The 72,089-nt window shown below is 40.0% G+C and overlaps 1 protein-coding gene and 1 non-coding gene across 2 annotated transcripts; both read right to left on the minus strand.

Moving 5' to 3' along the window:
- Positions 1-8,361: 8,361 nt before the first annotated feature.
- STRAP (serine/threonine kinase receptor associated protein) lies at positions 8,362-27,942 on the minus strand. Its single transcript, XM_055395509.2, has 10 exons — positions 27,511-27,942; positions 26,632-26,767; positions 19,215-19,296; positions 18,333-18,405; positions 16,083-16,179; positions 15,378-15,515; positions 11,716-11,852; positions 10,075-10,224; positions 9,626-9,691; positions 8,362-8,945 (listed from the first exon to the last, which is right to left on the minus strand). The coding sequence occupies exons 1-10, from the start codon at positions 27,620-27,622 to the stop codon at positions 8,884-8,886; spliced, it is 1,053 nt and encodes a 350-aa protein (XP_055251484.1). The 5' UTR covers positions 27,623-27,942; the 3' UTR covers positions 8,362-8,883.
- LOC129537314 (small nucleolar RNA SNORA23) lies at positions 16,476-16,659 on the minus strand. Its single transcript, XR_008681981.1, has one exon. It is a non-coding gene; the product is annotated as a small nucleolar RNA SNORA23 (small nucleolar RNA).
- Positions 27,943-72,089: the final 44,147 nt, after the last annotated feature.

A 72,089-nucleotide genomic window follows, 5' to 3' on the forward strand; every position in this document is an offset into this window, starting at 1 on the left:
CTTTTTACCCATGGAAGTTTGCATGCCTTTCCTTTTTGTGGCTATGGGATTTTTTTTTTTTTTTTTATGCAGAGTACATCATGAGGAATGCTGGGCTGGAAGAAGCACAGGCTGGAATCAAGATTGCCGGGAGAAATATCAATAACCTCAGATATGCAGATGACACCACCCTTATGGCAGAAAGTGAAGAGGAACTCAAAAGCCTCTTGATGAAAGTGAAAGAGGAGAGTGAAAAGGCTGGCTTGAAGCTCAACATTCAGAAAACAAAGATCATGGCATCTGGTCCCATCACTTCATGGGAAATAGATGGGGAAACAATGGAAACGGTGTCAGACTTTATCTTTTTGGGCTCCAAAATCACTGTGGATGCTGATTGCAGCCATGAAATTAAAAGACGCTTACTCCTTGGAAGGAAAGTTATGACCAACCTAGATAGCATATTGAAAAGCAGAGACATTACTTTGCCAACCAAGGTCCGTCTAGTCAAGGCTATGGTTTTTCCATTGGTCATGTATGGATGTGAGAGTTGGACTATGAAGAAAGCTGATTGCCGAAGAATTGATGCTTTTGAACTGTGGTGCTGGAGAAGACTCTTGAGAGTCCCTTGTACTGCAAGGAGATCCAACCAGTCCATTCTAAAGGAGATCAATCCTGGGTGTTCATTGGAAGGACTGATGCTAAAGCTGAAACTCCAATACGTTGGCCACCTCATGCGACGAGTTGACTCACTGGAAAAGAGTCTGATGCTGGGAGGGATTGGGGGTGGGAGGAGACGGGGATGACAAAGAATGAGATGGCTGGATGGCATCACCGACTCGATGGACATGAGTTTGAGTGAACTCCGGGACTTGGTGATGGACGGGGAGGCCTGGGCGTGCTGTGATTCATGGGGTCGCAGAGTCGGACATGACTGAGCAACTGAACTGAACTGAACTGGACCCCAGGTCTCTGTTGCTGAGTGCAGACTTTCTCTAATTGCAGCAAGTGCGTGGGGGCTCCTCTCTAGTTGCAGTGTGTGGGCTTCTTATTGCTGTGGCTTCTTTCATTCCAATCATGGGCTCTAGAGTACAGGCTCAGTAGTTGTGGTGCATGGGCTTAGTTGCCCTGAGGTGTGTGGGGTCTTCCAGGACCAAGAATCAAACCCATGTCCCCTGCATTGGTAGGCAAACTCCAATTATTGGACCACCAGGGAAATCCATGTATGTTTTTTAATGAAAATTTCGAGTTGTCAGATAAAAACTTTTCTCCCCGTCCTCCCACCCCTGACTCCTTCAATTAAAATTAAAACTCTAAGAATATGTTCTGTTTACCTTGAAACCTTTAGAACCTACCTGACCTGGGAGATAGGAGTAATCCAAATGTTAAGGGTCAAAGGGCATGAACTAGTTGTGTTTGTTTAGTCACACACCCAGGCCTAGTAGAATATTTGTTAGATGAATGAGTATTTATTACGGTTTGTGCTACTTTTTTATAGTGCCCACTGCTTTAACAAGTCCAGTTTTCAACTGCAGTCTCTATGATTTCTTAGAGCAGTCATTCACACGTTCCTTAGGTAAAAATTCACTTACACTGTGGATTGTCAATAGTATTTCTAAATCACATGGGGGAACCTGTAGAAACATGGAGGGTTGGAAAAGAGTATGAATATTAGAATTGAACTATTTCAGAACTGTAGAGTGACTTCGAGAGTTTCTAATTCCTACTTCATGGTGAAATAAGAAGAAATTCCTGGGTGGTCCAGTGGTTAGGACTCTGTACTGTCACTGCTGAGGGCCAAGGTTCAATCCTTGGTCAGAAAACTAAGATCTCACAAGCAGTGTGGCATGGTCAAAAATAAAAGAAGAATTATATTGTCTTTTTTATGAAGCTAAATTTATTCAATTTAAGGAATAGCCCTTTATTCTGAGACTCTGCCCTTCACTACCAACTAGGATTTCAAAAATGTTCTTTCTTTCATGAAGATTGTGGTGGTAGGTGAATGTTTTAATAGACTCACTTGGCAAAATTAGAAGCAGACCATTTTATCTTGTCATCGACACCCACTCCCCATCTTTTTCATCTATTTTTCCAACAAATCCAAAGTTGGGAGGGATCGCTGATAGAATAAATACATAATATTGGGGCTTCCCAGGTGGCACAGTGGTAAAGAATCCTGCTACCAATGCAGGAGACACAGGTTTGATCCTTGGGTCAGGAAAATCCCCTGGAGGAGGAAATGGCAACTCACTCCAGTATTCTTGGCTGGGAAATCCCATGGACAGAGGAGCCTGTCCTCTGTAGCCTGTCCAGGGCTACAGTCCATGGGGTCGCAAAGAGTCAGACACCACTGAGAAACTGAGCACGTACCCACTAGGTTATATTAAGTGCTTCCTACGAGTTAAGCCCTCTCCATCAATTATTTGATCTCTTCCCCCCTAGGCAAATCTATGTGTGAAAACTGTCATCTTCTTTTATAGATAAAGAAACTGAGGCTCAAAGAGATTAGTCTATAAGTGCTAGAGGATGATTCAAACCCAGGCAGTATAACTCACTGACACATACGTCCTGTTCCTAGTATTTCTCTGAAGCCAAACTCATTAGACAAGTCATTTAACCTCTGAAATGAAGTTTCCCATATGCATAATGGAGATATTACCTATCTCATGGGTTTATTGGAGAAATTAAACAGTAACAATATTTTAAAACTAAGCAGAAAATCTACCATAAGACTTAATAAATATTATTTCCACATACATCTGTAAACTTAAACCAGTTATTTTCCACTTGACCAAGTCCCATTCTCTCATTAATTACATAAAGTGGTTCAGCCTATAAAATACTGTTACTGTCCATTACCTATCATTTAGATGCATACTTTGGCCTTGTTTACTCAAGTAAATTTGTTAGATGTCTCATTTGTTTCTTCAGGAACTCTATTGATTTTAAACTCACACTTGTCTAGGTGATACTCCGTCACACTGGCAATTGTGCATTCTTCTAGCTCAGCCAAGCTAGGCCTATCTGAGAATGTGTTCCAGTAACTCTTTTCCTTCCAGAATCCCCCCTAGGGTGCAGTAACATATAGTAATCCAACAGAACCACTGTCTGAAAATATTCAGGTGTTGAACATAAGGTTCCTACTGAAGAAAAATTTCCCCTGGTCTGCATTTTCTATTCCCCATTTTATTGTTGCTCTGTCCTGAAAAGTTACATCCATTTGCCTCCACCTTGATCTCAAAGAGGAACAGGCAGCTAAGTTAATAATTCCCCTGAATGTGAACTATTAAAAAAATGTAATCTATAAGTTATTTTGTAGCCATTAAAATGAATGTGTTGGGACTACCCTGGCAGTCCAGTGGGTAAGACTCTGAGTTTCCAGTGCAAAGGGCTCAGGTTCCAGCCCTGGTCAGAGAACTAAGATAACACATACTGTGTGGCCCAAAAAAAAAAAAAAAAAGAATGTGTTTATTTACTGACATGAAATGTTCTTGAGAATTGACTGTACTCAATCCTGGTTTCTTAGACAAAAACCTCTAAATGACACTAAAACTGAGAAGCAATGATGTATAGGGTAAATTATTAAAAATTAGGCAGGATTTGAGCTATAATGAGATTAGGATGTGTAGAGGAAGAATGGAATGGGAAGCAGAGTGGAGATGGGGAGACTCTTATCAAACGAGCTGAAATCCTTATAGGTGATTGAATCTCAGGTCAGCTGAAGCTATACGTGAATTCACTGGAGAGGCATGTGCTTTGGGTAGGTGCCTGCCATATCCGACTTTCAGTGGAGAGAAAGGTCTGCTCCATGGGGGACAGCTGAAAAATCATCTCCCTGGTCTGGTGAGATTTGATGCTTGTTTAGGGACTTATTTCAACATCTACAAGAACACTTCCAATATACCAGCCACCTTTCTAAGCAAAGCAGTACTGGTGAGACAAAAAAATAGACAAGATTATTTCAGATAGCAGGAAGATTAAATAGGACAAAATAGCAAGTGACAAGGACTTGACACCTGAATCACAAGAAAGGGCCAGTCATGCAAATATTTAAATAAGAGTGGCCCAAGTAGCAGAAATAATAAGTAAGCCAAGTCAAAGGCCTTGGGAAGGACTTTCCTGGTGGTCCAATAGTTAAAAGACTTCACCTTCCAATGCAGGGGGTGCAGGTTCGATTCATGATTGGGGAGCTAAGATTCCATATGCCTTGTGGTCAAAAAATCAAAACATAAAGCAGAAGCAATATTGTAACATATCCGATAAGGACTTTAAAAATGATCCAACATCAAAAACAAAAATCTTAAAAAGAAAAGTGGGGGCGGGTGTTGAGAAATGAAGCCACTATGGCTAAAGCAAGTACAAACAAGGGAAAAATGAAGTCACAGATGGCAGCAGTCAGAAAACAGTAAAAATATTGTATAATAGGAAGATCCTATGGATTTAAACAAGACAGTCACTCAGCCTCTTCAAATCCTCAAGTCATTAGCTTTCCTATGTAGAGGACGGATAGGGTGAGGGCGAGGTGAGGGAGTAGGGATAACAGGGGAACAGTTAGGCACTAGAACAGTCCTCATGGGAATAGCCTGGACTAGGGTGCTAACAGTGGAGATGGGGCAAGCACAGACTCAGAAGAACCCACAGGACTTACACAGAGACTAAAAGTAGGGTAAGAGGACAGACTCAAGGACTTCTCTTTCAGCTTGAAGAAGTATTAGGCAGTGCCCATGAGTGGAATAGGTAACAAGTCGAGGGGAAATAGGTTTGGTTGAGAAATTAAGATTTGTTTTCCACAGGTAAACCTGAGATGCTTACTAACGGTTATGGTGGAGCAGCAACTGTGATATTAAATTCTGGCACTGAAGGCCGCAGGCGGGATATAGGAATTTGAAAGATTTTGGAAGATACTGAATCCTACATTTTCTCTTTGGAGACCAGAGCTAGAAAGTACAGGCCAGACCTGAGGTCAAGCATAAAAGGAGGAACTGGCAGATACAGAAGCTGTCAAAAAGATGTAAGGAAAATCAGAAGTGTGATAGAAGTTTCACAAAGTCCAAAAAAAAAAAAAAAACACCAAACTTCAAAAACAAGGAAGACAATTGAATGTTGCTAAAGGTTTAGTTATGGGGGCTTCCCAGGTGGCTCAGTGGTAAAGAATCTGCCTGCCAATGTGGGAGATGCGGGTTCAATCCCTGGGTTGGGAAGATCCCCTGGAGAAGGAAATGGCAACCCACTCCAGTATTCTTGCCTGGGAAATCCCATGGACAGGGAAGCCTGGAGGGCTACAGCCCATGGGGTCAACAAAGAGTCTGACATGAACGAGCAACTAAATAGCAGCAGCAAAGCTTTCATTAAGATCAAAACAGAAAGTAACCACTGGGTTAGAAACAGGCAGGACACTGGAGGCTTTGACAGATGGAATTTTAAAATACAAACTTGAACTTTTTGCTAAAATAAATTCTACTACAGGGTTCTACCATTATAAAGTGTGGTAAACAGAGTAATGGTCCACTAAAGATGTCCATATCCTAACCTCTGGAACTTTCTAATGTTTCTTACATGCCAAAAGGGACTTTGCAACTGGGATTAAGAATCTTGAACTGACATGGCCCAAGGTAATCACAAATATCTTTGACATGAAAGAGGGTTGAGGGAGACTTAAAGAGATTTGAAGATGCTGTGTTGTTGGCTTTGATGATGGAGGAAGGGACCATGAACCAAGCAATGCCGGGGGCCTCTGGAAGCTGGAAAAAGTAAGCAAAGATTCTCTTCTACCAGAAGGAATGCAGTTCTGCCAACACCAGCTCAGTGAGACTCATTTCAACCTTCTGATGGCCTCAACCATCAGGTGAGTCTGTGCTGTTTCAAGCCACAAACCTGTGATGTTTGTTACAACAATAGAAAACTAAAACACAAAGGATACCAAACACTGGCTGTTCCCACAGCTTGTCAGGTGGTTTGTATATTTAGCATGTGCAAGGCCACCGAAAAATACTAAGGGTACCCCTCAGAGCTAAACTAGTCAAGTCCCTAAAAACATATTCTCTGTTTTTGAAACAAAAGTAGCTAATGATCAACTCTATTAATCTGGCAAAAGCCAAAACCTAAAATGACTTAACATGATGATCAGAATCTAGTAACCTAAGAACTTGACAATTAATACAATACAATCAACCAGAGATCTGACCAACATGAACACTGTAATTACACAAGTATAAGCTATGGTATGACAGAGTTTGGTGGCCCGAAATTCAACTTAAAACATTTTTTTAATTGGAGGATATTGGCTTTACAATGTTGTGTTGGTTTCTGCCATGCAACATTAATCAGTCACAAGTATATATATATCCCCTCCCTCCCACCTTCCCATTCCACCCCTCTAGGTCATCAGAGCACCTACTTGAGAGCTGAGCTCCCTGAACTATACAGTAACTTCCTGCTATCTACTTTACATATGGTAATGTATGTATCCATGCTACTGTCAGTTCACCCCATCCTCTCCTTCCCCTACAGTGTTCACAAGTTTGTTCTGTCTGGTCTCTATTCCTGCCCTGCAAATAGGTTCATCAGTACCATTTTTCTAGATTCCATATATATGCATTAATATACAATATTTTGCTTTCTTACTTCGGTCTGTATATAACAGGCTCTAGAGTCATCCCGGAGAAGGCAATGGCAAGCCACTCCAGTACTATTGCCTAGAAATCCCATGGATGGAGGAGCCTGGTAGGCTGCAGTCCGTGGGGTCGCTAGGGGTCGGACATGACTGAGCAACTTCACTTTCACTTTTCACTTTCACACATTGGAGAAGGAAATGGCAACCCACTCCAGTGTTCTTGCCTGGAGAATCCCAGGGACGGGGGAGCCTGGTGGGCTTCTGTCTATGGGGTCACACAGAGTCGGACACGACTGAAGTGACTTAGCAGCAGCAGCAGCAGAGTCATCCACTTCACTAGCAACTGACTCAAATTCATTCCTTCTTATGGCTGAGTAATATTCCATTGCATGTATGTACAGCTGCTTTTTCTTGATCTATTAATCTGTTGATGGGACACTTAGGTTGCTTCCATGCTTAAACTTTTAGAGATTTCAAGCAATCTGCCACCCAGGGATGGTGTAAATATGCATCTATGTAGGGTCTTGAGACCTTTAGGAAACCTAAGTAGAAGAAATTCTCTTTGGTCATGAACTTCATAAATTACCAGGCAATTTCAAAATTCCAATCTGGTGCATATAAAGCTCAGATTTATTTACAGTAAGTCAGAGTATGATTAGAATCTGTGGTACACTGAGAATACTGCTGCTGCAAAGGATCAGGCATGTGGCAAGCTGATAAGAAAATACACTCTCTCCACCTTCCCCTCTCAGGCGACCCTGTGTGGACCATCAGTTGGCTTTCCACAACATATGTCTCTTGGACCTCTAAGGCAGTTACAGCCTACTCTGCTTTCTTCCAGTTACCAGAAATCCTCAAAGACTTATTTTTGGGTCGGTTATTTCTTTTAAGGAAAGTTATCAGGGCTCATTCACAAGATAAACAAGAGAAAAAGCAATTTGGCAGATATTATTCATTTGTCTGAAGTATTTCCAAACAAGTTCAGTATTCCTCCCATATTATTAAAAAATAAATGTATCACAAATCTAAACTCAGTTGATCCATTTCATTAGAAAGTTGGTAAAAGGACTTTTGGACTATCACCTGAACTTAAAATGGTAGTGAAACAAACAATGCAGGACTAAAATTATCCCCCATTTTTATAAAATCTCTTCTACCTGTATATATACACACAAAGGTATGCTAATGTGCAATGATCAATTTTAACAGGTTTTAGGGGTTAGTGGGATTTTGTGGGATTTTTCTATCTTTCTGCTAATTCTGAACTTTTTTTTTTTTTTCTTATAACAAATATCTATCATTTAAATAAGTCTTTTTTTTTTTTCTGAAAGTTTTCTTAAAAGGCAGTTCAAGCATTTCTGTCCAATCTGGAGGGAGAAAGGTATATAAAAAAAACTTTAACAAAGCACATGAAGACTTCAAAAATCCAGTACAAGTAACTGAATTTCAATGTCAGGAAACAATTTGTTCACTACAGATTCTTTAACTGGGTGGTCTCTTGATATGATATAGAAAAACTTTCTGGCCATTTCCATTTACAAAACTACAATCTATAGGGACTTCCCCAGGGGTCCAGTAGCTAAGACTCCACACTCCCAATGCAGGGGGCCCGGGTTCAACCCCTGGTCAGGAAACTAGATCCCACGTGCTGCAATTAGGAGCCTGCATTTGAAACTCAAAAAATGATCCCAAGTGCCATAGCCAAGACCCAGACCAGCCAAAACATCCCAACTACTCAAATCTATGAATTTCCCCAAGAAACACACACAGCATTGTTTTAGAGCCATTTTATTGAGACAACTAAAAACAATTAGATGTTCAGAAGCAGTGTACAATAAAAGAGAAATCAAACTGTTACTTTATCATGTATTCCCTCTTCTTTATAACTAAAGCAAAAAAAACCCAAAAAAACAACCCAAAAAACCAGCTCTCTGCTTTTAAGGGAAAAGTCAGAAAAATAGGCCAATATATTTTCCCTTTTCATAATAACATAAACAGCTACAAGAAATCTAATTGTAATAAGAGAAATTGAATGTTGGCTTACACATACTCATTAAAAAGACAACAGACCATCACACTATAAGAGTATAACTCCATCTGCCTTTAGCTGATACTCTTGTGTTCTCACTCACAGGTATCACCGAGTAGGTTAGTTCCAGCACTGGAGCTAATTCATATTCCTCATTATTTACTGCTCATGTTGCTGTAAGCAGAGGTAACTCTGGAGGCTGACGCTTTTCTCTGCTTGTTTTAGTCCGTAAGTTGTAATACTGTCTGTGGCATTTGCCTGATGCTCAGGCCTTAACTTCGGGAGTTGAACTATAGATGGAATCTGAATTCTCTGAAGCAATTTCTTCTACAATTCAAAAACAGAAAGTCACATTAGTCGACTTAAGGAAGGAAAGAAGCCACTCTATATTTCTGTGAGATTAAGGAATGAATGAAAAAGTTTTTCAAGTGTGCTGGTGAAAGGAAGCAAAAGAGAACAGTGCACATGCCACTAAGTAATGAGCAAAGACTTGACCATTTCCCAACAAGCTCTTCCACTCCAGGGGGGCTCTCTTTTGGGCTACATTTTCAGTGACTTCAACTGTCTAGTACACACTGAATTAAAGTTAGGTTTTTGAAGATCTGGCTTCCTCCTTTATTGATTTGAATTTCAATCAATATTACATTTGATCAGAGCACATTACAATCTGTAATTCTATATTTGGGAAAGGGCACTTGGTGCTTAACAAGTGTTAAGTAAAAATTACAACTGCAACAGTCTATTTTAGCATCTGCCTCTTAAGTCAAACTCTAAGTCCTTTAAGAGTAACCATATCAGTCACCTCCATCTCCATGGCTAGTACCATGCAGTAGGTATTTAAAATGATTTATCTTTTACGTATTTATATGTATATATAAACATACATATATTTAAACTTCCTATTATTTAAATATATGCTTACACTGAATAGATTTTGTCAATGAGTTAACTAACACTTCAATTTTCCATCCTCCAGGACCCTACAGAAATTAACTGTTAGTATTTACCTAGCTCCTCTTCCGCTGTCTCTGGAAAATTGATCTTGGGCTTTGCCAGCTCACCACTATCTTCTTCTATGAAAAGAAATGCAGTGATGATTACATAAATTACAATGTCATGAGCAAGTTCTAGTATCTTAACAACTAAGAAGAGTACACCAAGACTATGGCAAGCAATAAACTACAAAACAACCTTTTTAATAACTGTAATTCTAGAACAGTATATCTTTCAGATTCAGACTTTTGGATACAAACTGTAACTACTTGGGATCAATAACAGTATTTTTATTAAAAACATGTCTACTTTATTAGTAAGGATCAATAAATAGTGTTATTCAGAGATTAATGGATGATTTATTCATCAGGCTACTCTGCTTAAACCTTATTCTACAGAAGACAGAAATAGAGACAGAGTCAATAATGAAGAATGATACAAAATTATGAATAAAAATTCTTACCAGGAAGCACACATTTCCAAAGACCATATGTTTTTCCTACCACAGTTTGCCACAGTCTCAATGTTCCATCTTCAGAACCACTGGCATAGAGTTCTCCATCAGGACTAAACCTCACACAGTGAATAGGACCAAAGTGTCCTTTGTAGGATTCTGAGCAAGAGAAGGGGTATTAGATAATTTAATACTTAAATAGAACATTAAGTATTGATACACTAGAGAAGATGTGAAATTCCTGAGGGCAAAGTCAAAGAACTATCCGAATTAAAACTAAAGTGATTCTCATCATAAAACAAAACAAAACAAAAAAACAAGACTTCATGTTCCAATAAAGATAAAGGAGACTTCCATGATGGTCCAGTGCTTAAGAATCCTGCCTGCAAAAAGCAGAGGATGTGAGTTTGATGCCTGGTCCGGGAAGATTCCACATGCAGCGGGGCAACTAAGCTTGTATGTCTCAATTACTGAGCCAAAGCCCTAGGGCCCACAAACCGCAACTACTGAGACCATATTTGGCAAAAAGAGAGACCAGTATGAGAAGCCCAAGCACCGCAACCAGAGAAGAGCCCCTGCTTGTCACAACTAGATGGAAAGCCTGCACACAGCACAACCAAAAACAATAAATTTTAAAAAGACATCTAGAAATCTCTTTTAAAATAAACCAAAAAAAAGATAAAGGGAGGTAAATGACACTCCACCTTCAAGTCTACAGAAAGCAAGTCTAAAGTCTCTCAATTCAATCCCCATTTTCAAATCCTAAACTCACTATTTACCAGGGACACAATTCTTACTATGACTAGAGAGAACCACCAGATGGAGCTCTTTGACACACTCTGCCTCTCATACTCTCCTAGCAGAGGAACTGGAGTCCACTAGTCATTCCATCAGAGTATGAAGATAAAGGATCAATACTGATCCGATATAGAGTTTAATGAGGAAATGTACACATTAGTAGTGGTGTTATTCTGTTTAAGGCACATCCTTATTTCCGAACTTTTTTCACTTCCTTTCTAACGCCTCATCACCTTAGCAGGTTTCCAAACTGTTTACAAGACCAATGTTCTTACTCTGTCTCCATGTCCTCTCAACTCAAAGACCTTCATGCATTAGCTTCTCTCAGGGAACATCATAATCGTGTGATCATGAATATAAAAAACTCATAAAAGAATCTGAGATTTTGAAATAAGAATGGCTGCATCCAAGGTTCTATATTCACTAAGTGCAACCTCAGATACCCAGCAAATAATTTACTTTCTCTTCTTCAGAGAATAAAACATGTGGCCAAAACATTCTAAAACTTGAAAAGTGACATTAAATAAAAACAATGGGAAAGAATCTCTATTTAAGTCACTTAATATTCAACCAATAAATTATGAACACTGAACAATTAAAATAGATTCTATTTAGTGTATTCACTGAGGTTCCATTTACCCAACACAATCCATCAGTTTTCCCAAAGAAACAAAACAAACGTGTTTTATTCTGTGTACAATTCTAACAAGCTTAAGTTCATTGGACTGTAAAGCAGGATAGCTAGAAACCAAGTAGGAGCTAAAACATTGGCTAACTGAGGTGTTAGCCACTGAAACCTAACCTTTGATCAAGGCACCTACATAATCTTAAGGGAGAAAAAAGACAACTTACCTAATTCTTCTCCACTATTATAATCATACTTATAAAGTTTAAAGTCTTCACCACCTGCAACAAGAAATTCTTTCTCAGGATGAAGAGATGCAGAATTGATGGTTGCAGGAGCTTCAAAGGATTTAATTGGGTCCAAACTAGAAAAAAAATTAAATAATATTTATAAGTTTTGAATATTTCATAAATAATATGAGGAAATACTGTTACATTTAAAATGTTCCTAAACTCTAAAACCTAAGGAATAATCCAATATCCATTTAGTCAAACACACTGACATATGTGAGTACAGAGGAGCGTGTACAGTCCACAGGGTCGAAAAGAGTCAGACACGACGCAGTGACTGAACAACAAGTATTTCTAAAAAAAAAATAACCCTCTAGGTGTGGAAATAAGGGAACCCTTATACACTGTTGGTGGGAATGTAAGCTGGTACAGACACTATGGAGAACAGTATGGAGGTTCCTCAAAAAGCTAAAAATACAGTTGCCATTATGATCCAGCAATCCCACTCCTGGGCATGTATCCACACAAAACTATAATTCAAAAAGATACAGGCATCCCTATGTTCATAGCATCACTGTTTACAACAGCCAAGGCCTGGAAACTAAATGGCCACCAACAGATGGATGGATAATGATGATGTGGTACATAAATACAAAATACTACTCAACCATAAAAATCAATAATGTCACTTGCAGCAACATAGGTGGAACTAGAGATTATTATACTAAGTGAAGTCAGAAAGAGAAAGACAAATGCCATATCACATATGTGTAACCTAAAATATGACACAAATGAACTTATCTACAAAACAGACCCATACACAGAGAATGGACTCGCAGTTGCCAAGGGGAGTGGGGGATGGGGAAGGGATGGAGTGGGAGTCTGGAGTTAGCAGACGTAAATTATTATATAGAGAATGGGTGAACTAGGCCCTACTGTAGAGCAGAGGAAAAATATATCCAATATCCTGTGATACATCTTTAATGGAAAAGAATATAAAAAAGAACGTATATGTATGACTGAATCACTTTGCTGTAAAGCAGAAATTAAGTCTTAGAAATCAACTGTAATTTTTAAAAGAGGAAAAGCACCAAACAAAAACACATCTAAATAATATTAGGGGAAAAAAAACAAAACAGAAGGCTACTATGCCCAAGTGAAATTCATCCCCAAAATACACCACCCCTTCCATTGAGGGATATCCATTTTGTGCAGTGAATGCCTTCCTGGAAATGATTAGGTTGGTTAATGAAAACAATATGGCTAATGTACTAAGATTTTTACTTTAAAAAAAAAAAATTTAATTCTGCATTGTTTAACTTTTCCAGGACAAACATGCATTACTTGGTAAATAGAAGAAGTTTTTACAGAGAGTAATTAATATAAAGGATTATTTGTATATTATTTTCAGCTGCTGAGAACTTTTAAATTTCTGCAAGGAAAAAGCTTTAATGCTGTGAAATATAAAACTGCTCAAAACGGCTCAGTTTTTAACTATCAGGCTATAAAATAAAAACTAAATCTGAGTCTATAGCTACGTAATAAAAATCAATGCATAACAACAACTTCCCCTGAATATCAATGAGTTTGGGCATTGGCTCTTTTCCAGTCTAACCCTAAAAATCCTGAAAGGCTTCCAACACAAAACATTAGAGCATTTCAGCTCAGAAATGCTGCTATCCTACTCCCATCATCACACACTACAAGCATGAAAATGAAAGTTAGTCATGACTTACGCAGGATCACTGAATAGCAACTTTCTGGCTTAAATGGCAGAATATTTAATAGGCCAGCAAACCTCCACCACCACCATTGCAGGCAAGGTTCTACAGCAGGGCTGCACGCTGCCCAAGTCCAGAAGCAACCAATGAACTCAGTTAATAGTTTTGGGCAATAACATTCCATTATTATCAATTCACTGTGTGTATGTGTGTGAACTCTCTAGCATTCTTAATTGCTCATCTCCATCTTGATTGCCTTCTCATTTCTTCGGCCATTCAATGAAGCTCAGCTCTGCAAGTGGCCCTTTACAGAGAAAAGGTCAGGACTGCTGGTCAGAATATAACGTGGTACATTCTTTATGGAAATCAAATAAGTGGTATGTACACTAAGAAATTTAAACACATGCCTACCCTCTGTTTTGTTTAAACTAGTTTATTCAGGGGTTCCGTTTTTACTCCTCAATAGACTTTTCTGTATTTCTCATATGCTTCTTCACCCATCAGTTCATTTAATTCTGAAGAGTTACTCAGTGTGGCCATTATCTTCATAACAAGATCTGTTGACAAGTCCTGGCTTTTCTGCAAGAGCTTCATTAATTTCACTTACTTCTCCTGAGAGAGGAGAACAGAGCTCACTAGTAGTTTTCACACTTTCCAAAGCATCTGCTCATCTTATCTGTTCAACCTTGTTCCAACTTCAGGCAGACTAAACATCTCCCAAAGATTTCAGTGAAAAACTGTTGATCCCAACTATTCCAACACCATCTTCTGTTGTTATCCCCTCATGTTTCTCTGTGATTTTACCCATTTTACCCCGGTGCAGTGTGTGGGAGGCACCTGTCCAGGGCCGGGATGGGCAGGCAGGGGAAGGTGACAAAGCTGCACGCAGGCTGCAGACTGCACCAGCCATGACATTCCTGACCTCTGAACTGATAACTCCACTGACAGAATTCTCTTGTGAAGAAACATGCAAAAGACGGATCATAAATCTCACTGCAGAGTTAAAATGGGGGAACTAATGTGTGACGTGGTAGACTATAATGCCTCAGTATAGTGGCTCAGGTGGTAAAGAATCTGACTGCAATGCGGGAGACCTGGGTTCGATTCCTGGGTTGGGAAGATCCCCTGGAGAAGGGAACAGCTACCCACTCCAGGATTCTGGCCTGGAGAATTCCATGGACTGTATAGTCCACGGGGTTGCAGAGTTGGACACGACTGAGTGACTTTCACTCACTCACTCAGACTCTATAATGTTTTCAAAGAATTTTAATGGCTAAGAGTATCTTAGAATAAAAAAATGAAAATTATACTTATTAGGATCCTAGTAACTAAAGGAAAAAACACATACAAACAACACACACACCCCAAAGAAAAAAGACTAGCAAAAAACACAGCTACCAGTAACTTTCTGATTCTATAGCTATAGGATTATACTCAAGTTTTTTAAAATTTTATTTTCTAAATTTCCAACATAAGCATTTAATATATTTATAATCATAAAAATTGAGTCTGCTTTTAAAGAATTCATTAAATCTATGCCCTACTTGGAAACAGAAAGAAAAATCACTAATTTTTCTGAAATTTAAAAGTGAAATGGGAGAATCAAGATCACAGAGGTTTTAGAGTAATGAACAATATAAATTACAGCATCAGTCTAGGAATCTTTAAAGAAAAATATACATTAAAAATTGCTGAATTTTACCAATAAATGTCCCAAACACCTGGAAATTAATCTGATTAATTCTTCTGATTAAAGTCTACCAAATTTTCAAAAAACTCACTATTATTAGGTATGGAAACAATCTTCCTCCATATTATATAGGCCAAGATTTGCCATTAAAATCATTAAATACCTTAGTACATGCCTTCCAAATGTTAAGTACACTAAACTGCCCCTTTGTTACCAGAAAAGAAAATGAAGATACTTCTTAGACATACCTTACTGCACTATGAAAAGCAATAGATCGTCCATAAGTTATTACCAAAATCTCTCCCTCAGGAATGTATTCCATACTGCTAACGGACATATTAAAATTTAGAGATTTCACTTCCGTCATAGTAGCATGATCCCAAAGGCTGCATAAAAAAAAAAAAAAAGGTGATATTTACTCATTTAAGAAAAATACTTACAGCTTAAATTACACCTGCAGATTAACCAACGAAAAAATAACCACAAGTGTAGTAAAACAACCTCCACTCCAACTCACAAATTACAGATGATACTGAGAAACGTGGCTTTCGCATAAAATATCAAATTATTTGGTAGCTTGTTGGTAAAGTCAAAGCAAATACTTTAAATATACTTCCCAAATGATTAGGCTATTAAGATACATCTCCTAATCTAATCAATCGCAGCACTGCTCTAAATAATGGTTCTTACACTCTAACACCCTATAGCCAGCCAGTCCATTCACCCAGGTTAAGAGCATCTGCTTATAAAGATGTCAACAGTTGTTAATTAAGTTTTGTGAATCCCACTCTATGTTTGTAACAGACATATCCAAAAAAATGTGACCCAGATGCAGCCACAGCTGTAATGTTCAGACACAATTCTTCCTACATGACAGTTACAGAAAACTTAACAATAAGCTCCAAGGTCAAACATGTTTTCAAACTTTGAATTATTAAAGAAAAATTACTCACCGAACAGTTTTATCATCCGCTGAAAGGATTTGTTTATCCTCACTGCACCACAAAGCCTTTTTAATTCCAGAGGTGTGACCACTGATTTCCTTAGGTTCTTCAGATAAAACAGTTTAAAATACAATTGTTAATACACTTGCTATGTCTGGGCAAAAGTAGATGTTGCAGGTAGTATCATTCAACACAACTTTAACTTTGGGCAAACCACTTAACCTTTTGAAGACTACATTTCTTCACTGGTAAACTGGGATTAACAATCGTTACTATACCTCAGAGTTTAACAATCGGAACTTAAAGTTGCTCCCCTCATCCTGCACCATCACTTAAAAGAAAAAGTTACTACAGTTATCTTACATTAAATTCCCGGAAGCGACAATCTCTATTCCCAAAGTTTTGTGTGTGGGAATTTGGAGGCTGGCCAGTGGTGGACAGGTCTGAAGAGACAACACTAGACCAGTACTATGATCCCAACTTACTCTTTGGCTGCATGATGCTTGTGTGGATAGCAAGAGCTGAATGCAAAACACAGACAGACACTGCTATCAGACACAGATGAAAACCGTGCACACATTATAGCAGCCATCCCCGGAAGTTTCTAATCTGGTGTCTGACAGGGTAAAAGTTCTTCTTTCTAATGCAAGACAGTGGAAGAGTCACTTTCAAAAGGCAGCTTTGAGAAAGGGAAAAGAAGACCAAAGATATCTGCCTGAGCCTTCAACTATCTTGCTGAGTCAGAAGGTACACTGATTTGGTGAGGTCAGAGTAGTCTCCTGTGTTTCAGCATAAAGTTATTAATTCCTAGGTACCAAAGGAGAATAAACATAAATGCAGTTTGTTTCCTCACCTTAGAAATACCTTTAGAAAAGGTATCTCGAGAATAACTGCTTAACTTCCAACGTAGCTTTGACTTTGTAATAAGCTTCTAAAGTTTACTGACTTATGAATAAACTGCCCACAACACAAAATTTAGGAACCCAATTAATATATAAAAAATAAACTCTTTTTCTCATATTTTGGTAGCTTTTAAAATATGTAGCATATGACTATCAAAGCACTGAAATACTGCAAAATGGAGGTGAAGATCTGGATTAGGGAAGAAATTGTATCTCTTACAACTTCTGTGTACTGAGAGAATTTATAGAGGAAATGACAGATTTCACCATCCAATTATTAAAAATGTGTATACCACAAACCTTACTAACAAAATGTAAAAGCAAATGACAAATTAGAATAAATTTTAAAACCAGTAATAAAAGAATGAACAGGTGCTTATTAGTCCACAAAAGTAAATTAAAATGATATTCAACAGTATTTTAACCTCATGAATTATTTTTCAAGTTCGCATTAATAAGAATTTTTCTATTAAACTGGCAAAGATAAAGCTAGTTATCAATGTTTGCTAGAACAGGTTGGCTATAGGTACATTTTTATACTTCAATGGTGGCCTCTTTGGTAATATCTATTAATGGCTTCCAAGTATATTTCCTTTTTGTCCCAACAATTCTATTTCTATGTAGATATGCTACAGAGACAATTGTGAAATATTTGCAACTATAAGGATGTTTAGCATAACACTGCTTATAATCTTGAAAATTTGTAAATAGCCCAAGTAGGCCACAATAGGAGATTGGTTAGTTCGCTTATCCATAGAATGGAAAGTCATACAGTCATTAGAAAGAATGAACAGAGTATTCAAAGACATGAAAAAATTACTACAGATTTTAAACATTCTTCTGAATAGCTGATATACCCATGTGGTTCAAAAATCTAAGTATGTATATACATTGAGAATTCTTATCCTCCTCACCTTCTACAGATAATAACCACTCCTTCTAACCAAAAGGTAGTTAACACTGTTGTGTACCTTTTAAGACTTAGTGTCATAATAAAAGTTTATCAGGATAAAAATTTTTTTAATAGTATAAAAAAATCTGCATTAAAAAAAAACAACTGGAAAAACATGAACCAAAAACTAAACACATTAATTCATAATACTGGATGATGAGACTTTCCTGGTGGTCCAGTGGTCAAGCTTCCAATACAGGGGGTGTGGGTTTGATCCCTGGTCAGGGAATAAAAGACGCCACATGACGGGGGTGGGGGACAGACTGGATGGTGGATTAAAATTTAATTTTTTTCTTTGTGACTACATTTTCTTAATTTGAGTACTGAACATGAATTCCTTTAATCAGGAAAAGTTATTTAAATTAAAAGAAAACAAAACCACAAATACATATGAATTAAAATTACCTGCTTCAGGTTTGTTCAAGTCATATATGCGTAACAGTTTATCCTGTCCCCCTGTTAACAAGTAATTACTATCCTGAAAACACATACAAGTAAAATGGTATTAGATTAACTACTTTAATAGTTATATCTCTTTGCAGCTTCTTCAACACTACATAAAATGCAAATAAAGCTCACAGATACCACAAAGAGATACACACAGACCAATTATTCCAGAGAAAATACTATAGAGCATTTATCTTTCTCATAACTGCCAAATCCTGTAAGCTTCCCAGTTCAAATGTCGCACCACCAACCACATGGCTTCTCTCAGTTGGCTCTGATCCCGCTGCCCACTGAGTAGTACGTCTGTGATGATCTCAAATTTATCCTCTCCCTTCTAAGTCACCAGAAAACATTACTTGGGTTTTTTAGATGTTTGTTGCTATTGTTGATACAAGAGTTCCGGGGTTCTTAAAAATCTCTTAAGATCAACCAAGAAAAAACACAGTTGACTTAAACAACTCAGGGATTAAGGCACCACCCTCCACACAGTGGGAGATCCAGGTTATCAGTTATTCAGCCCTCTATATATGTGTTTCCCCCCACTCAGTTCCTCCATATCCAAAGATTCAACCAACTACGGACTGTGTATTACTGCAGTATTTACCACTGAAGAAAATTCATGTTAAGTGGACCTATACAGTTCAAACTGTGTTATTCAAGAGTCAACTGTAAAGGTGTATAGTTTAATCTAGAGTCAAATCAAATGTAACCAGCATATACAAAATACTCCCCCACAAAATCAAACATGAACTAAATACAAACCAATCAAATATAAAATCACAGCCATATCCTATAACAACAGCAATTTAACTCCCTAAAACAAATTCCACTTTCTAATACCTGTGTAAAATCCACTGTCTTGACAATGTGTTTATGAGCCAGGGTCATCAATTCATCTCCTGAGACAGCATCCCACACTTTGCTAAAAGTAAAAGACAAACATATGGTAATTTTGATAATTAGTTACCAAATAAGTTATTTGAGATGTTATATAAACGTATTATTAAGGTTAAAACGATACAGCAATTTTGACAATGGAAAAGATCAAATTTAAGTAAATAAGATCCATGAACCATAAATCCTTACTTTCCTTTTAGCCTGTAGCCATAATATTCTTATAACACGACTGCAAACATTTGAACCAATTCAGTTTCACCTTTCCAATTTTTTTCGTCTATACTCTCATATACATGAGAAACAAGAGATGAAAAACATTAAATACCTTAAACATTTTTACAGGAGAAAGAGATTACATAAAATTTTAAATCAAGACAGTAGAGAAAGAATACTCTCCCATCTCTTCCTCAAAGTTGACTTAAATTTTCAAATCCTAGTCCAATTAACCTCCACACAAAGATTACATAATGCTAATGCTGAGGATTTTAATTATAGGTTTTCAAATCTCTCAATTGTAGGTTTTCCAACAAACCCATCCCAACCCAAAGTATATGTGTGACTGTGTGTCTATACACACATATGTATGTATGTGTATGCTGGGGGATAATGATTAAATAATAGTTCACAGAAATACTGTTAAGAAGTTCTCCCAAATAAAAAAGCTTGAACAACATAAATAAGAAAAAAAAAATCATTTTAGATCAGAAGAGATCATTGAAAAATAAACAAGAAAACCTTCCACATGGGAAAAAGAAATTGTTATGAGGAACAAGCTATGCTCCATAATAATTATTCTAATAATTCCATTCTAATGTAATTGATATTTATTTTTAGGAATAAAGTGAACAATGAAACAGAGAAAGCAAAAGAAAAACAGAGAAAGCAAGGAGTATTTTTTCTTCACTCATTAAACACAGAACAAACATATCAAATATGTCACTCAAGACTCAAAAGGGAGAAAAGGGAGACAAAAGGGAGGCACAAAAGGGAGGAAAAAAAAAAATCCCAAAGTTCTTGCCTCAACAGTGTTAGCTTTAGCTGAGAAGGAAAAAAAAAAAAATATATATATATATATAATAATATGTTTAAGAAATATAATTAAGGGACTTCCCTGTGGCCCAATGGTTAAGAATCTGCCTGGCAATGCAGGGGACATGGACTCCATCCCTGGTTGGGGAATTAAGATCCCAAAAGGCGGGGAGCAACTAAAGCCACAATCAAAGGTAATGCATGACATAATGAACGTCTGGAGTGCTTCAACTAGGACCCAGCCCAACGCAGTCAAATAAAAAAAAAAAAAAATAGAAATAAAATACAAACACACATGGCTATAGAGACACAAACAAAAACCACACCATCATTTATGTCAGAAAGTCCAGAAAATCTAAGCATCAAAACCAGTAGCCTTAAAGAGCATGTAGAAATACACCAGGGGGAAAAATGGAAACATTGTAGAGAAGTATAACAGTATGTTCTGAGAGAAACAATGTCATCTGTGAGTGGTATTCCTACTAAACTGTCAAATACTAACTTCTCTTTGCACAGGAAACCTATTCCACCCTCTCCCATTTCCAATTCAACTCTCTGGTCCAACCCTACTTTCCCAACCTCATTTTGCATTATTTCTCTGAATCTAGTCACATCAGATTATAAACAACCCCTCAAGCGAGCCATGGCTCCTGTGTCTTTGCTCATAGTGTTCTACCTAGTCTGTATTTTTATAATCTTAGGCTTCCCTGGTGGTTCAGTGTTAATGAAGCCACTTGCCAATGCAGGAGATGAGGGTTCAATCCCTGGGTCAGAAAGGCCCCCTGGAGAAGGAAATTGCAACCAGTCCAGTATTCTTGCCTGGGAAATCCCATGGACAAAGGGATTGCAAGAGTTGGACACGACTTAGCAACCAAGCAACAACAACAAACTTTATATTCTCAGCTATCACAGTTCTACTCATCCTCAGGGTTCATCATGAATGCTATTTTTTCACTAAACCTATTTTTCTCACTTCCATCAACGATTCCTTTCTGTTCTCCCACAAAACTCAGCTTATACTGTTTAATTTTATTTCACTTTTAGTTTTGTCCACGTTTACTCTTAATCACAGGGAAATCAGTGATAAGAGTTCACATAGATTAGACTGCTATAATAACAGAAGGTATCAAAGGGCTTCCAAGGTGGCTCAGACGGTAAAGAATCTGCCTGCAATGCAGGAGACCTAGGTTCGATCCCTGGGTCGGGAAGATCTCCTGGAGAATGGTCTGGCAACCTATCCCGGTATTCTTGCCTGGAAACTCCCCATGGACAGAGGAATCTGGCAGGCTATAGTCTATGGGGTTGCAAAGAATCGGACATGACTGAGCGCCTAAGCACATCAAAAGTGAAGAAAATATCACATATATTTGAAATCTCTATCTTATACTCTCGAGTCTAAAAGAAACTCTGGGCAATGTCCTTAGAGATACTAATTTAAAGGATATTCAATCATCTTCCCCAAACTCCCCAAAATCTAATTATTCTGCTTAGATCATGTCCATTCATTGCTGCAGAGGCAAGAACTGGAGCGACTGTACTACCACCATCCAGAGAGCCAATGTATCTTCACTTGCCTTCCCCCCACTGAGATACACTAGTAATATCGAGAGCCACACTCTCCAATAGAGCACGTTCTAGCCACTTGTACTAACTTTGTCACATTTCCATTATTCCCAATAAGAGTCCTAAAAATAGCTTAGAATCCTAAAAGGAATCTGGAATAACCAAAACTCCAGGCAAGAAAATGGTTATTAACTAGCTGGCTACAGGGATCAAATCAAAGCAGGGGAAAGGACATCCTCCACAGAGCAGAGAGAAATGGCAGGAAGGGTACATAATGGAACATCATTAACAATACCCTCTCAACAGCTAATCCTGTAGCATTCATTTCTGTACAACTTAAGATGTACCTGCCATCTCCCTAAACGAGTGATACCTCTTATGTTCCCAGTTTTTTGCATATGATCAATGCTATCTGTTCAATACTTTTCATATTCTGAGAAAGGATGTACCAGTCTCAAAAGAGGAGCTGCTTAACATACTTCCTTAAGGCCTTAACAAAAAATTAAGCTATTTCAGGAAAATGACTGCCTGTCTCAACATGATGGCCAAGCCATCAAAAAGGAGACACGAGCACCTCTGATTTATTGAGAACGTTACTCAGAGAAAATTTAGTTCTTCCTATTGGCTTTTTACAAGAGAAAAAAAAAAGAAGATCAGGAGATGTGGTGGTTAACATTAGCTCTATGAATTAAAAGATGAATTAAAAGATATAAAGAGAATGGTATTTCAGGGATAGTTCTGGCTGACTTGCCTGCCCAAATTACCTCAAAATAACATTCGAATCTGACTCACGGACCAGCCCTGCTGAATATACTTTCTCTGTTAGAAAAATGGACAAAATTCTCCTTCAGATAAACATGACACCTAAAATTATACTAAGGAGCTCTTCTTTATTGGGTCAACTTCCATAATAGCAGAGCCCATACAGGTCATTAAATGAGAATATAAGGAAAGGATGCACACATCCCCACACTTCACAGACAGACACACAGCAAATGAGGGTTAAGTCTCAGTTCCCACTAACGAACCACCTGCTACGCAACAGACATAAGGCTAGATTCAGGCATGTAAGTGGAAGAAAATCTCTCTGATTTGCCCCCAAACCACGCTTGGTTTACATTCATTTGACAAATATGAAACAAGAGGTTTAAGAAACATCTCATGATCAAACTGAAAATACAAAGTATGGCTAGCACGTGAACTCAGGCCTTGTTGTTATTTAGTTGCTAAGTTGTGTCTGACTCTTTTGCAATCCCATGGACTATAACCCACCAGGATGCTCTGTCCATGGGATTTCCCAGGCAAGAATACTGGAGTGGGTAGCCATTTCCTTCTCCAGGGGATCTTCCCGACTCTGGGATGGAACCTATGTCTCCTGCATTGGCAGGCAGGTTCCACTAAGTCCCCAGGGAAGCCTGAACTCAGGCCCGGTTAATGCAAATGCTTACATCTTTCCCACTACACCATGGCATCTGAAAGCCTGAACTGAGAGGGAAAAAACCCAAAAGTATTCCCTCTTGCTACTTAGATCTACTAGAACTTCCTTGCATGAAACCCAAAGGTTTCTTGGCTTTAGCCACAGATGTTCCAAAAGAACGCATGATTTTAGTCTATTGGGGTGGTAGCTATCAGTGTTACCTTACACATGTTAACATTTACATAGCTACTAGATTTCAGGTAATATTCTAAATATAAACATATCAACTCACTTAATATTCATGACAAATGAAAGTCACTCAGTTGTGTTCGACTCTTTGTGACCCCATGGACTACACAGTCCATGAAATTCTCCAGGCCAGAATACTTGAGTGGGTAGTCTTTCCATTCTCTAGGGGATCTTCCCAATCCAGGGACTGAACCCAGGTCTCCCGCATTGCGGGCAATTCTTCAGCAGCTGAGCCACAGGGGAAGCCCATTCACGACAAGAGGTAGGCACTATTGCTATTCTCACTTTTATAGATGATGCAACTGTGAAAAAGAGAGGTTAAATAAAGTTCACAAGATCACAGAGCTATTCAAGAATGGAGCCAGAGTTCAAACACAATCTGGCCCAGCATTCATGTTTTTAATAACCCCGTGTAAACACAGACACTAAGACCTGAAATGTTAAGAAAGTCCCAAAACAACACTGAATACCTATACAGAGAAACGTCCTCAAATGTATGACTTGGGTTAATAATGCTGTTAGTGACCTAAAAACAACATTTTTCTTGCCTCTAGCAGCAAGAAAAAATCCTGACTACTCTTTTCAGAACTGTTAAGTATTTAAAGTGCCATATTTTTCACACCTTTTTCTCTCTCCATTTCAGAGTAATTATCACATAAGCAGTAATTTCCATCTAATGCATTTCGTTTCTTTTTGTAAGGGCTGGTATTACAATTTGTCAAATGTACATCAGGTCTTCACAGATTTTACAGAGATGGGTATCATTCCTAACAAGCTTCTGTACAAGTCTCGGATCAGAGCAAGACTGTCCATTAGGCAAGAGAAGACAGAGCATTTTGCTCATGTCATTAGCACTTATGTTTGAGCCAGATAACAGAGAACTGAGATCCACAGAAATGAATCTCTCCAGAAATGCAATTTAAAAGATCGTCTATTTTAATGCTAATGTCTGTAGTGTCTAAGAGCTCGTTACATTTTACCTAATCAAATTTAAAATATCACTTTATTAACTATTAACTTAGCAAACTGAGTTTCAATAATAACATTTTAAAAATCCACTTAACAAATATCAGAAATCTCCTGGAGAAGGAAATGGCAACCCACTCTAGTATTCTTGTCTGGAGAATTCCATGGACAGGAGAACCCGGCAGGCTACGGTCCCTGGGGTTGCAGAGCTGTTAATTGCAATTTTCTATCTCTGTTATGAAACCAATGACATTCTCTCCCAATGACAATGTTCCTAATGGACTCAGCAAAAAATAAACTTTGGAGAAACTGAAGGAAAAAAAAATAGGTTGAACTCACAGGAAACGTCAATGTCTCAGAAACAAAACCAAGATCTGTAATTCACCCATTTTTAGTCCTTCTGTTTCAGAAACTTCCTTAAGTTATTTGTTTGACAAAGTGCTGAACAAGCCAGGTATACAAAAAAATATAAGACATGGTCCATGGCCTCAAAAAGCAACAACACATAAGTCAATAAGTACTATAAGAGCCAGAAGTTTAACGCAGCCAACAGTGTGAGCAAGAAGAGGGATTGGACACCTTCGTCTTCCAGTCCTCCACAAATCTTCCTTGTGTGAGAATCACTTTTACTTCCTATTTTTCATATCCCATAATTAACAAAGAAGTCTATCAAATTATAAGCATGCATGCTAACCTCTAAAGCAACATTTGACATTAAAGGATTTACATAAAACCAAGCAGTTCCTTATTTTATCAGAACTACATAGAATCACAATAGGGCAGAGCACAAACCTTTACAATGGTTATTCATAAACATAACAACATCTATTCTTTGAAGGCAAAGAAAAAAGTTCAAACTGACATTTTAACTTTTCTTACTGATCTCTCATCATCTCAAATTTAATCCTACATCAGCATGGGATTGTATCTCCCTGTTTATTTAAAAATTCTATTTAACTAAAAAAAATTATGTATTGTAAAACTCACTCCACAGCATAAAGCGCTATAAGTTTCAACAAATACATTAATCATGTATGCACCACCTCAATCAATCTGCCTTCATTTTTCACAATAAACCTAGTACGTTTAATTTGCTTAATACAAAGGCACAACAAACACATTTACAATTGCTCCTTAGTGTAAAATTGTTTAAAAAAAGCAATTTTTAAAAACCACTTTCACTCTTGAGACTCTCAACTCTTAACAGTCTACCGCATGTACAATAACCCTTGACATTGTCGTCCTTAAAACATTTAAGTGACTGCTAAATCACAGACATTAGGAAGTAGAGGTATCAACATTATATAAGATATGATACACATGAGCAGACAGGAAAGAGGGTCATGTTTGCAAGTCAGCTTAATAACATATGCAAAAGCCAAAAATCAGAGTGAGTAAGGTCCATTCTGGCAACAATGAGTATAACCAGACTGTGGGACACGGGGTGCGCAGTGCAGATGAGGATCGTGAACTAGGATGGGCCAAAGTGTAAAGAGGCAACAACTGAAATTTAACCTTTAGGCCGATGATTAAAGGCTGCACATCAGAATCACCTAGAACTTCTGGAAAGGAAATAAACTGTTGTTGGGGACTTTACTGCCTCCCAGCCCGACCAGTATGTATACGAGTATTTTAAAAGCTTCTAATAATGTACACCCAAGGTCATGGATCACTGACAAAGCAGAGGGAAGACAGGAAAAGGATTAGCAAGAGAAGTGACCTGATATTTGTGTTCAGGAAGACAACTGGCAGCAGCAGGGAGGATGAGCAGATGGGAAACGACTAGTGGTAGGGACCTGAACTAAGATGGCAGTGGCATAAGAAACAATGTCACCAGCAGACATTCTGCTGGTGCAATCAACAGCGATGATGGTAATCTAGATGCAAGGGAAAAATCAACAATTTAGGTTTCACCCTTACACAGAATGAAGTCATTTGAGTCTCTGTTAACAGTTTGAGAACCACTTAAGAGAAAGCAGCAAGTAGGATCAGGCTGGAATTCTGGTGAGATCAAACACGGGGTGTTCCATATGGTAGGCAATGAGAATTTCACAAGTAACCTTTAACGACGTTTTGACCATTTTAGAGCACAATCCACAGAGAACTCCAAAGGTGGCCATTTCTGGCTGCACTTACGCTGTGAAATCTGCAGCGGCTGTCGCTGCCTTGGTGGCATCTTTATTCAATGTTGCGCCCCAAACGGCACCCTTATGACCCAAAAATGTTCCAATCCAGTCTCCTGTATCTCCCTGGCGCAGCATAGGCTTACCATCTAAAAAACATTGAAGGCGACATGTGACTTAGAAGTTCAGAGAACTTAAAATCTAAGACTTAAACATAAAACGATCATATTGAAAAGCAATGTGGAAACTGCTTTTGTTGTCTGAACTATTCTCACTCACTGGGGTCACTAAGGATCGTTCAGAAATAAATTCATTGAGGAACCCAGCTGCACATTCTCTCTGGGAAGCATTTGTAACTAGGTGAAAAGACTGACCTGCGTCAAAACAATCTAGATTTGAGTCTTATTTTGGACAAACTTCTTAACATAAATCTCAGCTTCCATCACACACCCACACACACACAGCTTCCATCTGAAAGATGGAAAACGGAAATGAAAAATTCCATACGACGAAAGACTATTCAATGAGATAACGAGAATGCTAAGTCTTCGTAAAATAAGGCCTGGCCTAGTTGCTGCATTCTGCCAAATCCTTGAGAGATATTTACACTGTTTGTTGGCCGGGACGTCTAGGCAAGCACACAGTTCAGCTTTTCCAAAAATAGCAATAAAGGTAAAATGAGAAGCCTTCTTTAGGAGCATTACTTAGCAAAGCCTCTCTTGGCGTCAGCTGCGGAAGCCCTAACAACTACTCCTCTCCCCATCAGCCCGCCGTGGGGCCCTAACCTCAAACGCTGCAAGAGCCTCAGTTCGTTCCCGCAATAGGGATGCCAACCTCGTTCGCTTTCCGCCCGACCTCAGCCATCAGGGGCCCGACTAGCGGCCCCGCTCACCTTTGCAAGCGCTGATTAGAAAATAGCCATAAGGCGTGATGCCACTGAAGGCCAGATCCACCACAGGCCGCGTGTGGCCGGAGCAGGTGAGCGGCGTCTGCCTCATCGCCATGGCGGCGGCGAGCCGAGCGATCCCGCAGCAGAGCCGAGGGGTCGTCTAGTCTTTTCTCTCCTCTGTGGCAGCGCCTCCGGCTCTTCAAGGCCCCCGCCCCGACACTGACGGTGGGCCGGGGCACAGGAAAAGGCCAATCCGGTGGCCCCAAGGTCAGGAAGGGGTTAGGGACGGGCCAGGGAGTCCGCGACGGGCGACCGACCGCCGCCGAGGGAGGGAAAGGGAAGGAGGGAGGAGAGTAGGGGAAGGGGAGAAGCGGAGAACTGGCGGCCACGACCCGTACCGTCCACACCGGTACCGGCAGGAAGTGACGACACCAATAACGCTGAGCGTCCGCCGGAAGTGACGAAGCGGCGGGAAGGCGGATTCGCTCGGCAGAAGCTGCATACTGGCGCTAAGACGGCAGCGCGCAGGCGCGAGAGCACGCACGCTGAACGCGTGACGCTAGCCCCACGCCTGTACGCACGGCTCCTGGCGGAACTTTTGGCTCTGGTTCAAAGTCCGGGCGCGGAGCTCTGAGCTCTCACTCCAGAACTGCAGTGTCCATGAAGTTTCTGGGCAGAGTTGCCAGGTGCGAAAGCGGGTACTGTTCGCCTGAACGTGGCGGCCTATGTGGGTTTTGCACCAAGCAGTTCAGCCGGTTGAACTGTGCTGGGTATGTGTACATCTATCTCTAGTTGTTCCCAGCGATGACCTAGACCTGCAAACATTAGGAACGTTTTTCATTGCTTCCCTGGTGGCTCAGAGGTTAAAGCGTCTGCCTCCAATGCGGGAGACCCGGGTTCGATTCCTGAGTTGGGAAGATCCCCTGGAGAAGGAGATGGTAACCCACTCCAGTATTCTCGCCTGGAGAATCCCATGGACGGAGAAGCCTGGTAGGCTACAGTCCACGGGGTCGCAAAGAGTCGGACACGACTGAGCGACTGAACGGAACGGAACAGTTGTATAAGGCAGCTCCTCCGGGATTGTCTCCAGGGCCCTTAAGTACATTCCCCAGCCACGTGACATTTCAACATTGCTAGCATTTTAGACGGATTCTGTGACTTTAAATACAGTTAATTTCAAATTACTTTTTCTTTTGAGCCTTCGAAGGACTCCAGAACAGTGGTCCTCAAATTCTTTGATGAAATACATCAGTAAAGCTTGAGTTCCCATTCCCAGTATACGGATAATAATTTCTAAGTTCAGTTGCTCAGTCGTCACCGACTCTTTCCAACCCCATGCACTCAGCACACCGGGCCTCCCTGACCATCACCAGCTTCCAGAGTCCACCCAAACCCATGTCCACTGAGTCGGTGATGCCATCCAACCATCTCATCCTCTGTCGTCCCCTTCTGCCCTTAATCTTTCTCAGCATTAGGGTTTTTAAATAAGTCAGTTCCTCCCATCAGGTGGCCAAAATATTGGAGTTTCAGCTTCAACATCAGTCCTTCCAATGAACACTCAGGACCGATCTCCTTTAGGATGGACTGGTTGAATCTCCTTGCAGTCCAAGGGACTGTCAAGAGTCTTCTCCAACACCACAGTTCAAAAGCATCAATTCTTCAGCGCTCAGCTTTCTTTATAGTCGATCTTTCACATCCATACATGACCACTGGAAAAGCCATAGCCTTGACTAGATGGACTTTTGTTGGCAAACTAATGTCTCTGCTTTTTAATATGCTGTCTAGGTTGGTCATAACTTTCCTTCCAAGGAGTAAGTGTCTTTTAATTTCATGGCTGCAATCACTAGCTGCAGTGATTTTGGAGCCCCCAAAAATAAAGTCTGACACTGTTTCCACTGTTTTCTCATCTATTTCCCATGAAGTGATGGGACCAGATGCCATGATCTTAGTTTTCTGAATGTTGAGCTTCAAGCCAGCTTTTTCACTCTCCCCTTTCAGTTTCATGAAGAGGCTTTTTTGTTCTTCACTTTCTGCCATAAGGGTGGTGTCATCTGCACGTCTGAGGTTATTGATATTTCTCCCAGCAATCCTGATTCCAGCTTGTGTTTCATCTAGCCCAGCGTTTCTCATGATGTACTCTGGGATAAGTTAAATAAGCAGGGTGACAATATACAGGCTTGACGTACTCCTTTTCCTATTTGGAACCAGTCTGTTGTTCCATGTTCAGGTCTAACTGTTGCTTCCTGATCTGTATATAGATTTCTCAAGAGGCAGGTCAGGTGGTCTGGTGTTCCCATCAAAGTTATCTACATGTTAGTTCATAGGCAAAACTAGAAATACCAGAATCTGTAAGTATAGAAAACACTGGTGTTTTCTTCTGCAGGCTGCCCACTTTGTATATCCCTGCATGGTGTGACAAGGGTAACTTGAAGGATCGCTCATACAAAATCTGTTATGATCAGGAAAGGTCCTTTCCCTGGACAAGTTGTTTCTTTCCTTTGGAACTGGTTAGAATGTCAACCGAAGCAGCAGAGATTTTTGCGGCCACTTCACTGATTTATCCTCAAGGCCATGATGTCTTGGCCCTTATCAACACATATTTAATCAGCACAAATGTCTGTGAATGGTTCTTTCTGCATCATCTTTTCATGGTAAACATGTATCTTCATTCAAGAGTCACACTGATAACTTCAATGAAGACTTGAAATGCTTCCCTTTTCTATTTCTTCAGCCTTTTGTTCATTCATCAATACAACAGCACTTACTGTGTATGTTTTCAGTTATCTTTCCTTCTCTCTGTGCCAACTCACCCTGTGCTCGAACACACAGGTACACACACTCCTTTCACGTTTAAATCATGAGCTCCTTAATGGCTTTGTCATCTTTGTACTGTAGTACCAGAAAAGTGAATAGCATTTATTTTATGTTTAAAATTGTTTTTGCTGTATACTTGCTTTACAATGTTGTGTTAGTTTTTGCTGTAGAGCAAATTGAATGAGCTATCCTCAGTCCTGTCTGACTCTTTGCCATCCCATGGACTGTAGCCCAACAGTTTCCTTGTCCATGGAATTGTCCAGGCAAGAATACTGCCACTTCCTGCTCCAGAATACTGGAGTGCTTGCCACTTCCTACTCCAGGGTAACTTCTTGCCCCAGAGAGCAAACCTGTATCTGTTGCATCTTCTGCATTGGCATGCAGATTCTTTACCACTAGAACCATCTAGGAAGCCCCAAATCAGCTATACTTATGCACCCACTGCGGGCATTCCAGGTAGTTCAGTGGTAAAGAACCCACCTGCCAGACAGAAGACTAAGGTTCAATCTCTGGGTGGGAAGATCCCCTAGAGAAGGAAATGGCAACTCACTCCAGTATTCTTGCCTGGGAAATCCTATGGACAGAGGAACCTGGCAGGTTACAGTCTATGGGGGTCACAAAGAGTTGGACCCAGCTTAGCGACTAAACAGCAACAACAAGTACATATGTCACTTCTTTTTCAGATTTCCTTTCCAATTAGAGTAAATGGCATTTAGTGAATGCTGGAAAAATGATTATTTATTAAATTTCTGCATTAATGATGGAGATAAATATAAAACACAACTTCAGTTAGAAAAACTAGAAAGACTAGTCAGTAAAATACTAATATATGTCCATCTGTAGCTCATTGTGTGTAGGTAAGCCTACAACTGAAAACTGCCTTGTATCTAAAACAAAAGGTATAATTCATCCTCATTTGTATTCTAAGAGTATAATGTATTGTGGTCAGTTCCATGGGATTCAAAGTCAGTTTAATATTAGAAGACAGACTGCTGCAATTATTATAATTAACTACATCCACTGGATCATCGAAATAGCAAGAGAGTTCCAGAAAAATATCTATTTCTGCTTTATTGACTATGCTAAAGCCTTTGACTGTGTGGATCACAATAAACTGTGGGAAATTCTGAAAGAAATGGGAATACCAGACCACCTGATCTGCCTCTTGAAAAACCCGTATGCAGGTCAGGAAGCAACAGTTAGAACTGGACATGGAACAACAGACTGGTTCCAAATAGGAAAAGGACAAGGCTGTATGTTGTCACCCTGCTTATTTAACTTATATGCAGAGCACATCATGAGAAACGCTGGGCTGGAAGAAGCAAAAGCTGGAATCAGGATTTCCAGGAGAAATATCAATAACCTCAGACGTGCAGATGACACCACCCTTATGGCAGAAAGTGAAGAAGAACTAAAGAGCCTCTTGATGAAACTGAAAGAGGAAAGTGAAAAAGTTGGCTTAAAGCTCAACATTCAGAAAACTAAGATCATGGCATCTGGTCTCATCACTTCATGGCAAATAGATGGGGAAAGAATGGAAGCAGTGGAAAGAGTGTCAGACTTTATTTTTTTGGGCTCCAAAATCACTGCAGATAGTGATTGCAGCCATGAAATTAAAAGATGCTTACTCCTTGGAATGAAAATTATGACCAACCTAGATAGAATATTAAAAAGCAGAGACATTACTTTGTCAACAAAGGTCCATCTAGTCAAGGCTATGGTTTTTCCAGTGGTCATGTATGCATGTGAGAGTTGGACTATAAAGAAAGCTGAGTGCAGAATTGATGCTTTTGAACTGTGGTGTTGGAGAAGACTCTTGACAGTCCCTTGGACTGCAAGGAGATCCAACCAGTCCATCCTAAAGGAAATCAGTCCTGGGTGTTCATCGGAAGGACTGATGTTGAAGCAGAAACTACAATACTTTGGCCACCTGATACAAAGAGCTGACTCATTTGAAAAGACCCTGATAAGATTGAGGGCAGGAGGAGAAGGGGACGACAGAGGATGAGATGGTTGGATGGCATCACTGACTCAGTGGACATGGGTTTGGGTGGACTCCGGGAGCTGGTGATGGACAGGGAGGCCTGGCGTGCTGGGGTTCATGGGGTCACAAAGAGTAGGACACAACTGAGTGAACGAACTGAACTGAACCACGTTAAAGACTTCCCTGGTGGTTCAGATGGTAAAGAATCTGCCTGCAATGCAGAAGATTCGGGTTCTATCCCTGGGCTGGGAAGATCCCCTGAACAAGGGAAAAAAGTTGGCTTAAAACTCAGCATTCAGAAAATGAAGATCATGGCAGCTGGTCCTGTCACTTCATGGCAAATAAATGGGGAAACAGCAGAAATAGTGACAAACTTTATTTTCCTGGGCTCCAAAATCACTGTAGATGGTGACTGCAGCCATGAAATTGAAAGATGCTTGCTCACTGGAAGAAAAGGAATGAGAAACATAGACAGCATATTAAAAAGCAGAGACATTTCTTGGCCAACAAAGGTCTGTATTGTTGAAGCTATGGTTTTTCCAGTAGTCATATATGGATGTGAGAGTTGGACAATAAAAAAGGATGAGTGCTGAAGAATTGATGCCTTTGAACTGTGCTGTTGGAGAAGACTCTTAAGAGTCCTTTGGACTGCAAGGAGAACAAATCAGTCAGTCCTGAAGGAAATCAACCCTGAATATTCACTGGAAGGACTGATGCTGAAGCTGAAGCTCCAATACTTTGGCCACCTGATACAAAGAACTGACACATTGGAAAACACCCTGATGCTGGGAAAGATCAAAGTCAGGAGGAGAGGGAATGACAGAGGATGAGATGGTTGGTGTCATCACTGACTTGATGAACCTGAATTTGAGCAAATTCCAGGAGATAGTGAAGGACAGGGAAGCCTGGCGTGCTGCAGTCCGTGGATTTGCAAAGGGTCAGACACGACTGAGTTACTGAACAACAGCAACAAACCACATTAAAAGACTGAAAAAAATGATATCAATATTTCATTATATTGTGCAGAAAACTTTAGATAAAATTTAATGTGCAGTCATTCATGATAAAAGCTGTTATATACCAGAACTAGAAGGGAACCTTCTAAACCTGATAGATATCTGAAAGAAATATCACACATAATGAAAAACTTAAAGCATTTCCTATTAGGTTAGGTATGAGATAAGAATGAGTACGAGTATCACTCCAATACAGCATCGAACTAGATGTTTATATAACCCTAAAAGGCAGAAATGTTGCAAAGAAAATTACAAAGCTGGGATTATTTAAAGATTATTTTGGAGATGATATATAAAGAAAAATCTATACCTTTTTATATACATATGTTTTCAAAGACCTAGTATAAATCATTTGAATTAGAGTTTAGCAAGTTTGCTGGATTTAAAAAAAATACAGCGAAAGCAATTGCATTCCTAATTCTATACAACAAACAGGAAATGTAATTTTAAATTATGCTAAAAAATAATAGCATTGAGATTAAAAAGTACTTGAGAATAAATCTGACAAGGTATTTTTCCAAGCAGGAAAATATAACTCCCAGAGGAAAGTTTAAGGAATAGATCATTTATTAAGTGGTCAGGATCAAAAGCAAGCAACAAGGAATGGTAGAGAAACTCAAGAGAGAAAAATGGGGTACTAATCATAGGTCTGAATGGGCACCTGAAAAGGAGCAGTTACCTGAACCTAATTTCATAATGGCAAGCCACTCCAGTACTCTTGCCTGGAAAATCCCATGGATGGAGAACCCTGGTAGGCTGCAGTCCATGGGATCGCTATGAGTCGGACATGACTGAGCAACTTCACTTTCACTTTTCACTTTCACACATTGGAGAAGGACATGGCAACCCACTCCAGTGTTCTTGCCTGGAGAATCCCAGGGACAGGGGAGCCTGGTAGGCTGCCGTCTATGGGGTCGCACAGAGTCAGACATGACTGAAGTGACTTAGCAATTTCATAACACTCTGGCTACAGGAGAAGGTGACAGTCAAGAGCTGCAAGGCTGGACTTCCCTGGTGGCCCAGTGGTTAAGACTCCATGCTCCCAGTCCAAGGGCCCAGCTTTGGTCCTTGGTGAGTAACTAGGTCCCACACACCACAGCTAATAGTTGAAATGCTGTAACTAATAGATTCTGTGTGCTGCAACTAAAATGGGAACAGCCAAATAAATAAATATTAAAGAAAAAAGAGCTGCAAGACTCCGGAGAGGAATACACCTGCAGCCAACCATCAACAGTGAAGTGGGCAAGAAGTCAGAGATGTGTATGTACTCAGATCTCCTATGCATACTTCCCATGGCAAAAACTTGACAGAGGCCAGAAGGCAAGGGAGCCCTCTGATGGACTCCAAAAATGTCAACCTTCTAAGACACAAACCAAAGCACAGAAGGAAAAATGAGAGGTCTGGTGAAGTAAAGTGAGAATATTCAATTACTTTTCAGAGCTTCTGGGGAGCATGATAAATTTTGTAAAAACACATTAAAATATGAAAATAGAGAAATGGCTATATTGTTCATGGATGGGAAGATTCAATATTGGGAAAACATCAGTGCTTCCCTGTTGGGGGCTGAATGTATTGCCCCCAAAATCATATGTTCGCTCACTAGCTGCCAGTAGCTCAGAATGTGAATGTGTTGGGAGACAGGACCTTTGAAGAGATAATAAAGGCAAAATGAGATCATATGGGCGGGACCTAGTCCAACACAACTGGTGACTTACTAGAAGAGGACAGAACAACGCAGACCACAGGGTGACTACAGGAGGACACAGTGAGAAGGTGGCCATCTGCAAGCAGAGGAGAGCAGTTGCAGAAGAAACCAAACCTGCAACACCTTTTTTGGTTTGTTTTTTGGCCCCACAGCTTGCAAGATCAGAGTTCCCCCTGCAGTAGAAGCTCCAAGTCCTAATCGCTGGACCGCACCAGGTAATTTCCAAACAGCAACACCTTGACTTCTAGCTTCCAGAACGGTGAGAAATAAACTCCTGTTGTTTAAGCCACCCAGTCTGTGGTATTCTGTTACAGCTGCTTCTGCTGCTGCTAAGTCACTTCAGTCATGTCCAACTCTGTGCGACCCCATAGACTGCAGCCCACCAGGCTCCCCCGTCCCTGGGATTCTCCAGGCAAGAACACTGGAGTGGGCTGCCATTTCCTTCTCCAATTCTGTTATAGAAGCTCTAGCAAATGAATACATCACAAAACTGATACACAGATTCAATGCAATTCCAAACCAAAGCCTCAGTTGTTCAAAATAAAGCTTAACATGCTCATGTTAATGGTTATATAGAATGGCAAAAGACCAAAACTCCCTGACACACCCCAAAAGAAGGAAAAACAAGGAAAGAAGACTTCTCTAACTAGATATCACAGATTATTTTTTAATACTTATGTATTTATTTTTGGCTGTTCTGGGTCTTTGCTGCTGCACTTGGACTTCCTCTTGTTGTGGTGCACTGGGCTTCTTACTGGGCTTCCCAGGTGGTGCTAGTGGTGAAGAACCCGCCTGCCAATGCAGGAGACATAGAGACACAGGTTCGATCTCTGGGTTGGGAAGATTCCCCTGGAGGAGGAAATGGCAACCCACTGGAGTATCTTTGCCTGGAGAATCTTACAGTCAGAGAAGCCTGGCAGGCTACAGTCCATAGGGTTGCAAAGAGTCAGACACAACTAAAGTGACTTGGCATGCATGGGCTTCTTATTGTGATGGCTTTTATTGCACAGACTCTGTGGGACGCAGGCTTGGTAGTTGCAATTTGAGGGCTCCAGAGAACAGGCTCAATAGCTGTAGTTCAGGGGCTTAGTTGCCCAGAGGCATGTGGAATCTTCCCGAGCCAGGAATCAAACCAGTGGGATCCCCTGCATTGCACAGCGGATTCTTAGCCACTGGACCACCAGGGAAGCCCTAGCTATCACAGATATTTTGATGTCATAATAAACATTGTGTCAATGGCACAGTGATTAGAATAGAAAAAAGGAAGAAAATAGTCCATGTAGATAGAAATCTAATCAATGTAAAGCTGCACTGCAGATCAGCTAGAAAAGAGTCATTTCAGTAAAGCTTGAAAGTGGATATCTCCCTAATTGAGCTTCCAGATGACACAACTAACCATCATCTTTATTTGGGTCTTATAATATGCTGAACAGAAGTCCCAGTTAAACCATGCTAGACTGCAACACACAGAAACTGCGGGATAACAAATTTGTGGCATTTTAGGCTGTTGATTTTTTTAAATGAAGGTATTGAGGTATGCTTGATGTATAACATTAAATTAGTTCCAGGTGTGCAACATAATGACTTGCTATTTTTATATATTGTAAAACAATCACAATAATAAGCCTAGTGAACATCACTTACCATACATAGTTAAAAATCTTTTTTCGTGTGATGAGAAGTTTTCAGATGTATTCTCTTAGCAACTTTAAAATATGCAATACAGTATTAAGAACTGTAGTTGCCTTGCTGTACTTTCCATCCACTTATTTAGTTTTTAAGTGAAATTTTGTATCTTTTGAGCTCCTTATGCACTTCATTCCCACCCCCCCCCCACCCCCACTTCTGGCAACTTTCAATCTGTTCTCAATATCTATGAACTTTTAAAAAAATTATATCCACATTTCAGAGAAATCATACGACATCTTTATCTGTATTATTTGTTTCACTTAGCATAACACCCTCAGTGTCCACTTACGTTGTTGCTGATAGCAGGATTTCATTTTTTTATGGCAAAACAACTTCCCATAATATATATATATATACATGTGTGTGTGTGTCACATTTTCTTTATTCATGCATCTGTCAATGGACACAAGTTGTTTCTGTATCTTGGATAATTGTAAAATAATGCTGACATAAACACGGGAGGACAGATAGCTCTTTGCAACACTAATTTCCTTTGGATGTATGCTCAGAAGTGGGATTGCTGGATCATATGGTAATTTCATTTTTAATGTTTTGAGCACTTGCATGCTGTTCTCCCTGGTGGCTGTACCAACTTACATTCTCACCAAGAGTGCACATGGGTTCCCCTTTCCCCACACTCTCACCAAATCTGTTATCTCTTCATTTTGATAATAGCCATTCTCAGATGTGAAATGATATCCCATTGTGGTTTTATATTGCATTTCCCTAATGATTAGTAATGTTGAGCACCTTTTCATGTACCTGTGGGTCATTGCATGTGTTCATTGGAAAAATGTCTATTCAGTTCCTCTGCAACATCTTTAAATTAGATCACTTGAGTGTTTGCTATTGAAGTGTATAAGTTCTTCATACATTTTGGTATTAACCCCTTATCAGATATAAAGTTTCTGGAGAAGGAAATGGCAATCCACTCCAGTGTTCTTGCCTGGGAAATCCCATGGACAGAGAAGCCTGGTGGGCTACAGCTGGTGGGATTGCAGAGTCAGACATGACTTAACAACTAAGCAAAGGATAAACAGTTTATAAATATTTTCTCTTATTCATTTTGCTTTTTAGTTTATGATTTTGGAAAGACATTTACTGCTTGTGGGGTGAGAAATCTCAAATAATATTCCAAGTGAAGAAAAGGGAGACAATATGGATACTTTTGATATTGCATCTATCTTAGTATTTAGGACAGAAAGATCAGCTGTTATGGTTTTGTAGGTAGAGACAGAGATAGAGATATAAATATAGACAGAAACACAGACATGGCCATACCCCTCGGCACAGAGATACATACAGAGATAGAGATAGTTTGATGATATAAAAGAGGTCCCCTTCCCCCACCATTACTTACACTTTTTTGAGAGGAGATATTACATTGTTCGAAAGAATCCATTTGGAACTGTGACAGGAGGGAAAGGGGCAGGGCACAACTTCTGAAAGAATGACATAGCCCAGGGACATAACATAGACCAATTAGAATCAAGTGGGACTAAGATGGCAGATAAGACTAGACCTTGATCCTCAATCAACAAGTGAAACGACACACCCAGAAGTGCCATGACACTTCCAAGACACTCTTAAAAGACCAAGGAGTGGGTGATGGCCCAAGTCCGGGAAATCTCTGACCCTTCCCAAAAATAGTTGGGATAGTCCTCCCACTCATTAGCATATGAAATTACCCAGCCTATAAAAACTAACTATGGCACATTTCCGGCCATCCTTGCCCTCTGCAAGGGCCTGCAGTCTGTGGAGTGTGCTTCTTTCTGAATCTGAATAAATCCACTTCTTACCTATCACTTTGTCTCTCAGTGAATTCTTTCTGCAATGAGACATCAAGAACCTGAACTTCATTAGGCCCTGAAACCAGGTTCTGTGGATTTTGGCTGAGTTTGTGTCCCAGCCACGTGGGTTCAAGTCCCAATCTGTGGTAAACAGTTTGAAGGCTGACACCATTTTTCCAAAACTATTCAAACAAAGCAATTCCAAACTAGAGGGATGGTTCTAGTAATACCCAGGAAAAAGCCAGAAGATCCATATCCAGAAATTCAAAGCTTATTTTTTCACAAAAGAGTAGACTCTAAAGTCACATCGGGTTGCTAGATTGTGTTTTCTTGGGAAGAAAAATACTCATGGAAGTGAGCTGCCTTTGTTCTTTTGTAAATCGGGTGGAAAATGGCAGCCGCACCCATAGATGAAGAGACCAGTCTGGAATCAGAGCACTCACCTCTTTTACCCCCTAGAAACCCCGCAGGGCCCCTGGCAAACTCTTCTGTTCCTTTGGGAAACTTCAGGCCAAGGAAAACCTCATCACCTTGTGTACAAAACCTGTGTAGTTTAACCACACAAAATAATGTGGCCCCTTTCTCAACTAGGGGATTCCCTGGTGGCTCAGACAGTAAAGAGTCTGCCTGCAATGTGGGAGACCTGAGTTCGATCCCTGGGTCAGGAAGATCCCCTGGAGAAGGTATTCTTTCCTGTAAAATTCTTGCTACAGTCCATGGGGTTGCAAAGAGTCGGACATGAATGAATGGCTAACACACACACACACACACACTTACACACACACACACTTTTCATTGCACGGGTACAAGAGAAAGAATTAGATAAAGTTATAACTTCTAGGTTCTTATACCATGTACTTTTTAAGTTAAATGCTTATTTAACTCTTCTATAAAAAGAGCCACTGAAACGGCTCAATATTTATTTAATCTGGAAATGTGGAAAGAGGATCAGGCAAATGAGGGCTGAGGGTGCACTTTTTCATCCCAACTGGCCCTGTAGGGTCAAGTCAGGTGACAGAAACCACACATTATTTGAGTGGAAAAAACATAATATAGGGAGTAGACATATAGAAATAAAGATGTGCTAAGTTGCTTCAGTTGTGTCTGATTTTTGCAACCCCGTGGACCATAGCCTGCTAGGCTCCTCTCTTCATGGAATTCTCCAGGCAAGAATACTGGAGTGGGTTACCATGTCCTTCCCCAGGGGATCTTCTCCAACAGGGGATTGAACTCATGTCTCCTAGATTGGCAGGCGGCTTCTTTACCATTAGATATAAAGATATTAATCACTAAATGAGTAAAAAGAGAACGCGAAGGACTCATGGAAATCGCAACTTCCAGAAAGCAGATACCATCCCTAGGCCTGAAAGAGCAAAGGGAACAGAGAAAATCGTACAAACGTAGAGAAGGGGCCCTGGGATGTTGAAATCCAGGCCTCTGAGGAGGGGACATCAGACAGCTGGCCGCTGAGGTCTGGGGTGGGAACCGAGCAGGAGGATGAGGCTCTTTCTCTGCGTGTTGAAAAAATTGCAAATTGGATTCAGTGGCTGCTACAAAAAGGCTTGCTGGCTACAAGGGTGAAAAGGTCTGGCGTACCGTGATTTTCCGTGGCACCCCTGCCAATCAGGAAGCCACCAGAGGGCAAACAGGGAGGAGTAAATCCCTCTTCTCCAGAGTCACGGTGTTCCTCTCGTGCCCCCTGCTGGAAGAGCCTGGTGGAGCAAAGATGTGATTTGTAGTCTGGGTCCCAAGGTCACCTGGGCTTCTCTGATGGGTCAGATGTAAAGAATCCGCCTTCAATGCAGGAGGTGCAGGTTCAGTGCCTGGGTTGGGAAGATCCCCTGGAGGAGGGCATGGCAACCCACTCTAGTATTCTTGCCTGGAGAATCTCATGGACAGAGGAGCCTGGCCGGCTATAGTCCACAGGGTCACAAGGAGTCGGATGCAACTGACTAACACCAAACATCACCAAAGGAGAGAATCAGAGGGTGAGGTGGAGCTGAGAGACATTTTCTGGCCCAAAGATTCACAACAGGGCAAACAGAACATGTATCTACTGTGTTTGTGTCATCAGTGATGAATCTAAAGGGAAACTGTAGCTTCTTACACACTTTCTGATTCTCACACACATGCCCAATTTGCTGTATTTCCTCCCGACACCACCATCTACCAAGACACCATTAGAGAATAATCTTTTCCACTTTTTATAAATTTATTTTTCCTATATAGCCATTACTGAGTACAGCCATTATAGAATATTGAGAGGAGTTGAGAATTATCTTTGATTCTCTTGTTTTTCATACTTTGTGTTCAATTATCAACTTGTGCCAATTCTACCACTTACACAACTTCTCCATGCTCATACTGTCACTAACCTAGTTGAGGCACATATAATTTTTCACTTGATCAAATGCAACCCCCTTCTTAGTGGTTTTCTGTCTCTAGTTTCATCTCTCTTTAATCTAGTGATTCTCACCCCAAGATGTATAATAATGCCATCTGGGAAACTACTTAAAAGATCTCATTCTTCAGGATCTTGATTTAATTGGTTTGGACTGGAGCTGGGGATCAGTATTTTTAAAGCTCCCTGCTGCTGCTGCTGCTGCTAAGTCACTTCAGTCGTGTCCGTCTCCCTAGGTAGTTCTAAACTTCAGCCAGCTTGGAGAACCATTATTTTAGTCTGCCTTCTGTATTAGTATCAAGTTATTATTATTATTTATTATTGTGTGCTATCCGAATCCAATTATATCACTGTTACCCCAAATTCCTCAATAGTTACTTACCCCTATCAGCAGACAATGTACCCATCTGGCATACTCATGGTTCTCCTGAGCCCGGTTTCCACATACTGCTCCATCTCCTGTTCATCTTCTCTCTAACACTCTCATTGAGCTTTGACTTCTAACTTCATTTTCCAACAGTATTAAGCCACCACAATTTCCTGAACATAAGATATTCTCTTACTTATCCATGCAATGCATATTTTATTTCCTCCAGAAAAGGAGGCTCACCCAGACAATAGAAAGTTTAAATCACATGGTTAAAAACACATAATGTAACTTTAGTGTTTTAAAGCACTCTTCAAACATTACTCTCTGAGATGTCAGTTGTATGAAAAGTTATGAATGCATAGAAAACGGGTTGAAAGAAATTCATTAAAATGTTAACTGTGTTGTCTTTAGGCAGAAGTTACAGATTTCTTCTCTATACTTTTCTGTAACTCAGAAATTTTCTGCAATGGCATGCATTACACTTTTATTTTTTATGTTTTTGTATTACACTTTTAAATTGAAAAACATAACAAAAATTATTGGTAAAATCATTTATGTGTTTTAAAACACTATATATATCCAAATATCTAAACCTACATGATTCTTAAATTAAGAAAGTGTTTGATTAATAAAGTAGTGTAATGAGGAATGCTAATATTTGCATAAGAAGTTTTAACCCTGCCTACCTCCTACACAATAATGTATTTTTCCTTTATCCACTAGATGGCAATCTCTTCCCATATAATTCCCCGTTTATAATGTTGAAGACCCTTTGAAGGGACTGTGTGTGGTTTACATATATATTTTTATTTTTAAACTCACATATCATTTATACTTATATTTCAATGTAAACTAAGAAATCTGTGGTTTTAAATCATCTAATATTTAAATCAATTTCCTTAAGAACATCTCCCATTTATTGGTATTGTCCCAATCAATTCCACTCCAATCATCTCCATCTCTACTTAAAAGGTGGTGGAAACTCCCTTTATCCTTGAAATCCTTTTGTTTTTATACTTGATTTATACCTTTAGGCTTGCAGATGATACCCAAAGGAATGATTAGTCTAGCTGATATTATTCAAGGTGAAGAGACTGCCACCTTCTTTCTGCATTGACAGAGACCTGAGTTGGGTCAAATTGAATGAAGCTTCCCAAAGCCAGAGAGTGGAAAGAGAATGCATATTCCAGTGCAGAATGTCCTGAAGGCAGAAATCTGTGTCACAGTGATTTTAAATCTTGTCTGAAATAATGTATTGAGTAATATTAATGAATATTCCCAAGATTTTAAAGGGTTGGACACGACTGAGCGACTTCACTTTCACTTTTCACACATTGGAGAAGGAAATGGCAACCCACTCCTGTGTTCTTGCCTGGAGAATCCCAGGGAAGGGGGAGCCTGGTGGGCTTCCGTCTATGGGGTCACACAGAGTCAGACACGACTGAAGTGACTTAGCAGCAGCAGCAGCAGTTCCTTAGGCCATCTTCCCTGGTGTCTCAGTGGTAGAGAAAGCTGCCTGCCAATGCAGGAGACGCAAGAGATGTGGGTTTGACCCCAGAGTTGAGAAGATCCCTGGTGAAGGAAATGGCAACCCACTCCAGTATTCTTGCTTGGAGAATTCCATGGACAGAGGAGCCTGGCGGGCTCCAGTCGGACGTGAATGAGTGGCTGAAGTGCAACGACCACAAGTTCTTAGGCAAGATTTAAAACATTAACTACTGTAGGGCAACAAAGGAGATGAAAAAGGCCAGACTTTTGGACACAGTGGGGAAAAGAGAGGTGGGATAATTTGAAACAATAGCACTGAAACTATACATAACTGTGTTTAACATAGATAACCAGTGGGGATTTGCTGTATGACACAGGGAACCCAAATCCGGTGTTTTGTGACAACCTAGAGGAGTGAGATGGGGAGGGAGGAGAAAGGGAAGTTCAAGAGGGAGGAGACATATGCATACCTGTGGCTGATTCATGTTGATGTTTGGCAGAAACTATCACAATATTGTAAAGTAATGATCCTCCAATTAAAAATAAAAGAAAAATTTTTTAAAAATTAGCTATTGTCCATTTCTCGCTGCTGCTTGCATGTAAGGTATTACAAGCACCAAAGGAATCTCAAATTCTCTCCAGTTTTTCTTTCCCGAGGCCTTTCTTTCCAAAGTCCAACTGCTTGTCAAAAATGGTTCTGCTGTCTGGTTTTCTTTTCTTAGATGATGACTTCCATGCCTGGCACTACATTGTCAACTTACAATAAATAGCAGTCAGGGAATCATCAAATTTGGTAAACTTGGAGATGTTTTTCTGCCCAATCAATGGGGTGCTTTGCTTTCAAACACATGAAATGCATTTCTGATGTCTAAATGTAAGGGCTGACCATTATATATATTAGAAATAATACATAGGCACATTATAATTTTCATAATATTTTTCTGATGAAAAAATACACGTTCTTTATAAAATTTTTGAAAGACTCTAAGACCTCAGTTGGGCTTCCCTCATGGCTCAGTGGTAAACCCACTGCCAATGCAGGAGATATGGGTTTGATCCCCGGGTTGAAATGATCCCCTGGAAAAGGAAATGGCAACCTACTCCAGTATTCTTGCCTTGGAAATCCCATGGACATAGGAGAGTGGTGGGCTACAGTCTATGCAGTCGCAAAAATGTTGAACACGACTTAGTGACTAAACAACAAACGCTCAAATAAGGAAAATTAAAATTGCTCGTAATTTTCCCACTGAGTAAAGTATCTTATCAGTGTCTATTCTAACCACCTATCTATGTATATATATGGGTTTGTATTTAGAGAAGTCTAGGATCTCTGCACTTTCATCACTTTCCCTAGTAAAATTTTATTATGTGGAGTTCTATTGCTATGCTGAATGATTTTATTTATTTCTTTCTTTTTCTTTTTTTTGTTGAACCCCCCTCCCACCTCCCTCTTCCCCATATCCTCCCTCCAGGTCATCCTCGTGCACCAGCCCCAAACATCCTGTATCATGCGTCGAACCTGGACTGGTGATTCATTTCACATATGATAATATACATGCTACAATCCGAGACTGCAAAAGAGACATAGGTATATAGAACAGTCTGTGCTGAATGATTTTAAAGCAGTTACAAAAATATAGTCTGTTTTGGTGTTGAACTAGATGTCAGCCTATATTTAAAAGCAAACCACTTTTGTAAATTATCAACGTTTTATTTTCTTTGCCTGATGTTTAAGGTTAAATATTCTTCTTCATTTCTATGAACACTTGGGGCTTATAAATGAACTCCGAGGCATGTACTGTAGCTATTTGAATCGATCTTTCTTAGGATAGCAGAAATTCTGAATGCTGTTCCTACCATTCCACAATTTTCTGTAGGGCCTCAGCAAGTTAATTATCTTCTTTGTGTGCTTAATCCTCTTGGAGTGCAGCCCTCATCACTTCTGCGTGCCATGCCATTCTGTGAGGATGAATGTTTCCCTTTATCCTCTGCATATAGAAATGGAGAAAAAAAAGAAAATTAAAATAAGCGAACAGGGAGCCTCAGTTTTGCATTAATCTTAGAAATATGGATTCAGTATCCATGGAACTGAAAATGTCTGCTTCAATCCTTTAGGACATTTCAGAACATAATTTGAATTTTAAAATAAGAAGTTGAGAAAAAAAAAGAAGATGAGAAGTCAATATTCAAGAGGAATATTAGTTTCTTTCAATTACTTTCCTCTTTTATTCAAACAAACAAATCTAAAAATAACACCATCTGTGCCTATTAATTACTATTTGATGTAAGTGCAAAGTGAATTTCTTAATAAATGGAGCTTTAAATTTCTTTCAAAATGTTTTATATTGATTCATTCAAAGAACATCTGTGGAGCATGGAGATAGCATATAGACCAAAGTAAGTCAGAAAGAGGAAAACAAATATTGTATATTAACACATATGTGAAATCTAGAAAAATGGTACAGATGAGCCTATTTGCAGGGCAGGAATAGAGACACAGATGTTGAGAACAGACTTGCAGACATGGGTAAGGGGAGGGTGGGATGAACTGGGAAATTGAGATTGGCATATATACACTACCATGTATGAAATAGCTATTAGGAAGCTGCTGTATAGCACAGGGAGCTCAGCTCGTTGCTCTGTGATTACCCAGAGGGGTGGGGTGAGGGTGAGGTGGGAGGGAGGCTCAAGGGTGAGGATATATGGGTACTTACAGTTGATTTGCCTTGTACAGAAGAAAATAACACAACATTTTAAAGCAATATAGTTGCATGCAAAGCAATTTCAATTAAAAAAAATAACCTTTACTTAGAGTCTAATGAAGCCATCAGAAAAATGCAGACTGAAATGTATCAAAAAATATCTATTTAGTGCCACTGTACTCCAGGGACTGTCTTAGAGATTAGGGGTAGAGCAGTAAATAAAATATACAAATATTTTACTTTCAATGCACCTACAGTGAATAGGTAAATATGTGGTCCCTTGGTCTGAGCAGGGGATTGGTTCCAAGACCCACCACAGGTACAAAATCTGCCGATCCTCAAGTCCTTTTGTGTAAACTAGTGTGGTTCAGTTCAGTTCAGTTCAGTCGCTCAGTCGTGTCCGACTCTCCGCGACCCCATGAATCACAGCACGCCAGGCCTCGCTGTCCATCACCAACTCCCGGAGTTCACTCAAACTCATGTCCACAGAGTCGGTGATGCCATCCAGCCATCTCATTCTCGGTCACCCCCTTCTCCTCCCGCCTCCAACCTTTCCCAGCATCAGAGTCTTTTCCAGTGAGTCAATTCGTCACATGAGGTGGCCAAAGTATTGCAGTTTCAGCTTTAGCATCAGTCCTTCCAATGAACACCCAGGATCGATCTCCCTTAGAATGAACTGGTTGGATCTCCTTGCGGTACAAGGGACTCTCAAGAGTCTTCTCCAACTAGAGTGGTATTTGCCTATAATCTAAGCATATTTCCCATATTTCCTAAATCATCTTTAGGTTATAATACCTAATACAATGCAAATGCTATATAAATAGTTACCAATACAGTGTAAATGCTATATAAATAGTTGCTGTTGCAATGCAAATATGTTGCGCTGTTTGAAACTTCACGGAATTTTATTTTGCAAATATTTTTAATTCAAGTCTGGTCAAATCTGCTATGCAGGACCTTCAGATATGGAAGGCCAACTAATCAAATAACATGTGTGATGTGGCATGTGGTGATGAGTGAAGTTGCTCAGTCGTCTTTGACTTGTTGTGACCCCTAGAGTTGCGGGACTGTAGCCTGCCAGGCTCCTCCATCCACGGGATTCTCCAGGTAAGAATACTGGACTGGGCTGCCATTTCCGTCTCCAGGGGCAGGGGCACGGGGGTGATCATGTGGGTCTTTGTGAGCATTGGTAAGACTTCGGCTGTTACTTAGAGGGAAATGAGTAGCCAACCAGAGTTCTGAGTGAAAGGGTAAGAAGATCTGAGGTAACGGGGGGACACAAATTTGCAGGAATACCGCAATACCCCCCAGGACAGAGGGTGGAAACTTGTACTAGAGTGGGAGCAGTGAGGGTGAGAAAGGATGGTCAGGGTCTGGACGTGCTTTGAAGGAGATGCTGAGAAAATACACTGATGAATTAGATGGAGTCTGTTAGAGCCAAGTTTTGTTTTTTAATAAAGGCATGTTAGGGACTTCCCTGGGGCCCAGTGCTTGAGAATCCGCGTGCCAGGGCCGGGGATATGGGTTCAATCCCTGGTCAGGGATGATCCCATATGCTGCGTAGCAACTAAGCTCATGCACCACAGCTACTGAGCCGAAGCTCTAGAGCCCATGCTCCACAATAAGAGAAGCCACCGAAGTGAGAAACCTGAGCACCGCAACTGGAGTAGGCCCACACCACCACCAAAGACCCAACGCAGTCAAAAATAAATACAATACAGTACAATTTAGAGAAGACACATTAGGAATTCCCTGCTGGTCCAGTGGTTAGGACTCCAGACTTCTACTTCAGGGGGCACAGGTTCAATCCCTGATTGGGGAACTAAGATCCTACAAGCTGCATGGCCACAAAAAGAGACATATCCACTGTATTAAATGCACCTATTCTGCTGTGTAAAATCCGGCCTCCATTATTCTTTGACCACTGTTATTCCAGCAACTTCCTGGAGGCTGGTTTTCATTTTTCTGAAACCTACTTTTTCTCATGGTTTTATCAGTCATTGGTCCTGCCAAATCTTCATCTTACAGCAAAACTTTGCAATTCCAATGGAATACAATTGAGCACAGGGATCTAGCTTTTGTCAGAAAAGACAATATAACTTAAAATCTTGACTCATCAAATTATCTCTGGAAAGCAAATAAATCAATTCTCTTCTCATTTTACACCCAGCATTATATAATGAAAATTGAAGTCTTTTCTTTTCCTGCTTATTTCTATAATTTTCACAGAAGAGAACATACACCCTTCTTTAATTTGCCACAAGAATTCATCACAACTGAAAAGGCTTTCCATACCTCTTCAGTAAACAACAACCTAGCCACTACAATAAACCCTCCGGAAATCAAATTATTTGTGGGCGTATTTCCCTATGCAGTAAATGCTTTGCTCAGAAGAAAATTTTGTTACCATTTGGTTAATCTGTAAATGGGCTACCTAAACAAGGTACCACAAACTGGGTAGTTTAGACAACAGAAATTTATTCTCTCACAGTTCTGGAGGCCAGACATCCAAAATCAAGGTCTTGGCAGGGCCATGCTCTCTCTCAAGTTTCTAGGAAAGAGTTTCTTTCTTTATTGCTTGCTTTCTTTTTTCCTTAGATTCTGGTGTTGCCAGCAAATCTTGGTGTCCCTTGGCTGTATATGGATCAATCCAGTCCCTACCTCTGTCTTCATGTAATGTTATCTCTATGTGTCTTGTATTTTAGATTACTCCTGGTTTATTATAAAAAGATATAACTCAAGAATAGCCATATAAAAGAGATGCACAGGGCAAGGTATGTGGGAAGGAACACAGAGCTTCCCTGCCCTCTCTGGGCAGGCATGTCACTCTTCTAGCATCTCCACGTGGTCACCAACCTGGAAGCTCAAGAGTCAAGTTTCTGGTCCAAGTGATACTATTTTTTAGTTAATGAGAAGCTGAGTTGATAATTGTATACTATGGAGTAGCTCAGGCAATTTCTTTAAAACCAAGTTCACAAATTTCTGCCACAAAGGATTTTTTTTCTTTCCAAGCCATAATACATGCAACACTCCATGGAATTGGTTAAGATTCCTGTTGTTTTCAGACTGAAAAAGAAGAAAAAGCCCTTGCTCTGTAATGACGATCAGGTTCCAACCCTGTTTCTACCAAAGATCCTACCAGACCTTTTGGATTAGTTCTCAAGGCCCCAGATCACTCACCAGACCCTAACACAAATCTGGGAATGAGCCAAGTGGAAGGCCATCTTCATCTACTACATACAATGAAAGCAATTAAAAACTGAATTTGCATCATTCAAATGGGAGCCAAGGTCTTTCATTACCTATCCTAAGAGACAGTGCTTGCCTGGGGAGTTATTATTTGGCAGACCATCCCATCGAGGCTCTTCCTGGACCAGCTAGAACCCATGCCTCCTACATTGGCAGTCAGATTCTTCACCACTGAGACACCAGGGGAGCCCCTCACTAGATCTTTAGTTGTGGCTCTAACAGTTGTTTAAGGCTTTCCTTCCTCACACCGTGACTGGTTTGGGAATTCTTTGGGGCTTAAGCCTGTAGGTGGGGCTCCCTGTGAGCAGACAGAGGGAACTGGAATGGCAAAGGCAGCGGAAGCGAGGCAGGGACTGCCATCTTATCACAATCGTTCTTTTTCTTTATTTATTTTTATTTTTTATTGGAGGCTAATTACTTTACAATATTATATTGGCTGGTTTTGCCATACGTTGACATGAATCTGCCCCGGGTGTACATGTGTTCCCCTTCTTGAAGCCTCCTCCCACCTCCCTCCTCACCTTATCCTCACAATCGTTCTTGAACCTCGCTTTGTTAAACATTCAAAGGTCGTCACCAACAGCTCAGTTCAGTTCAGTCACTCAGTTGTGTCCGACTCTTTGCGACCCCATGAATCACAGCAATCAACTTTACTAGCTCTTTAAACCAGGGCCACTAAGAACACATCACTTCAACTGCCACTGTCATACCTGGGCCATATTCAATGAAGAAGTATTTTCTGAGAACCTAAGTTGACACTGAACTGTCTTGGGGCTAAAGATCTGCTGGTGAACAAGGGCTCCCAATCATGGTGCTTACATTCTGTCAGGAGAGCCGCACAACAAACAAGTACACATGTGAATTACATTATTTTCCCAAATGATAAGGACTCTGAAAGAAATAAACAGGGTGATGTAATAGAGTTACTTTGGTAGGGGGTGGGTAGGGCTGGGGAGGCGCTCTTGAAATCCGTGGACAGAGAGGTTGACATTTGAAGTGAGACCCAAAGGGTGATGAAAAATCTGTCATATAATAAGTCACTTGAAGTCCAGGGTGTAGGGACTTCCCTGGAGGTCCAGGGGTTAAGACTTTGCCTTCCAGTGTGGGGTGTTCAGGTTCAACCCATGGTGGGGGAGCTGAGATCCCTCATACCTCACAGCCAAAAAACTAAAAAACATAAATAATATTGTAGCAAATTCAATAAAGACTTTAAAAAAATAATCCACATCAAAAAAAAAACACCAATAATCTTTAGCACCCCACTGAGCGTTAGGACCTTGGGTCTGGTGCCGAGAAGCCTTTGTCCTGGGACACGGGGCGTGGCCGCAAGGGTGGCGGTGCCCTCACCCATCATACAAGGCATGTTCCTGGGGAACATGGTGCTAAACCATTTATAGACGACCTGCTTCTGGGTCGGGGTTTCCAACATAGCAGAGCAGCTCCCCGGCTGTGATCTATTGAAAGTCAGCCTTCGACCCAAGGGTTTGTTAACAACAAAAAATTTTAAAAATTAAAAAAAAATCTTTAAAGTCCAGAGTATATATAAATCTGGTATTAGGTCTTGGAGAAAGGGTACTGAGATTAAAATATAAAGATGAAGAAGAAGTGGTCCTTGCCATCTGTAACCTAATAGCTAATGAGGAAGGCAGGCATATTATGTATGAATTATCATAATTCACAGTAGAAGTGCTATAAGAGAGATGTAAACAAAATCGCAAAGTAGTACAGAAGGAGAGGGATAATTGTCATTAAAGTATTTGGAAGATTTAGGAGATGACCTTCAAAGATGAGGTGACAGCTGAGATTGGTAATAACAAAGTGGCTCATAGTCATCAAGTCTTGTCTATGTGTCAGCTCCTATGCTAATGGGATTTACAAGAATTCTCATACTTAATCCCATTAACCCTAAAAGGTAGATTCTATTAGTCAGCCTCATTTTACAATAAATACATGAAATGGGGTTTGAATCTGGTTCATCTAAGTATAGAACTTTTTCTTATATAGATACCATGCACCTAAATGATAATCAGTTGGTTAGCTATCTTTTTCTCTAACTTATTCATTTCGTGTATCATCTGAACAATTCTTACCACATAATTCCAAGTCATAGTATCATTCCCAAAATACCTGAACATAATAAAAACATTTCAAATAATGAGGGAAAGTTGATAGCTACCCATACTGAAGAAAGCACAAGTTATTAGGATAAGTGCACCACAAATATCTTGGTTTATTGTTTTCTGAACAGAGGTTAATTTTATTTATTTCACCTGATATTGCTGTTCAAAGTAAATACCTATGTGTAACCAAAAAGAGAAGTTAATCACTTTTTAAATTCTTTCTGCAGACCATCAAGCTACATACAGTAAGTCTGTAAAGCCACAAAGCCTGCAAAAGATCCATAACCTGAGTAAGATGCTGGTGGATAGAATTGGGACTCTTACTGGAAACCTGATGTGTGAGCTTCAGACCTGGGCTATGCTTTCTTGGAAAAACAGGATGGCAATTTATCTATTAATAGTTTGTATTTGGAAGGAAATAAGAACATTACACTGGCACATATTTATCTCTTTCTTTTGTCATTTATGAAACAGTAATACTTTTTGACCCTGGAGATGTAAAAATGTCACATGTTGATTTATTTGTCTGCCTATGAAAGATGATGGATGATCCTAAAAGTTGGATTCTATTATATTCTAGTTAGTGTTGCTGAGTTAAAGATAAGATGGTATCAAATTTTGAACAGAAGACACTGAGTATTAACTTTGAGGGTCTCTGGTTTAAGTTTACTTGGGTGCTGACTGTAATTTTTCCCAACATTTTGAGCTTATATATGTAATATGTGCTATTATCTTATAAATGTAATAGCTTTGTATAATACACATATAATATGTAATATACAGTACATATTAATGTATACCACACATTATATACAATAATATTATTATACAATTAATATATGTTGTGGCATATAATGATTTGATATTTTAATACATAAGAGCAATTTCATACTCTCTCTTTTTAAAAACTTTTTATTTTGCATTGGGGTATAGGATTCCTGGAGGAGGAACCAGCAACCCACTCCAGTATTCTTGACTGGAGAATCCCATGGACAGAGAAGCCTGGTGGGCTACAGTCCAACACACACACACACACACACACACACACACACACACAGTGACTAAGTATGCATGTGCAGTAAGTTACATGAGGCATTCGATACTATATTGTAAAATGGGCTTTGTGATAGATGATTTTGCCTAACTGTAGAATAATGTAAGTGTTCTGGACACATTTGAGGTAGTCTAGGCTAAGCTATGGAGAAGGCAATGGCAAGCCACTCCAGTACTCTTGCCTAGAAAATCCCATGGATGGAGGAGCCTGGTAGGCTGCAGTCCGTGGGGTCGCTGAGGGTCGGACACGACTGAGCGACTTCACTTTCACTTTTCACTTTCACGCATTGGAGAAGGAAATGGCAACCCACTCCGGTGTTCTTGCCTGGAGAATCCCGGGGACGGGGGAGCCTGGTGGGCTTCTGTCTATGGGGTCACACAGAGTCGGACACAACTGAAGTGACTTAGCAGCAGCAGCAGCAGGCTAAGCTATGATGTTCATAGTTTTGATACATTAAATACATTTTTCACTTACGGTATTTTCAATTTATGAATGGTTTTATTTGGATGCAAACTCCTGCACAGTCAAGAAAGATTTGTATTTGGTCTTTTTTCATAGCAAAATTTTATATAATCCACACTTTCCAAGTAATCATCCAACCCTTTAATTGTACATGTATACATTTTGACAACCTTTCTAGCCAACGCTAACTTTCCATTAATTTTAACTGTGAAGAAAAATGAGAGAATGTTAGTTTTTTCTAAGTCTAGCATTTTTCCATATGTTCCATTCTTTTTCTAGATATCAGAACTAATCTTATTGTCCTTAAACTTAGCTCAGGACTGGGCTGTGATCCCATGACTTGTCTGGCCAAAAGAACTCCAAATTTATTGGCTACCTTTCAGAAGATTGACCGATGTTCCTGCCAACATTGTTTGTTAGTCTCCTGAGTAAAAAGGCATTCAATAGAGAGATAGAATTAACAATATGCTTGGTTTCTAAACCACAGCTTAATGGGAAAGAGAAAGTAAGCAATTCCTAAGGATGTGAAGAAACACAAGTCCTTAGAGTAAAGGCTTATTCATACAACATTTTCTTCAAAGTTAAATTATAACATCCAAAAAGATACGCCATTCTAGTAACCAAAGCAACAATTCTCTATTTACACTGGCCTTTAGAATACTCAATAAACTGAAAACCATAGTTGCTTGAATGATCCAGCTTCTAGCCTAATTATTATATTGATTAAATCGTTTGCTTTGATTGGTTCTAAGCCATACCTTCTTAAAGAGCATTAGTTGTTTATTTTATTTTTATTTTGGAAATAGTGGCATAAGAGAAACTATAGATTATGTGCTTCCTACAATCAAAAAGGCCTTCAATGTTTGCTGAACTTACTGTAATACACTATAGTCGTTGGTTCAGTTCAGTTCAGTTCAGTTCAGTCGCTCAGTTGTGTCCGACTCTTTGAGACCCTATGAATCACAGCATGCCAGGCCTCCCTGTCCATCACCAACTCCCGGAGTTCACTCAAACTCACCTCCATCGAGTCAGTGATGCCATCCAGCCATCTCATTCTCTGTCATCCCCTTCTCCTCCTCACGCAATCCCTCCCAGCAGCAGAGTCTTTTCCAATGAGTCAACTCTTCGCATGCGGTGGCCAAAGTATTGGAGCTTCAGCTTCAGCATCAGTCCTTCCAATGAACACCCAGGATAGATCTCCTTTAGAATGGACTGGTTGGATCTCCTTGCTGTTTTTAATGTTTGTATTTAGTATTTATCCATCATATTTATAAAATACATATATTATCAGGATTTATTTTTTAATGTTAAAAGCAGTAATGTTCAAAAATTTTAAAAAGGAGCAAAAAGGTGCCAGAGGACAACATAATTGGATCGCTATCTTTCTGAGTAGTTGGAAAATAAAAGATATTAATTACCAGGGGTTTTGCAGTACCTCAAAGATCACTCATCTGTGACTCTAACTTAAAGACTTGTAACTCTGGAATATTTATTTGAGGTTAATATAAGCTAAGCAATGGCAACCCACTCCAGTACTCTTGCCTGGAAAATCCCATGGGCGGAGAAGCCTGGTAGGCTGCAGTCCATAGGGTCGCAAAGAGTTGGACACAACTGGGAAACTTCACTTTCACTTTTCACTTTCATGCATTGGAGAAGGAAATGGCAACCCACTCCAGTGTTCTTGCCTGGAGAATCCCAGGGACGGTGAGCCTGGTGGGCTGCTGTCTATGGGGTTGCACAGAGTTGGACATGACTGAAGCGACTTAGCAGCAGCAGCAGCAGCAGCAGCATAAGCTTCTTATAATGACTCCCCCTTTCCATTTAAAGTAATATTTTAAATATAAATGCATAACATCCTCATTTAAAGGTATTATATAATATATATAATTTTATAATTTATGAATTACATTTGTTACTTTAATATTGCTTTAATGATTCAAGATCTTAGAAAATTTAAGATCATTTATTTTGCCACACTGTGCATGTGGAACTTCCTCAACCAGGGATTGGACCCAGGCTTCCTGCATTGGAAAGATGGAGTCTTAACCACAGAACCACCAGGGAAGTCCTAAGATCACTATTTTGATCATCAGTGCCAGTTGTACAAAATGGCTTATGGAGTATATATCATCTATTTCAAGAAACTCTTGTGTTAATCTAGATGCTCTGAGAAGCAGATGCCAAGACAGCATTAAATGGGGAAAGATTTTATGGTTATGTGAAATACTTGTGCTAATAAAACATTGGGGAGAGGTCAGATATGTTTGGGAGACAGTTCAGACCTTGATACAAGTCTGATCCTAAGTGAGGGAGAGAGAAGACGGTAAAGAAGGACGTTTGGGTGGTACCTTGTAGATTGCTGCACAATCAATGGAAGGTTTAGTGGCTTTTAGTGTGTCCTTGAGCCAAAGAATCTGCCTGAAATGCAGGAGACCCTGGTTTAATTCCTAGGTTGGGAAGATCTGCTGGAGAAAAAATCTTGGGCTTCCAAAGAAGATTCTTGGGCTTCCCTTGTGGTTCAGCTGGTAAAGAATCTGCCCACAATGTGGGAGATCTGGGTTCAATTCCTGGCTTGGGAGGATCTCCTGGAAAAGTGAATAGCTACCCACTCCAGGATTCTGGCCTGGAGAATTCCACGGACTGTATAGTCCATGGGGTCAGAAAGAGTCGGACACGACTGAGTGACTTTCACTTTCACTTGAGCCAATTTGGCCGACAGTATGTTGCTTTGCCTTCCTTTCCTTATTTTTTTCAACTGAATTATGGTTCATTTATAATATTGTGTTTGCTATGGAGCACAGCAAAGTGATTCAGTTTTACATATATACATATTTTTCCAATTCTTTTCCACTGTGGGTTATTACAAGATACTGAATATAGTTCCCTGTGCTAAAAATAGCTCCTTGTTGTTTATTTTATGAACGGTGGTGTGTATCTTAATGCCGTACTCTTAATTAATTTATCCCTCTGCTCCTCTTTGCCCTTTATTAACCATAGGTTTGTTTTCTAAGTCTATGAGTCTGTTTCTGTTTTGTAAATAAGTTCACTTGTATTATTTTTTAGATTCCACATGTAAGTGATACCATATAATATTTGTGTTCCTCTGTCTGTCTTACTTCGGTCAGTATGATAATCTCTAAATCCATCCATATTGCTGCAATTGGCAATATTTCATTCTCTTTATGACAGTAATATTCCATGTATATGTACCACATCTTCTTTATCCATTCATCTGTTGATGGACATTTAGGTTGCTTCCGTGTCTTGGCTATTGTAAATAGTGATGCTCTGAACATTGGAGTACATGTATCTTTTCAAATTAGAGTTTTCATCTTTTCCAGATATATGCCCAAGAGTGGGATTGCTGGGTCATCTGGAAACCCTATTCTTAGGTTTTTAAAGAACCTCCCTACTGTTTTCCATAGCAGCTGCACCAATTTGCAGGGAATGCTTTGTCTTCTCCAGCTGGTCTGCCTTAGTATTGCCACTGTACCTTACTCATTGTCTGGAAGCCATCTATGAGATGCATGTCCTCAGCTCAAAAACTAAGGTGAGTGTACAGTCCAAGAGCTGAGACCTTCAGTTAATGACTTTTTCTGAAGTAGGGGGTTTGCCAGGCACATTCCTCACTTCGGTGGCTGCCACAAGCACTAAGTCAGCATCTCCAAACCCAGTCTCTTTCCTGGTTTCTGCCAGGAAATTGTAAAGTGCCTCCTGGAAAGCTCCATCTGAATGGCCTGCTGATATCTCAAGTTCAGTGCTTGAATGCATTTCAAAATGAACACTTGATTCTGTCCTAACTCATACCACCATTCTCCCAAGTACCAAACACACTTTACCTCTTCTTTCCTTTACCTTCCAGATCCAAATAACTAATGAATTCTGTCGATCCACTGTCTATCCCATTATTCTTTCTCTTTTTATTCCTCTGCAGGCCCCCAATGTTAGTTCTCAGGTTTAGACCTTCATCACATTTATGGTACATTATGCGCACGGCTGGCCTCTCTACAGGTGTCCCCCACCTCCCAGCTCTCCTCTCTAATCCATTTAAAGTGCTGCTGCCAGGTCAGTCTCTTTGAAGGGCAGTCATTGTACTATTTCTGTTCTGCAAATAAAAACTTTTCAGAGATAGCTGAACACTCATGTTGACTGCACCATTATCTACAAGAGCCAAGATATGGAAGCAACCTGTCTATCAACAGATAAAATGGATAAAGAAGACGTGATCCATATGCACAGTGGAATATTAACCAGTCACGAGAAAGAAGGAAATCTGCCAAGTGCAACAACACGGCTGGACCTTGTGTGCAATATGACAAGTGAAGTAAGTCAGACAGAGAAACCTGTATGATCTCTCTGATATGTAGAACAGGAAAAGATTGCACTTGTAAAAACAGAGTAGAATGGTGGTTACCAGGATCCAGGGATAGGGATCAGTTCAGGGATAGGGATATGTTTTTGTTTGTTAAGATTTTTTTTGTTTTGATGTGGACCATTTTTAAAGTCTTTATTGAATTTGTTACAATATCTCTTCTGTTTTATGTTTTGTTCTTTTGGTCACAAGGCATGTGGTATCTCAGCTCTCTGACCAGGGATAAAACTCATACCTCCTATATTGGAAGGCAAAATCGTAACCACTGGACTACCAGGGAAGTCCCTAGGGAGATGTTAAAGTGTAAAAACCTAAGAAGTAGGTAAATAAATCCTGGAGAGCTAACTCACAAAATAATGGTTACAGTCAACAATATTATAAATTTCAGAGTTGCCAAGAGGCTAAATCTTAACTATTTTCAACACACAAAAAATAATAAGTATTTTGATATGATAATGGTTTTAACTAACATGACAGTGGTAATCATATTGCAATATGTAAATTATCAAGCCAACACATTGTACACCTCAAACTTACACCATTTTATAGTTCAATTAAAGTTCAATCAAAACAAAACCCCTTCAGTGTCTCCTGATTTCTTATCAATTGGACTTCTATACCAGTAGCCTCTTGTGGTGGTGCTACTGGTAAAGAACCCCGCTGCCAATGCAGGTAGACCTAAGAGACCCAGGTTTGATCCCTGGGTTAGGAACATCCCCTGGAGAAGAGCATGGCAACCCACCCCAGTATTCTTGCCTGGAGAATCCCATGGACAGGGGAGCCTGGCAGGCTACAGTCCATGGGGCTGCGGAGAGTCAGACACGACTGAAGCAACTTAACATGCAGCCTCTCATTGAGGGCCTTCATGGTCTGGTTCCGTGATCTAATTTTTCAATTTTTCCTCCTAAAATTCGTTGTGCACACACCGGTTATAGTCTTTCTGAGTTACAGAAGAGCCACAATTATACTCTGAGCTTTCCCGTCTCCATGAATTTTCCTCCTAGACTTGGTTTTACTTTCTCAGCCAGTCCCGTCTTGCTTCAAAACCATCCATCACAACCCAGCTCAATTGTTACTTCCTTTGCAGATCTTTCTCCAAATCCCTTAACTGGACGTGCTCTATTTGCTGACATTTGCTGGTAAGTAAAATATGCATTCATGGGGTCGCGGAGAGTCGGACACGACTGAGCGACTGAACTGAACTGAACTGACTGAAAATATGCATTCAGTTTACAATGGAATTTTTGTTATAAGATGTGGGAATTATCATTATCAAACATATCAAAATTGATTTTGTGAGGAGAAATGTATTATCCGGTTCATGCAAATACAAATACTGTGATCCAGCAGGAAGGCATCAATTCTGGGTAGGTAGAGCTCTTAGCCCTGAAAAATGGAAAATGCAAATTTCAAAAGAAATATTTTGGTGTCATGGAATACTGGCAGATAGCAGGCAGCCACCCAGCAATTTTACTTGTAATTGGAAATCACATAATACAGTAAAGCAAATGCCACTACAGAATTTCAACAAGTACCATAATTAAAACCAAGCCACAATATAAAGTAAATGTGGCTGAATTATTATATAGATAGCTGAAGTACATTTAGGATGGAATCATTATGAACAAGAACAAAAGATAAAGCAAAACGACACAGCTGAATGAACTTCAATATCATGTTTATACTTGAAGTGTTTGTTGAATATTAGTACCTAGAAAAAAACAGTTTTAAAAAAAGGAAATAAATACATTCACTTGTACGTGATATTATAGCAAAACCCTTGTTGCATTTAGCTATGGCTTCTGTGAGGAATAAATTTAAATATGACTGAAACACTGTATTGGATCCGCCTGCGGGCTATGGTTTTTAAATTATTCCTAAGAAAGATGGCAACAGGATGCAAATGCACAGACTGTTGTTGTTGTTTTTTCCCCTCTTCTGAACCCCCACAGCACGGCGCCTGGCATCTCTCAGTACATGTGGGCTTGTCAACCTGTTACTGGGTCTCTACTGAATCCCACTGGACTAGGATTCTTGAGGGTTGGCTGTGTGTTATCCAGCTTTATATCTTCACAGTCATTTGCTCGTGGATGAATGAAAGAAATGAGATCGACTGAATGGGCAATCAGCAGGAATAGAAGGAAAAGTAGAGATCGATCAGACGATAAAGGAAAAAAGGGAATCACGGGCTGAGAAGAGCCCCGGGAGGTTATCCTTGTGGGGATAGTATGTTCTGTATAGGGAGGAACCATCAGAAAAGCAGCTGAACTAGCAGAAGCCAAATCACAAACACTTCCTACATCACACTGAAGAGTTTGGGCTGTATTCTTTAGACCATGGGAAATCATTCAAGCAAATGGAAAGATGAGACTTTTAGAAAGATCATTCCAGCAGACCATGAGAGTTAGCTGGGAGTGTGGGGGAGGGATAGACATGTGGCCATGGGGACAGGGAAGACCAGCTAGGAGGAGGCTGTAACAACATTTCAGACATGCCATGGCTAGGGTTGGTTCTAAAGCCGAAGTTGGGGAACAAAGCAAATGAAAGAATCGTATCTGAAAGCTTCAAGCAGAGGGACTTGCTCATTAGCTGTACACAGGCCAGGAGAGGGAGTCCAGGAAGAGTCTTAGGTATTTGGTGGTGGTGCCATCTACCGAGAAGTGTTTTAGGGAAGAAAATGAATTCCACTATGGGACCTGAGATATATAGAAACAATGGGAGTTATAAATAAATTGAAGAAATGTGATTCAAGAGAGAGCTGTTTATTATACTATACTTAACTGTGCTTTATCTGTCCATATCTCGGGCTATCATTCTTCCCTTCCAATAGTTTTTTTCCAGATTTCAGAATCTCTTCATATTCTGTGTGAAAGAGTGCTCCAAAATCCTCTATTTTTTCCCCATAGGTAAAGCCTTCTTGGCCTGGTGTTTCATGTTTTTTGCTGATCTTACAGAGCCCATCTCATCCCTTATGGGAAATAGATGGGGAAACAGTGGAAACAGTGTCAGACTTTATTTTTTGGGGCTCCAAAATCACTGCAGATGCTGATTGCAGCCAGGAAATTAAAAGACGCTTACTCCTTGGAAGGAAAGTTATGACCAACCTAGATAGCATATTAAAAAGCAGAGACATTACTTTGCCAACCAAGGTCTGTCTAGTCAAGGCTGTGGTTTTTCCACTGGTCATGTATGGATGTGAGGGTTGGACTGTGAAGAAAGCTGATCACCGAAGAATTGATGCTTTTGAACTGTGGTGCTGGAGAAGACTCTTGAGAGTACCTTGGACTGCAAGGAGATCCAACCAGTCCATTCTAAAGGAGATCAATCCTGGGTGTTCATTGGAAGGACTGATGCTAAAGCTGAAACTCCAATACTTTGGCCACCTCATGCGACGACTTGACTCACTGGAAAAGAGTCTGATGCTAGGAGGGATTGGGGGTGGGAGGAGATGGGGAGGACAGAGAATGAGATGGCTGGGTGGCATCACCGACTCGATGGACATGAGTTTGAGTGAACTCCGGGAGTTGGTGATGGACAGGGAGGCCTGGCATGCTGTGATTCATGGGGTCGCAGAGAGTCAGACACGACTGAGCGACTGAACTGAACTGAACTGAACTGATAACATTTAGAGGGCTTCCCAGGTGGCATAGTGGTGAAGAATCTGCCCGCAATGCAGGAGACCCAGGTTCGATCCCTGGGTTTGGAAATCCCCTGGAGAAGGGAATGGCAACCCACTCCAGTATCCTAGGCTGGAGAATCCCATGGACAGAGAAGCCTGGTAGGCTACAGTCCATGGGGTCGCAAAGAGTTGGACACGACTGAGCGATTAACACAGGCACACGCATAACATTTCGAAAAATACCTGATAGACCGCTAAGTCATCCTAACGAGATTATTTTCCAGCATGTAATAAGAACATCTCCGGCATTCCAGAATCCTCAAAGGGTAACACCTTTCCAATATTTTTTGTATCAAACTGTGAACCAACCTATTTGGTGAGCTTCAGTATAAAGCTTTACCAAATTGAATTTGTAAATTCCTAAGTGCAAGTCAGAATCAGTGATAATAATACTTTCATGGGCGAAAGATGCCATGCCCCTTAAAAAAAATAGCGAATCTCTACCTTTCTAAAGCAGTACATTACCTTTACTGTAAGAAATAACAAAGGTCTTTCTAAGGCAGGACTAGAGGTTTCGATAGCAAATTTAGGTAAAATTTAAAGTAAAAAGAAAGAAAAATAAAACATTTTAACTGAATTTTGAAGTTTTTTCCATTCAAAAGCAAATGTGGGCGCTTCCCTGGTGGTCCAGTGGCTAGTACTCCATACTCCCAGTGCAGGGGACTTGGGTTCGATTCCTGATCAGGGAACAAGATCCCACATGCCTCAGAAACAAAAGAAAAAAATTAAGTATGATAAATTCACAACCAACATAAAACAGCTCACTGTCTCAAGAAATTTACTTTATTTTTTAAAGGATAAATTTATCTTTGTGGGGGTCTAATTAAATATGTAAGTGAGAATCACTGATTTTTCCAGTGATATGAAACCACCTCTGGGCCATACAAGCTCAGGTAGAACTGATATGGTAACTTCTCTTAAAGCAGAAAGTGAGATGCTTTAACTGCGGGAGAATTTCTAAATTTCAGACAACACACACTTGTGTTGGAACGTATCCCAAGACCTTGGAACTGATACTCAAATTACTTATGACACATAGGCCAGAATCTAAGCTCTTGAATTCTCAACACAGAAATCAACTTATATCGATGACAAACAAATTCACAGCTGCCAAGTTTTATGATTCAGTCAGGAGACAGGAGACAATTTATTGAAACTTTCCCCATGATCTCAGTATCCTAGGACTTTATGGTGGAAAGCTGGAAAGTCGGAGAGACAATAAGCTGTGGAATAATTTGAAATAGGAAGTATTAAAATTCTACATTTAAGAACCAGGATAATAACTTGAATTCTTTGTATTCCGATTCTGATATGTGAAGGTAAAGTTTGTTGTTATTGCTGTCGTTCAGTCACTAAGTTTTGTCTGGTTCTTTTGCGCATGGACTATAGCCCACCAGGTTCCTCTGTCCATGGAATTTCCCAGACGAGAATACTGGAGTGGGTTGCCATTTCTTTCTCCAGGGTATCTTTCTGACTCAGGGATTGAATTTGTGTCTCCTACCTTGGCAGGAATTTTTTTTTTTTTTAACCATTGAGTCACCAGGGAAGCCCCAACAGGTAAAGCTTAGTGGCTTTTATTCTCTTTGTTTTGGTTCCTGGATAATCATAGATATCCAAAGGAGAGTTTGGCTGCACTGAGCTGCCATAGACGATTCCATAGTATTTTTCACTTGTTCTGAATGGTGAATGTTTTTCCTTACAAACAGTGAAACAGAGCAGGACCCTACGGTTCTTTCCCGCCATGTCCTCTGCCTGCCTTTTGTCTGTGGTGGAAAACGTTAGTCAAAGAATAAGTTTAATCAGAGAAGTGAGAACATGGGGACACAAAGGAAAGCAAAGGGGACGAATAATAATAATGTACTAATTAAGCCGAGTCAAGGACCTTTAGTTCCTTCTCAAGGGCTGTAGACAATATTCTGAGCTATATCCTGTGAGCTCTTATAGGTACTAAAACACTAGGCGGAAGAAGTTAACTGCGTGATGGTCAGACTGTGCCCACGACATAAGCTGCCACAGTTGTGAGAACTGACCTCAGAGAAATGGGAACACACGGGCCCTAGAACTAAAGATTTCCTGTACCTGAAACAACCAGACTGACACTGGTCAGACCACTGATGACCAGTTTGAAGGTGACTGTGCAGATTCTACATGTAGCCCTTCTCCCCCAACTCTGCCTACTGGGGGAAGGAGGGAGTAGGGAGTTGGCTTTTGGACATGTCTGCCCTTTCTCACAGCTGCTGGCATCTGAAATAAAGCAAACTTTCCTTTTCACCAACCTGGCCTGTTTATTGGCTTTTGGGCAGTGAGCAGCCAGACCCCCCACTTTTCGGTAACAATAGTACCAGTCACTTTGACAATGACAGAAAAAATTGTCTATTTCAGAGCTCATTAGGAGAAAAAGTCCCCGCAGATGCTTACCATCTTCTATATTCCAGGCATTGGGAAAATGAGAGTCATTCAGTTGTGTCCAGCTGTTTGCAACCCCATGGACTATAGCCTGTCAGGTTTCTCTTTCCACTGGAGTGGGTAGCCATTCCCTTCTCCAGGGGATCTTCCACACCCAGGGATCAAACCCAGGTCTCCTGCATTGCAGGTGGGTTCTTCACTGTATGAGCCACCAGGGAACTGGCTGTTTAATTGAAATGACTCAATTTCATTTAATGAAATTCATTTTATGAATTCAATTTATGTCAACTCTAAATATGATACATGTATCTGTTATCTGTTGCTGTGTAACAAATTAAGCAAATCACCACAAACTCCATCCATTTACTAGTTCATTGCTGTGTAGAAATCTGGGCAGTATGGGTTCAGTGCACCTGAATGCTCAGAGTCTCTAGTAGCTAAAATCAAGCAATCAGCCTCGCTCTGTTCTCAGCTGGATGTCAGGATTGTTTTTCCAAGTAGAATTTAGTTCCGTGAATGAGGCTGGCCTTTCTTTGCTGGCTGTCAGTGGGGAGCTTCTCTTAGCTCATAGAGACCTCCTACATTCTTTGCCCCACGGCCCCCTCCATCCTCAAAGCCAACAGAGAGTCTCCATTGTGTTGAATATGCCTCACACTTCAAATGTCTAGTCCCTCTTACTGGATCACTTAGTTTAGGCCAAACTAGGATAACCTCCCTACTTTAAGGTCCTCTGATTTCACATCATAACAGCATCTGCAAAATCCCTTCACAATAGCACCTAGATTCATGTTAGATTGACTAGGGGAAGATGTGTGTACCCTAGAGGGTGGGGGGATGGAGGACAATCATAGAATCTTGCTTCTCAGTTGCACAATTCTGCAATCAAAATCTCAGCTAGGCTGTTTTCTTATCTGAAGGCTTGACTGGGGGAGACTGTGCTTCCAAGATGATTCAGGTTGTTGGCAGAATTCGTGTACTTGTAACTGTGTGGTTAAAGTGAGCTGAAGTGAAAGTTGCTCAGTCGTGTCCGACTCTTTGTGACCCCATGGACTATATAGTCTGTGGAGTTCTCCATGCCAGAATATTGGAGTGGGTTGCCTTTCCCTTCTCCAGGGGATCTTCCAAAGCCAGGGATCAAACCCAGGTTTTTTACATTGCAGGCAGATTGTTTTCCAGCTCTGTGGTTGAGGACTTTGGGGTTTTGTTGGCTGTTGGCTGAGTCACTCACTGATCCTAGTGGTACCCCAACAATGCCCTGCCATAGAACAATCTATCTCAATAGGCAGCTCATGACATGGCTGTTTGCTTCTTGAAGACCAGTAAGAGAGTATCTTTGTCTCCAGTCTGCTAACACAGAATCTTACATGATGTAATCTAACTATGAGAGTGTTATCCTATTTTCTTTGCTGTATTCCTTCTTTATTTTCTGCTTCTTGGAGTTCTTTATTTTTTTTTTAAATTATTTTGTATTGGGTTACAGCCAATTAACAATGCTGTAATAGTTTCAGGTGGACAGCAAAGGGACTCAGCCATTCTTCCCCAAATCCTCCTCCCATCCAGGCTCTCATATCCATGTTCTTCTACTTAGAGAAAGTTAAAGTTTCCATGCTGCAGTCAGAGGGAGAACGTTATACAAGGGTGTGTGACTCACCGAGGGTCACCTTATGCTGTGTCTGCCACAAAAAGTCTGTGCTCAGAGCAGTTGTGGAAGAAGTTCAGATCAAAGTGATCTCCAAGTTTTTAGAGAACAGGACCTTGTTAAATGTACAGTAGCTGCCACCAAATATCCACCCAGGGTTAAATGGGTATCCTATTTCAAACTCCATATCTGATATCAATTTTCTGGGTTTGAACCCCAGTTCTGTCATGGATTAACTGTACAACTTTACCTCTCTGTGCCTCAGTTTCCTTCTCTACTAAATGAGCATGAGAGTACCCCTGCATCCAAGGGTCTTTATGAAGATTAAGGACATCATTTACAGTGGAGCCTGATATGCAGTAAGTGCTCAGTAAGCAGTAGACATTATTTTATATTCTTTTTCTCCAATTGGATGATTTATGCTGCATCTTTCATTCATGAATTTATCTAAATCTATACTGAAACCCATGTATTTTTCTTTTTTAAAAAAGAATTTTGAAACATTGTGTAACTTTACACATTTTAAAATATTTATTTATTTATATTCGGCTGTGTCGGGTCTTCTTTGGTGCTCGGGCTTTTCCCTAGTTTCGGGGAATAGGGGCTTCTCTATTTGCAGTGCAAGAGCTTCTCAGTGCAGTGGCTTCTCTTGTTGCAGAGCATGGGCTAGGGCATGCAAGCTTCAGTAGTTGCAGCTCCTGGTCTCTAGAGCTCAGGCTGAATAGTTGTGGTGCATGGGCTTAGCTGTACCATGGCATGTAGGATCTTCCCGACCCAGATGTTGAACCTGTGTCTCCCGCATTAGTAGGTGGATTCTTTACCACTGAGCCATCAGGGAAGTCCCAGTAGTTGTCTTGATATAAGGACTTTGGTTAATCCTTATCCAGTCTTTTCAATTTTACTTCTTTTCCTGCATTTGGTGAAGTGGTCCACATTCATGCTCTAGTCACATATTATGATGCTGATTATGCTTTCTTAAACACTTTTAATTTCCAAACTATTAATAAGTCTCTTGAAGGAACTGAATTTTAAGATAAATTTCTTTAACATATTTTAATTATGTGTGTCTTGTTCTTAAATGAGGTTGAGTGGTAAACTATGGTTAAAGAGAGGATTAAATCTGGTGGGTGTTGGTGGTTAAAAAAATAATATGGATATCTATCTCTCTATCATGTGTCTATCTATATAGTTTGTAGCGTTGGATCAAGAGATGTATGTGGGGGTGATCACTGATCATAGAACCTAATGTCCTGGGAATTTACACTGTCTGTATGTTCAAGGGAACATGAATCAAACTTACTGAATTAAATTGAGTAGCACCAGTTCTGTGCTCAGCTCTACACCAAGCTCTATACAGGAACAAAAATGAGATACACCTCGTTTTCTGTTCTGAGGCTTACAGTGTTACCAGGGAAACAAAGCTCATGCGTATTAGACAGACATACTGTAAGATGGCATAGGATTGCATTAAAATTAGATAGATGAGTATATGAGTATAAGTGATATCAGATCTCAAAGGAGGTAGGATGGGTTAGAGAGGGCTTGCTAAAGAAGCTTTGGGTCATAAGTAGAATTTGGAAAGACAAAAATTAATGAAACACCCATTTAAGGATGAAAAAAATTTTTCTTTTAATTTTTTAACACCCAAAACATTTTGTATTGGGGTACAGCTGATTAACAATGTTGTGTTAGTTTCAGGTGAACAGTGAAGGGACTCAGCCATACAGTTATATGTATCCATTCTCCCCTAAACCTCATTCCCATCCAGGCTGGCACATAACACCGAGCAGTTTCATGTGCTGTACAATAGATCTTTGTTGGTTATCCATTTTCAATACAGCAATGTATACATGACCTTTCCTAAGTCCCTAACTATCAGGAATGGGAAATATTTTGAACACTAGTTTGCCATTAGAACTGACCCTAACCTCTTTACAAGACAATGAGAGAGCAGAATAGGGATTTATGTTAGGGAGAGGGTAGTAAGCATTGACTCTATCTAATCTTTATGAGATAATCATCACTCTTATTTTGTGACAGTAGACCTTAGGGTAATGGAGGTTAAAATATCTATTTGCAACATAAAAATGCCAAAATGTGAAGGGACATGCTCCTTGTCACACTGTAAGATGTTAAGATAGGATTCAATTGTCCAGTTTTTTGTCTCATTCATTTTAAACAGAAAGCCTTACTATGACTATTTTAATACTTTATAACTTCGAAAACTTGTGACTAGCCTTACATGTAATTGCAAATGAAAACCAGAGACAACAAAACAAGATATTAATTTCTCATCTAATTAAAAGATGTCATAAAGTATAAAATGCTTCATCTTGTCTTATAATTATGCAAGTTGAAAAAGTACTTTCCAGTCCACACTTTCTTTAGATTCTTACAACAAATCTTTCAATAGCAACCATGGTTTATAGGTAGCTACTTTCTATTGTAATAACCTATCTAAAAAGTTATATTTCACTGTATGTAATGGAAGAATGTATTTTAAGTGGCTATTTATAAATTACAATTGCACTAAATCATCAGGCAATAGTATTTGTTGAGAAAGTTAGTAATTGAATGTTATTACCCAATTGTTTATGACCTTATCATTTTTCAGAGTCTCTCAGAAACCAATTTTATACAATGAGCTATTGGTGTAAGTAGACCGTTAGAAATTCTCATAAGCTGAAATCTACTTCTCTCAGCTATAAATTCTTTGTCTAGTAAATACAAGCTCATCTTGTGCTCATAAAGTAGGGCACTACACTTCTTTTCCACTATTTTAGTACATCTTGAATGTGTTTCCTTTCTAACTGAAAAAAGACTTGAGCTCATAAATTCTCCCTGAACTCCTAAGAGCCACAGTAAGTACTGTCTACCAAGAATCTATTCCAGTAGATAGGCCTGGGATCGATATTGATCGTGACATTAAATAAATGGGTCTGATCTTCCCTTTTCAACACTCAAGGCTATAAGTAATGTGATCTCAAAGAAGCACAGCAGGAAAAGTAGGCATGGGGGTGGGGAACCCAGCCTTATGTCTTGTGTGAGAAAACAGACTAATTGTCTTTTGAAGTGTCTATTTCTAGGTCAGACAGCAAAGGGGAAATGGAGCCTCCCAAATTCACTTTAAACGTAGCTAGAACATGAGGGCTGCCTAGTTTTTTTTTTTTTTATCACAGGTTGTGAAGTACACAAGGGTCTGCTAAGGGAGCAAATAGGGTTAAATCCATCTCTCATTTGGCTTGCTAGTCTGTGTGCATACATGAGAATATATCTGCTTGGATGAAGGGGTATCATTTCCTTATTCACACAACTGCTCTTGTGTGGATGGGCTGTGGCGCTACTAAAGACTGTCCCATTGGCCCCCAAAGCAAATGTATTAACCATACCTGGGGAATCGTGTATGTGTGTGTGTGTGCACATGTTCATTTGTGTTCATGAGTCCACTAGGCTCCTCTGTCCACAGGATTCTCCAGGCAAGAATACTGGAATGGGTTGCTGTTTCCTTCTCCAAGGGATCTTCCTGACCCAGGAAATAATAAATGTAATAAATGTCTTCACCTGGCTTATTCTAGTTAAACATGTGCCTTGCTTTATCTGTGTGAAGCCATCTTAAGAAGAAATTCTTAACATATGTTGAAGACAACTTTCAACTCTCTTCAACAACGAAGAAAAAAAACATATTCCAGCTTCATAAAAAGTTGCGGTTTATGTTAATCCTCCACTTGCTTTGAAATTTTAAAAAATATTTAGTTTCAAGACAAAACATAACGTTACTAGTTTCTTACATGGATCCTTCTGTTCAGTTCAGTTCAGTCATTCAGTCGTGTTCAACTCTTTGCGATCCCACAGACTGCAGCACCCCAGGCCTCCCTGTCCATCACCAGTTCCTGGAGTCCACCTGAACCCATGTCCACTGAGTCGGTGATGCCATCTAACCATCTCATCCTCTGTCACCCCCTTCTCCTCCTGCCTTCAATCTTTCCCAGCATCAGGATCTTTTCAAATGAGTCAGTTCTTTGCATCAGGTGGCAAAAGTATTGGAGTTTCAGCTTCAGCATCAATCCTTCCAATGAATATTCAGGACTGATATCCCTTAGGATGAACTGGTTTGATCTCCTTGCTATCCAAGGGAATCTCAAAAATCTTCTCAACACCACAGTTCAAAAGCATCAATTCTTTGGCACTCAGTTTTCTTTATGGTCCATCTCTCACATCCATACATGACTACTAGGAAAACCATAGCTTTGACTAGACAGACTTTTGTCAGCAAAATAATGTTTCTGCTTTTTAATATGCCATCTAGGTTTGTTATAGCATTTCTTCCAAGGAGCAAGCGTCTTTTAATTTCATGGCTGCAGTCACCATCTGCAGTGATTTTGGAGCCCAAGAAAATAGTCTGTTACTGTTTCCATTGTTTCCCCATCTATTTGACATGGATCCTTATTACCCGCTAAATAGTTTCAGGTGGCACTAGTGGTAAAGAACCCGCCTGCCAGTGCAGGAGACAAAGGAGCCATGGGTTCAATTCCTGGGTTAGGAAGATCCCCTGGAGTAGGGCATGGCAACCCACTCCAGCATTCTTGCCTGGAGAATCCCCTGGAGAGAGGAGCCTGGTGGGCTACAGTCCATGGGGTCACAACTGAAGTGACTCAGCAGGCATTCAAACAGTTCTATGGTATGATTCCTAGTGACACTTTGTCATTCCATAGTTGACACTTTTATTCAAACTCAGAAGGTGTTATTTTAGTTTCATTACCTTTCTTTATTTTTTTAAAAAATATTTCTTTGTTTATCTGGCCATGTCAGGTCTTAGTTGTGGGATATAGGATCTTCGATCCTCTTTGGGGCAGTTGGGATCTTGGTTGGGGCATGTGGAATCTAGTTCCCTGACCAGGGCCCTCTGCATTGGGAGCTCAGAGTCTTAACCACTGGACCAGCAGGGAAGTCCCCATAGACTCTTTAGAGTGTCCACTATTGTGTTAGGGGCTTCCCAGGTGGCTCAGTGGTAAAGAATCCACCTGTTAATGCAAGAGACTCAGAAGATACGGTTCTGGTTCCTGGGTCAGGAAGATCCTCTGGAGAAGGAAATGGCAATCCATTCTGGTATTCTTGCCTGGAGAATCCCGTGGACAGAGAAGCTTGATGGGCTACAGTCCATGGGGTTGCAAAGAGTCAGACACGACTGAGCACTTGCACACTCTTCTGTTACTGTTACTCATAAGCTCTTTGGTTGTCTGGCCTTGGGCTGATGAATGAGGAATCATGTAAGACTCCTCCACCACCAACACCCTTAAACTGCCCTTGTGTAACTCTGTTACCCACTCTAGCTTTATTTACTGCTTCTCTTTATTCCCTGTTTTATTTTTACTTCCTTCTCCATCTTTCCACTTCCCCATTTCTGGTGCAATATGAATCCTTTTCCCTGATATTAGGAGTATCCTAATATCCTTGAGTGTGAGGATCTTGTTGATCAAGTGTTCCTTTTTTGTGAGTAGAAGAGCAAGTAAACAGTGGGGAACCAAACAGGTCCAAACACAGCAAATTTCCACCCACTCTTTCTGGAATATGCCCTTAGATTGTCTCTTGTGTCTTGGCTCAAACTAGTCTATCTAACTAGGTGAGTCTTCCCATTCTATTGTCCTTTTAAAATCAAACTTACTCTGATATCCAAGTCAAAGGCTGATTCTTTCTTAAAATATTTCCTGAAATATGATATTTTGCTTCCTTTTAGTATACATCTTTTTAAAAACTTTTAATTTAATATTGGAGTATAGTCCATTAACAATGTTGTGATTGTTTCAGGTGGACAGTAAAGGCTTTCAGCCTTACATATACATGTATCCGTTCTCCCCCAGACTCCCCTCCCATTCAGGCTACCGCATAACATTGAATAGAGTTCCCTGTGCTATACAGTAGAACCTTGTTGGTTATCCATTTTACAAGCACACATCTTTTAAAATATGTTTTAAAATTTTTATTTATTTGTATGCATGTGTGCTCAGTTGTGTTCAACTCTGTGACCCCATGGACTTAGGCTGAGCCTGGTCTTAATTGCAGCATGTGGGGTCTTTACTTGCAGCAGGTAGAATCTAGTCCCCTGACCAGGGACTGATCCCAGTCCCCTGCATTGAGAGCACAGAGTCTTTTATTTTTAATATATAAAATATATATATGTATATATATATATATTTGTGTGTGTGTATGTATGTATGTGAGTGGGTGTGTCTACAGGAATCCCAGAAATAAAACTCTCTAATCTTCCAAGCTCAGTGACTTAGCAGCAAGAGAAATAAATGGCTATCCAATTCCAAGAAGGACCGTGCTGGGTCACCCACTCATGAATGCTTCTGCCAGAGCCTCATGCTCCAGACCCAAAGGAGAGTACAGAGTCTTAACTGCTGGACCACCAGGGAAGTCCCCTCTTAGGGTAAATCTTACAGATTTAGAAGCAACCTGAGGCTGAATGAGAGCACAGAAGGCCAGATAGATGGGAGCCAGGATGCCAGTTCTCAGACAGCAAGTAGGGGTCTAAAGGTCGGGGAGATACACAGACTACCTCCAGCAAGTTAAAACTAAGAATGTGGAGCAAGTGATAAAGCAGGTCAGGATCCACTGAAGCCAAAATTTTAGAGATTTTTTTTTGAAGTTCATATCTAGCTTTTGATGAAATGTTCTTGCTTCCTGAAGAGTTGGTGTTTGTGAGCAGTTCCAGAATTTTCAGTTCTTAGTTTGTTCTTCTAACACTCATCACACTGTACCTGGTACCTTGAAAGTGCTCATCTCCCTTACTAGTCTATAAGCCTTCTGAGGCCTGACACTATCTTGCTCATCTCAACCCTGTTGTCTAGTGAGTGCTGTTTGTAAAGGGATGCCAACAAATATCTCTTGAGTTGTAGTTTTAAAGATGAATTTAATTTGTGGAAACTACTATTAATTTAATTTTACACATGTTGAGAGTACAGACTTGCCGGGCATTCAGAAAATCAGCTGAAATAAAAAGACTTGCAATGTGGAGGGAGTGGATGGATGGACAGACATATTTGGATGATTTCCACATGTGGATGAAAACCTAAGAAGTGTGTATAGAGGTAAAAGAGCTCTAAGTTGAAAATTGAATAGACGGGGAATACAAATTTATTCATTAAGCCAACATTTACCAATAATCTATTTTAAAATTATTTTTAAAAATTTAACATTTATTTATTTTTGGCCATGTCGTACAGCTTAGTTCCCTAAACAGAGATAGAACCCAAGCCCCCTCCAGTGGAAGCTCGGAGTCCTAACCACTGGACCACCAGGGAATTCCTTTACTAATAATTTAGGGTGTTCCAAGCATTTAAGTAGGTATGATTATAGAAATATCCTTAATGGAATAAGACAGTCTTTACCATCAAGGATCTTCAGTCCTTCAGTGGTAGCAATAGACTAATGAAGAGATGATTGTAAATATATTAATATTTTAATATTATAAATATATTAATATATATTAATAATATGCAAGAAAGTGGGTGTGACTAACAGTGATTAAAAAAATGCTTTTAAAAATTAACACAATAGGGTATTTTGTTGTTGTTGTTGTAATGAGATCACTGAGCATCTTAGAAAATTCTGCTTCAGAGCAGAAGTGAGGCAAATCTAC

This window comes from Moschus berezovskii, chromosome 6, assembly GCF_049115385.1.
Source record: "Moschus berezovskii isolate FMDL1 chromosome 6, NW_MosBer_1.0, whole genome shotgun sequence".
Lineage (NCBI taxonomy): Eukaryota > Metazoa > Chordata > Mammalia > Artiodactyla > Moschidae > Moschus > Moschus berezovskii.

Bases quoted from the DNA above. Each gene is read 5' to 3' on its own strand.
- STRAP (XM_055395509.2), bottom strand. From the start codon at position 27,622: ATGGCGATGAGGCAGACGCCGCTCACCTGCTCCGGCCACACGCGGCCT. The intron at 19,297-26,631 runs GTAAGTGCAGCC...TTTTACTTTTAG, and splicing joins GCCGCTGCAGATTTCACAGC to CAAAGTGTGGGATGCTGTCT. The intron at 8,946-9,625 runs GTAAATACTAAC...TTTGAATTGTAG, and splicing joins GACAGCGGAAGAGGAGCTAG to AAGAAATTGCTTCAGAGAAT.